Raw genomic sequence first — 72,089 nt, forward strand, 5'->3', positions numbered from 1 at the left:
ACTCTGTGGAATCCAGTTTCGGAGTCTGTCTGACGTCGCAGCACGTTGTACGTCGTCCTGCACATACAACGTGCTGCGACATCAGCTCAAGGAATATTTTTAGAGGAAGCGGATCTCGGCTGGCAGGGGTTGGGGTCCCCTGCCAGCAAAGGTAGGTGTTGGCAGCGGTAGGGGGGCCAGGGCGAAATCTGCGGGGGCCCAGGCCCCTGTGGCCCCACGCAGATACACCCCTGGTGTATTGGAAGGTTTTTTTGCCTATGATGAAGTCAGGATTATATTGATCCACTTCGCTCTTTACAACTGTCAAAGGTTAGAGCGACTTTGAGGCTTTTTCCTCCCTTTTCACATATGCACTTCTTTATGGGCTTATAACTTTCACCAGTATCTCTCCCACATCTTCCTCGGTGAATTCGAAAGCAAAGAATTCATTTAATCTCTCTGCTGTGGCTTTTGTCTTTCCTGAGAGCCCCTTTTACCCCTTGGTCATCTAGCGGTCCAACTGATTCTTTTGCCAGCTTCTTGCTTCTAATATACATAAAAAAGTTTTTACTATGTGTTTTTGCCTCCAATGTATGCAATCATTTTGTCAAAGTATCTTTGCCTTCCTTATCAACGCTTTGCATTTGACTTGCTACTCCTTATGCTGTTTCTAATTATTTTCAGTTGGATCCTTCTTCCATTTTCAGAAGGATTTTCTTTTAGTTCTAATAGCTTCCTTCACCTCACTTTTTAACCATACCGGCTGTCGTTTGGCCTTCCTTCCTCCTCTTTTATTACATGGAATATAACTGGCCTGGCCTTCCAGGACGGTATTTTTGAACAGCATCTATCCTGATATACATTTTTGACCTTTGCTGCTGCTCCTCTTTTTTTCCACCATTGTTCTCATTTTATCATAGTCTCCTTAAATGCTAATGTATTGGATTTCCTGTGTGTATTTACTCTGGAGCCGATATAAAATCTGATCATATTATGATTACTGTTGTCAAGTGGTCCCAGCACCATTACCTCCAGATCATGTGCTCCACTACGGACTAGGTCTAGAATTTTTCCTCCTTTTGTTGGCTCCTGTACCAGCTGCTCCATAAAGCAATCCTTGATTTCATCAAGGAATTTTACCTCCTTAGCATACCCTGAGGTTACAGTTACCCATCTGAACAAAAGGGCGGGTAAATCCTTCCACAGCAATCAAACAAGCACCAAACAGGGTGGAGGGATGTTCCAAAGAACGAACAGAATGCAAAGTTCTTCCAAAAGGTTTATTCTCCACAAAACATCACATGTATTGCCTGGAGCCAACACAGTCCGTCTCTTGGCTGTATGCCTTCTTCAGGGGTCACAGCTATATCATATATAATCATATGATTTTAAAATTGAAATTTATACAATATAAATTATACAAAAGATAATAAATAATAGTGCAAGCAAAGGTAATACTAAACACCATTTTCATAAAGACCATTACATATATCATTTTCTTTTTAGCATATTGTTTTGAATCAGTCCAGCTAACGAAAATACATTGTTTAAATTTGTTCATAATTTGGCATATAGAGCTTCATTTTCTTCATTTAAGACACAAATTATTTTCCCCCTTAGTTAATGGGTTTGATTCACACTTTCGCATAGCATCATACATACTTCACTAATACTTTCTCATGACTTTATATACTAATGATTTCTCATGACTTTATATATAAAGCTGTTTGAAGTCATGACACTTCTTTGTCTCGGACCATTAATATATCTTTTTAATTTAGGATTATGCCTATACATTTTGTTTTTGATGAGGTGCATCTCCAAGTAGCCATGATCACAAATTTTGAGGTATTCAACCATGTTCACTCTTTTCTATATCACATTTTTCTACATCTCTTAGAGCACTTTTCACTAGTAGTTTTCACCAGTAGTCTTCACTTAGCACTTCCTGCGCCATCCACATTTTTCTAAAAAATTAACATAGACTTGCTCCTTACTTGTCTTTATTTTTATTCTCTACATTTTTACTTTTATGTATTGTCACCATCCACTGTAGTTTAACTATTATTTCTTTATTTTAAAAATTTATATACCACCTTAAAACCTTTGTGTTATCATTTTTGTATTACCTTTGCTTGCATTATTTATTATTAATCTTTTGTATAATTTATATTGTACAATTTTAAGGGACCTGTTTACTAAGCAGTGTTATAGTCATGTTAACATTTTTAACGCGCGTTAACCATGTACGTGCCTACAATATCTCTATAGGCGCCCACATGGTTATCGTGTGCGCTAAGTGTAGGCACGCTAAAAATACTAACGCACCTTAGTAAACAGGGCCCTAAATTTGAAAATCATATATTTCTAGTATAGCTGTGACCACTGAAGAAAGTATACAGCCAAATCATGGACCGTGTTGGGTCCAGGGGCATAGCTACAGGGGGGGGGGCACTGGCGCCTGGGCCCCCACAAATTTCATCTGGGCCCCTGGTTTGGCTAGCAGACTTCTCCTGTGCATGCTGACGCTCCTTTACATGAAACTAAGTAGGAGCGTCAGCGTGCATAGGAGGAGCAAGAAGAAAGGACAGCGAACGCGGCTGCACCGGAGACCGGCGCTGAAGAAGGCTTCAGCTGCTGGGGGTTGGAGACCCCCACCATCAAAGGTATTTCTTTTTGTGGGGGAAATGGCAAGGAGATGAGGGGAAGCGGCAAGGAGGCGAGGCGAGGTGGTGGTGGGGAGGCGAGGTGGTGGGGGGCAAGGAGGTGAGGCAAGGCGTGTCGGTGGGGGGGGGCGGCACTCAAAATGTGCCCCTAACCTCGGGCTCTGGCCCCCTCCCACCGTGAGGTCTGGCTATGCCCCTGGAAGAACTCTGCATTCTGTTCGTTCTTTGGAACATCCCTCCACCCTGTTTGGTGCTTGATTGATTGATGTAGGATTTACCCACCCTTTTGTTCAGATTCGCAATTCCTGTGGGATCCATCATGCCCTTTCAACCCTGGGACGAGGTGCTCAGGTACCCTGAAAACCATCTTAATCAACTTTTACAAAATCAAACACCTATTATTAAGTTTAATTATTTATTTTCGAGCATTTGGTATACCGCTAAAAAGGCCTAACACGTGGAGAGGCATAATCGAACGTGAACGCCCATCTCCATGGGCGTCTATCTCCGAGACCGGGTATGTGAAGGGGCGGGACAGACCGTATTTTCGAAAGAAATGGACGTCCATCTTTTTTTTCGATAATGAGCACTGTGCAGTTTGCCGGGGGGGGGGGGGGGGTGGGGGGTGGATGCAGCAGGGCATTATGGCCTCTGTGCAGCTCTGGAGCGTACCAAGTCAGGATGTGGGGAGTCCAGGCAGGTGGCTGTGCTGACTCCAGTGTCTGAGGTTTCAGCGGGACTATCCTCAGGGGATCCCGTTTGGGCAGTTTATTTAGATTTTGCTCACACCTTTTTCAGTAGTTGCTCAAGGTGAGTTATATTCAGGTACTTTGGATATTTCTCTGTCCCAGGAGGGCTCACAATCTAAGTTTGTACCTGAGGCAATGGAGGATTAAGTGACTTGCCCATGATCCCAAGGAGCAGCAGTGGGATTTGAACCGGCCACCTCTGGATTGCAAGACCGGTGCTCTAACCACTCCTCCACTACTGTGTTTTCGGCGGGAACCGCCACCAGTTTGTCCCCAGCCTTGATCTCCTTCCGCACTTTGAGCCCTTTTCTGCCCCCGGGTCTCTGCCCTTCAGCCCGACACTGCCGGATGTTTCAGGGTTGATTTTTTTCCCCTGGAATTTGTTTTGGCCATGTACAAGGCCTTTTGTCTGAAACAGGCTTGGGCTGCTCCGCAGAAAGGAGCTGTGCTACAGGGGAGACTCTTCCCCCCCCCCTTCTAAATTCAGGCATAGGGAATAGGGGAAAAAGGAGGAACTCCTGGACTGTGCTCAGGGGTTGGAGGTTTTACCTGACTGGTCTGAGGAGGAGGACCTCAGGGACCAGAGCAGTTGGGAGGGAGCTGCCTCTGGGAGAAGATGCTTCAGTTGTCTGCATTTTCCATTGGGAGGAGCTGCAGGAACTGATTTCCCAGGTGTCTTTCGTGCTGCGGTTCGAGGAGTCTCCCCCGGAGGCTCCTTGGATGGTGGATCCCTTGAGGGGGTTTGCAGATCCTTCTGCTCTTTTCCCATGCACCAGGAGACATTTTGGGATGTCATCCAGGCTCAGTAGGTTTCTCCTAATGCCCCTTTTCATGTTCGCCTTTATCCCATTCCCGGAGCAGGATTGGGAGCCCTTGCATATCCCCACAATGGACACCATAGTCTCGGCAGTCACCAAGAAGAATACGGTGTCTGTGGATGGTGGCTCTGCCATTAGGGACCCCCAAAATCATCGACTGGAAGCGCTGCTTAAGCAGAGTTTCAGTATGGCTGCCTTGGCTATTCAGGCAGCTGTTTGTGGAGGTGTGGTAGCCCGGGTGTGTTTTCGTTGGGCAGAGCACATTTTGGACAATGTCGGATGATTAGTCCTTAGTGGATCAGAAGGCCACCAAATTGGAGATGGGCATCTCCTTCTTGTCGGATGTCTTGTTTGATCTGCTCGTCTATGGTGCGTGGTATAGCGGCCCAGCGGTCGTTGTGGCTCCGGGGCTGGTCGGCGGACACGGGTCCAAGTCTAAATTGAGCAAGTTTCCCTTGCAAGGCTCCCTATTGTTTGTCGAAGATCTGGATAAGTAGGCCAAAAGTCTAGGGGAGACTAAGGTTTCTCAGCTTCCGGAGGATAGGCCTTGTCTGGCGGTCAAAGGCATGTGCGGGAAATTTAGGTTTAGGGAGGTACATCACTATAGGTTGGGGAGAGGAGGTGGTCCTCAGTTTAGCTGTTTCTTTCAGAGTGCGCAGTCCTTTCGGGAGGGGGGGGGGGGTGTCGGGGACTCCGAACCTCCAGCAGCTGGTTTCGGCAGACTTGCACAATGAAAGTGTCGGGGTCCAGTCGTTGGTTCCCATAGGGGCAAGGCTGCAGGAATTTTATCAGGACTAGATCCGGATTACCTCGGATCTGTGGATGCTTGAGGTGGTTTGCAATGGCTATGTTCTGGGGTTCACCCGCCCCTTTCTGGACGCCTTCATGGTGTCTCCTTGCAGGGCCCATTGGAAGACAGAGGTGATTCTGCAGACCCTGCATCAGCTGGTGGCCTTAAAGGCGGTGATTACTGTCCCCAAGAGGGAACGGGGCACAGGTCATTGTTCGGTCTATTTTGTGGGGACCACCTCAAGCATCCACAGATCCGAGGTAATCCGGATCTAGTCTTGATAAAATTCCTGCAGCCTTGCCCCTATGGGAACCAACGACTGGACCCCGACACTTTCATTGTGCAAGTCTGCCGAAACCAGCTGCTGGAGGTTCGGAGTCCCCGACACCCCCCCCCCCTCCCGAAAGGACTGCGCACTCTGAAAGAAACAGCTAAACTGAGGACCACCTCCTCTCCCCAACCTATAGTGATGTACCTCCCTAAACCTAAATTTCCCGCACATGCCTTTGACCGCCAGACAAGGCCTATCCTCCGGAAGCTGAGAAACCTTAGTCTCCCCTAGACTTTTGGCCTACTTATCCAGATCTTCGACAAACAATAGGGAGCCTTGGAAGGGAAACTTGCTCAATTTAGACTTGGACCCGTGTCTGCCGACCAGCCCCGGAGCCACAACGACCGCTGGGCCGCTATACCACGCACCATAGACGAGCAGATCATACAAGACATCCGACAAGAAGGAGATGCCCATCTCCAATTTGGTGGCCTTCTGATCCACTAAGGACTAATCATCCGACATTGTCCAAAATGTGCTCTGCCCAACGAAAACACACCCGGGCTACCACACCTCCACAAACAGCTGCCTGAATAGCCAAGGCAGCCATACTGAAACTCTGCTTAAGCAGCGCTTCCAGTCGATGATTTTGGGGGTCCCTAACGGCAGAGCCACCATCCACAGACACCGTATTCTTCTTGGTGACTGCCGAGACTATGGTGTCCATTGTGGGAATATGCAAGGGCTCCCAATCCTGCTCCGGGAATGGGATAAAGGCGAACATGAAAAGGGGCATTAGGAGAAACCTACTGAGCCTGGATGACATCCCAAAATGTCTCCTGGTGCCTGGGAAAAGTGCAGAAGGATCTGCAAACCCCCTCAAGGGATCCACCATCCAAGGAGCCTCCGGGGGAGACTCCTCGAACCGCAGCACGAAAGACACCTGGGAAATCAGTTCCTGCAGCTCCTCCCAATGGAAAATGCAGACAACTGAAGCATCTTCTCCCAGAGGCAGCTCCCTCCCAACTGCTCTGGTCCCTGAGGTCCTCCTCCTCAGACCAGTCAGGTAAAACCTCCAACCCCTGAGCACAGTCCAGGAGTTCCTCCTTTTTCCCCTATTCCCTATGCCTGAATTTAGAAGGGGGGGGGGGGGAAGAGTCTCCCCTGTAGCACAGCTCCTTTCTGCGGAGCAGCCCAAGCCTGTTTCAGACAAAAGGCCTTGTACATGGCCAAAACAAATTCCAGGGGGAAAAAATCAACCCTGAAACATCCGGCAGTGTCGGGCTGAAGGGCAGAGACCCGGGGGCCTATGCTGGATCTCAAAAAGATGTAAATCACACTCTTCAGGTCCTTTCCTTTTGTATGGAAACCTTGCGCTTGGTCATTTTAGCGGTGCAGCCCAGGGAGTTCCTGTCGTCTTTAGATCTGATTGATGTGTAACTTCATATCACTATTCTCCTGGCTCATTAGCGTTTCCTTCACTTTGCCATTTCGTGGAGGCCTTATCAGTTTTGTGTGCTCCCCTTTGGTCTGGCAACAGCTTCCCATACCTTTTCCAAGGTGATGGTGATAGTGGCAGCTCTTCTGCACAAAGAGGGTATTTTGGTGCATCGAAGTCTTACCAGGAGAGTGTGTGAACTATGGCCTAGGTGGTGCACGTGCTCCAGTCCTTAGGTTGGGTAGTTGATCTGGACAAGATTCATCTTCAGTCGTCCCAGACCTTGGAGTATTTGGGAGTTTGTTTTGATACCAGTGCGGGCAGAGGTTTTCTCCCAGAGGCCAGGATTCACAAACTCCAGACTCAGTGCATGAGGGCCTAAGATTACTTGCAAGTGCTCAGTTTCATGGCAGCCTCACATGCGGCCCTTGCAGTGGGCACTTCTATCCTGCTGGTCTCCCCAGTCGCACTCCCTGGAGGATTGCCTCCCTCTGCGTGGCCTGGTGAGACGTAGTCTGCGTTGGTGGATGGTGTACAGTTATCTCAGGAGGCATGAGGCTGCATTTCCTACAGTGGACTGCGGTGACGGACGCCAGCCTATCTGGCTGGGGGGGGGGAGCGCATTGTTTGGGAAGAGTGGCTTAAAGGGAGTGGGCTCCTCTAGAGGCGAGTTTGTCGATAAATGTGTTGGAACTGAGAGCGATCCGGCTGGCCCTGCTAGCCTTTCAACCTCGTGGTCGGAGCAGTGGTTCATTGCTCAAGGGGAGTGGTCCCCTCTAGAGATGAGCTTGTTTATAAATGTGTTCGAACCGAGTGCAATCTGGCTGGCCCTCCTAGCCTTTCAACCTCTTGGATGTAGTGGCGGTGAAAGCCAGCGCCACGACAGTTGCCTACGTCAGTCATCAAGGAGGCACAAAGTGCTGGTCCGTGGTAGAGGAAGCGTCTCTTCTCGTGTGGGTGGAAGTTCATCTGGTAGGTCTTGCTTCAGTTCACGTCACCAGGGTGGACAAACGTGCAAGCTGACTTTCTCAGTTGACATCTCCTGAAACTGGGAAAATTGAAGCTCAGTCTTGAGGTCTTTTCTCAGATAGTAGACTCTTGGGGCCTCTTGGTCATGGACCTCATGGCGTCTGCCGTGAACTCTCAGGTTTCTCGCTGCTTCAGCTGGCGGAAGGATGGTCAGGTGGAGGAACTCAATGCTTTGGTACAGCCTTGGTCCAGTGTCAGCCTGCTTTGTGTTCCCCCATTGACCCTTGATAGGCTGAGTTCTGCTTCAAATTCAGCATAATGCCAGCCAGGTGGTTTTGGTGGCGACGGATTGGCCATGCAGGCCAAGGTACGGAGATCTCATTCGGCTTCTTGTGGCGGAGCTTTTTCGATTTCCACTGGTGATGGATCTTCTATCTCAGGATCCGGTGCTCATGTCAGATCCGGCTTGGTTCTCGCTTACAGCTTGGCTCTTGAGAGGGTGCGTTTGTTGTTAGCCTAGAATGGGTAGCAGAGCTGGTTGTTGGGAGGCGGGGCTAGTGCTGGGCAGACTTATACGGTCTGTGCCGGGGCTGGTGGTTGGGCGGCGGGGATAGTGCTGGGCAGACTTATACGGTCTGTGCCAGAGCCGGTGGTGGGAGGCAGGGATAGTGCTGGGCAGACTTATACGGTCTGTGCCAGAGCTGGTGGTGGGAGGCGGGACTGGTAGTTGGGAGGCGAGGATAGTGCTGGGCAGACTTATACGGTCTGTGCCGGGGCTGGTGGTTGGGCGGCGGGGATAGTGCTGGCAGACTTATACGGTCTGTGCCAGAGCCGGTGGTGGGAGGCAGGGATAGTGCTGGGCAGACTTATACGGTCTGTGCCAGAGCTGGTGGTGGGAGGCGGGACTGGTAGGTGGGAGGCGAGGATAGTGCTGGGCAGACTTATACAGTCTGTGCCAGAGCTGGTGGTGGGAGGCGGGACTGGTAGTTGGGAGGCGAGGATAGTGCTGGGCAGACTTATACAGTCTGTGCCGGGGCTGGTGGTTGGGCGGCGAGGATAGTGCTGGGCAGACTTATACGGTCTGTGCCAGAGCCGGTGGTGGGAGGCAGGGATAGTGCTGGGCAGACTTATACGGTCTGTGCCAGAGCTGGTGGTGGGAGGCGGGGTTGGTGGTTGGGAGGCAGGGATAGGGCTGGCCAGACTTATACGGTCTGTGCCCTGAAGAGGACAGTACAAATAAAAAAGTAGCACATATGAATTTATCTTCTGGGCAGACTGGATGGACCGTGCAGGTCTTTTTCTGCCGTCATCTACTATGTTACTATGTTACTATGTTACTATGTAATACGGTTTGTGCCGGGCAAATGCATCGGATTTGTGAGGATTTGAGCTGGGTGGTATCGTTTTTCAGCGATAATGGAAACCGAAGGCGCCCAGCTCAAAAACGAACACATCCAAGGCATTTGGTCGTGGGAGGGGCCAGGATTCGTATTGCACTGGTCCCCCTCACATGCCAGGACACCAACCGGGCACCTAGGGGGCACTTGTAACAATTAAAAAAAAAAGTAAAATACCTCCCAAGTCCATAGCTCCCTTCCCTTGGGTGCTAAGCCCCCAAAACCCACTGCCCACAACTCTACACCATTGCCATTGCACTTATGGCTGAAGGGGGGCGCCTAGATTTGGGTACAGTGGGTTTTGGGGGTGGTTTGGAGTACTCCCATTTACCAGCACAAGTGTAACAGGTAGGGGGGGATGGGCCTGGGTCCACCTGGCTGAAGTCCACTGCACCCACTAACAACTGCTCCAGGGACCTGCATACTGCTGTGATGGAGCTGGGTATGGCATCTGAGGCTGGCATACAGGCAGGAAAAAAGAGTTGTTAAAGTTGGTTTTTTTTGGTCGGACGGGGTTAGTGACCACTGGGGGAGTCAGGGGTGGTCATCCCCGATTCCCTCCTATGGTCATCTAGTCATTTAGGGCACTTTTTTGGAACTTGTTCATGAAAAAAAGGGTCCAAAAAAAGTGACCTAAATTCGCGCTAAAAACACCTTTCTTTTTTCCATTATTGGCCGAGGGCGCCCATCTTTCCTTGGCCGATAAACACGCCCCAGTCCCGCCTTCACCACGCCTCCGACACGCCCCCGTCAACTTTGCCCGTTTCCGCGACAGATTGCAGTTGAAGACGCCCAAAATCGGCTTTTGATTATACCGATTTGGGCGCCCACAGGAGAAAGACGCCCATCTCCCGATTTGGGTCGAAATATGGGCGTCTTTCTCTTTCGAAAATAAGCTGAATAGGCAACTAAGCAGTTTCCAATAACATGATAAAAGGGCAATCACTAAGTGGTTTACAATAAAATTATAATAAAAGCACAATCATTAAAACTAGTATGCAAGAACAAACATAAAAGTCATGCTAGATATTAAAAAAAACAAAAAACAAACGTTGCATGCATAACTGACCTTATTCTATAAATGGGGTGCCCAACTTGGCATGTTAAGAATAAAACTGACAAACTGACTTTCCAGCTTTATAGAATTAGGGGGTATGTGGAAAGGGGACACTACTTCAGAAAGAGGCCACACTCTTTTCCTAATAGGGCACTCATGCACCACAAGTTTGCATGTGTGCACTAGTTTGCACATGTGCAATAGCTTGCACATATGTGGTGATTCCACTCTTTATGAAATAGAAAATAGAAAAATAAACATAGAAAAATGTAGGCAGATGAAAACCATATAGTGCCATCCATTCCATCTACTCTCCCTATCACTCCCTTAGAGATCCTATGTACTTGTCCCAAGCTCTCTTGAATTCAGATACTATTTTTGTCTCCACCACTTCCACCGAAAGGCCGTCCACAAATTCACCACTCTTTCTGTTAAGAAGTATTTCCTCAGGTTACTTCCGAGTTTATCGCCTTTCACCTTCATCTTATGCCTCCTTGTTCCAGAGCTTTCTTTCAATTGAAAGAGACTCGCCTCCTGTGCATTTATGCTGCTTAGGTATTTAAATGTCTTTATCAAATCTCCCCTCTCCCGCCTTTCTTCCAAAGTACACATATTGAGATCTTTAAGACTGTCCCCGTATGCCTTATGATGAAGGCCACTCACCATTCTAGTAGCCGCCCTCTGGACTGACTCCATCCTGTTTATATCTTTTCGAAGGTGCGGTCTCCAGAATTGTACACAATATTCTAAATGAGGTCTCACCAGAGTCTTCTACAGGGGCATTATCACCTCCTTTTTCTTAAGGGCCATTCCCCTCTTCCATTAATTTACATACCACAGAAGTCAGACTTACTGGCCTGTAGTTCCCAACCTTTTCTTTAGTTCTGCTTTTGTGTAGAGGGACCACATCTGCTCTTCTCTAGTCCTCCAGGACACTCTCAATTCTAGTAGAAGCATCGATAAGGTCAGCCTCTAGAACTTCCCTCAACATGTAATTAAACTCTGGAATTCGTTGCCAGAGAATGTGGTAAAGACAGTTAGCTTAATAGGGTTTTTAAAAGTCTGGATGGCTTCCTAAAGGAAAAGTCCATAGACCTTTATTAAATTGACTTGAGGAAAATCCACTGCTTATTTCTGGGATAAGCAGCATAAAATATATTGAACTTTTATGGGATCTTGCCAGGTATTTGTGACCTGGATTGGCCACTGTTGGAAGCAGGATGCTGGCTTTATGGACCTTTGGACTGTCCTAGTGTGGCAATACTTATATACTTTGTCCACCTTTAGTTTAGCCAGCTCCTCATGAGCACACTCCTCTAAAAATCATTCAGTAAATAACATCCCCCCCCCCCCCCATTCCTATTTGTGATTGTCTTCTACGGTCCTGCTCCCAGCTCTTCAGCTAAGAACACAGATCAGAAATATTTGTTATTCCACCTTATCTTTATCAGCGTCTACATATTCCTCCCCTTTATCTTTGAGTCTTTTTTGCACTTCCTCCTATCACTAACATATCTAAGAATGTTTTAAGCCCCCCATTTTGCCATATTAGCTATTTTTTCTTCCATTTGCTCTTTGTTTTCCTGACTACCCTACCAGCTTCTCTTAGCTTTTCCAGATATTGTTGCCTATCTTCCTCTTTCTGCGATCTCTTGTAGTTTATAAAAACATAGTAACATAGTAGATGATGGCAGAAAAAGACCAGCAAGGTCCATCCAGTCTGCCCAACAAGATAAACTCATATGTGCTACTTTTTGTGTATACCCTACCTTGATTTGTACCTGTCTCTTCAGGGCACAGACCGTATAAGTCTACCCAGCACTATCCCCGCCTCCCAACCACCAGCCCCGGCTAACCTTTTTTTCCTTACCTTTTCAGCTACTACTTTTGAGAACCAAAGTGGCCTCCTTTCCCTCTTACTTTTATTTACTTTCCTTACAAACAGTGCACACTATTATCAGTGAACATGAAAAGATGAAATATGTTTATTTTCTGTTCCTTTATGTTTGGTCATGACACGCAAGGAAATGGAATATGTCATTGACATTTCCTATGTCATTGCAACTGACAGCTCATCTCTAATAGACACACACATATACTCACTTGCATATTATAGTCTGATGGGGGTAATTTTATAAAGGAGTTTTTCAGTATAAAAGCCTTTTTATGCCTGTAAAAGAGTTCTTATTAAATTACCCTAGAGCAGGGGTTCTCAACTCATTCCTCGGGACACATCCAGCCGGTCAGGCTTTCAGGATACCCAAAATGAATATTCATGAGACAAGTTTGCATATAATGGAGGCAATGAATGCAACTTTATCTCATGCATATTCATTGTGGATTTCTTGAAAACCAGAGTGGAGAACCCCTGCTCAAGGAAGACAAGAAGGTGCATAGAGGTCTATAAAATAATGAATGGAGTGGAACGGGTAAATGTGAAGCGTCTGTTTACGCTTTCCAAAAATGCTAGGACTAGGAGGCATGCGATGAAGTTACAAAGTAGTAAATTTAAAACGAATCGGAGAAAATCTTTCTTCACTCAATGTGTGATTAAACTCTGGAATTTGTTGCCGGAGAATGTGGTAAAGGCGGTTAGCTTAGCAGAGTTTTAAAAAGGTTTGGACGGCTTTCTAAAGGAAAAGTCCATAGACCATTATTAAATTGGACTTGGGAAAATCCACTATTTCTGGGATAAGCAGCATAAAATGTTTTGTACTTTTTTTGGGATCTTGCCAGGTATTTGTGACCTGGATTGGCCACTGTTGGAAACAGGATGCTGGGTTTAATGGACATTTGGTCTGTCCCAGTATGGCAATACTTATGTTTGTTTATATGACATGTTCAGAGCCAGGTTTTGAGTAGAGTGCAGGTGGAGTCTTGATTAACATGCGTATTTTACATGTAAATATTTACATATGCATCTGAATAGATATGTGTCCGAGGCTTCAGTCTAGGTGCAATCTCTGTTACTTTTACCGTAAAATACTCAGACAATACATGCATGCTCTCTCTCTCACTCACATACCCTCACTCTGCTCCAGGTACTGTGGAACCAAGCTGTTTTGCCTGCTTTGCATATTCAAACAGATGCTAATCGTGATTTATGAACTCCCACACTAATGTACCTCGAGGGGAGAAAAGTACTTTCAATTAATGAATGTAAACACCCTGTCTAGCTACACCATTAACTGTTATGATAAATTTACTAATTAAGAAATAGAAAGTTTATGTATACAGCTGATTTCAGGAGCTTGTTACTAAGTCTGCCCACACCTAGCATTCAAGCAGTTCCTCAAGAAATATTACAAAAAATAGTGAGAATCGGATTGGGCATTTTAGCTCTCAGACTGCTTTTCATGGTCATTGCAGTGTGGAATCAAAATGAGTGGCTGTCATTGTGTGTATGCCTGAAAGCCAAACGTATTAAGTGGTAGCACTTTTTACTTTTGGGAGCTTATATTCTGCATTTACATATTCAGTTCAAGGCAGATTACACTGGTCTACAAAAAAAAAAACTTTTTTTCTGTAACTAGAACAAAATATACATTTTCTGGAAGATAATTCTTCCCTGAATCCAGATCTCATTTCAGAATTTCTGTATCAGCCTCAGTTTTCATGTGATAATGGTTTTTGTAAATGCTTGTGTCGGCGTATGTAGCTATTATATGTATCTGGCAAAATGACACGCTTCTGCTACAAGAGTTCCAAAAAAAACTGTGTCAGTTCACAAAGAAATCAAAGATATAAGCAACATAAGCGTGAAACACCAGTAAAAGATCATTACAAAAGTCCATGTCACCTTCCTTGGAAAAATATTCAGAAAAAATAGCATGTCGGTCACGAAAACACTCATTTTCATATCGCAAGAAAGAAGATTCCATCCTTTTAATCTCGAACCTAAAAGCTCAGCCTATTGCTTCGGCAAATTTAAATCACGAACAAGATCGTTGAGATCCCGTTGTGTCAAAAAGTGGGGCACATTTGATTCACAGAGGTCCTGAAATGATGGGTCGGTATACATATCCCCTTCTCTGTCTTCTGCATGTTCGTCACTGTATTCATCTTCACTCACTATCAAATTCTCAGGAGGCACTGGTACTGGCAATTCTTCACTGTGACATACAGGTCTTATAGCAGATGGTAAGTTAGGATATTGCACAGTTTTCCTTGTTTTTGAGGTGATTCCTGCTATTTTGTCAGACAGAAATAACAGTCTGTTGTGTGATCCGTTGGTTTCCTCCAAATCATGGGAACAGCAAAGGGCATGCGATGTCTTCCTTTTAACCAGCCTGTCAGGAGTGTAACACACATCAAACAGCAAATGTGGGGAACCCATTTGCGGTCCTGTTCACCAACCTTACACCCGAAATATAGTTCGTAGCACTTTTTTACAAGAGGATTAAGTTTTCGTTTTTGCGATTTCAGAGTAAACTCTCCACAGATATAACAAAAAGAATTTGGGCTATTTGCACAGGTACGAGGCATTTCTTCTGAAATGACGCAAAACACAAACCTTCACAAACGTAGAACTACAAGTAGTCACTTCCAACAGCAATTGTTGACTGAACTCTCAATGCTGAGATACAGGTGGCAACTGATGCAACAGAACGTGTTTGAACATGTTCGAGCATGACTCATGGGCAATGTTGCCAAACCTCCCTTATTTCCTGGTGGTGGCTTTCTAAACTAAGGGTTTTGTATTGTAATTGCTAGAATATTTCAATTGTTGTTCCAACAATTACAACTGCTGAATTAAATTAATCCACAGCAGCAGGGCCGCCGAGAAACTTGGCCGGGCCCGGGACAAGGCCACCTCGCCCCCACCGCAGCCCCGCCCCCGAGGTCACCACTCCCCTCCCCCCTCCGAGGTCGCTGCTGCTGCTGCTGCTTCCCCGAGGGTGGGATACAGGGAGGGAAGGAGACCCGAAGGGAGGAGTTCCGCCTCACAGGGAGGTGAGAGGGAGAGTCGCACCGCGCAGTGATTTAAATACATGGGGCCGGCCCGGTGGCAGACGGTCAGAGGACGGGTGGGACTGGCACCGGGCCCCCCTTGAAGGCCCGGGCCCTGGGGATTTTGTCCCCCCGCCCCCCCCCTCTCTGCGGCCCTGCACAGCAGGGTACCAAAATGCAGCGTTTTCAAGGATTTTTATAAAAAGGGTAGTGTGTCACAAGAAAACTGAGCCCGATAGGCAAAAACTGATTTCATTTTCGAATTCAGCACCCATGACTTAGCTAAGAACACCATTCACATTCTTTGTAACAAAAATGCCATTTACCAGTGTTACAGTTTCAGGTATCTAGATTAAGTTTAGAGGTGTGGTAGCCGTGTTAGTCCACTCTTAAAGGTTATCAATAGAAATCAAACAAAATAAAACATGGAGAAGAAAATAAGATGATACCTTTTTTATTGGACATAACTTAATACATTTCTTGATTAGCTTTCGAAGGCTGCCCTTCTTCGTCAGATCGGAAATAAGCAAATGTGTTAGTTAATAGTATATATAAGTGAAGCATCAAAGCATTTCAATGACAGTCTAGCAAGGTGGGGATGGGTAGGAGGTATGCATGGGTACATCAAAGCATTTCATTTCATTCATAGTCTAACAGGATGGGTGTGGGTAGGTGAGAGGAGAGTGATAAACAGAGAAATACAACTTTATGGTTTATAATGGCCTAGAAAACCCAGATCCTTGTTAAGTCCTGTCTGTTGGGTGTCAAAATATTCAATCATTCTGACTTCAAAGGTCTTACGTTCCTGTATTGTTTTAAAGTTACCCTTCAAGATTCTTACTGTGAAATCACTGGTGCAGTGTCCTGGTCCCGTAAAGTGTTGGCCCACAGGGGAGGGCACCAGCTTTCTTCATGTTGTGTCTATGTAAATTGAATCTTGTCTTAAGCATCTGGCCTGTTTCTCCAATATAGCATCCTTCGTTACATTTTTTACACTGAATGATATATACCACATTGGAAGATGAGCATGTGAAAGATTTATGTTGAATGTTTTTCCTTTGTGAATGACTGTGGGGTCCTGTGAAATGTTTTGGCATAGCTTCCAGCTGGATATGTTACAGGGAAACGTGCCCTTTTCTTTTTCAGTCTGTGTTGGGAGTTTACTTCTGATTAGCTTGTGTTTTAAGTTGGGTGGCTGTTGGAAGGCCAGCACTGGTGGGGATGGGAATATCTCTTTCAGTAATTCACCCTCCTGGAGTAGAGGCTGTAGGTGTCTTATGATTTTCCTCTGTTTCTCCAGCTCTGGGTTGTATGTAACTACAAGGGGGATTCTGTCTGTGGCTTTCTTTTCTTTGTACTGTAGCAGATTTTCTCTGGGTGTTTTGAGGGAGGAGGCAATATTCCTGGAGATTATTTTGGGGTTGTAGCCTTTCTGTTCGAAGGATGTGGTCAGGATTTCAAGGTGTCTGTCTCTATCCCCTGGGTCAGAGCAGATACGGTGGTATCTGGTGGCTTGGCTGTAAATAATGGATCTTTTTGTATGTGAAGGATGGAAGCTGGAGTTGTGGAGGTAGCGGCATCTGTCTGTGGGCTTCTTGTATATAGATGTTTGTATACAGCCATCACTGATTGAGACCGTGGTGTCCAAAAAATTGACTTTTTCTGGGGAGTAGTCAATTTTGAATCTGATTGTATTAAAGGAATAGTAAAATTGTTTCAGAGTTTCTTCCCCCTCCGTCCAAATCATAAAAATGTCATTGATGTACCGGTAGTATTTTAGAGGTTTGGTCTGGTATGTATTAAGAAATGTCTCTTCCAGCTCAGCCATAAAAAGGTTGGCATATTGGGGTGCTGTCCTGGTGCCCATCGCAGTGCCCATTATTTGTAGATAGATATCATTGTTGAAGCGAAAGTAGTTGTGAGTTAAAATATACACTGTCAGCTAGCACATTTGCTTAGTTCCGATCTGAAGAAGAAGGGCAACCTTCGAAAGCTAATCAAGAAATGTATTAAGTTATGTCCAATAAAAAAGGTATCATCTTATTTTCTTTTCCATGTTTTATTTTGTTTGATTTCTATTGATAACCTTAAGAGTGGACTAACACGGCTACCACACTCCTCTACTCTCATATGAGGAAAGGCTAAAGAGGTTAGGGCTCTTCAGCTTAGAAAAGAGATGGCTGAGGGGGGATATGATTAAGGTCTACAATATCCTGAGTGGTGTTGAATGAGTAAAAGTGAATCAACTTTTTATTCTATTAAAAAGAACAAAAACTGGGGGACACTCAATGAAGTTACAAGGAAATACTTTTTTCACTAAGTGAATAGATAAGCTCTGGAACTTGTTGCCATAAGATGTGGTAACAAGCTGTTAGTGTATCTGGGCTTAAAAAAAAGTTTAGACAAGTTCCTGGAGGAAAAGTCCTTAGTCTGCTATTGAGACAGACATGGGGAAGCCACTGCTTGCCCTAGGATTGGTACTATTGATTTCTTCCAGGTACCTGTGACTTGGATTGGCCACCGTTGGAAACAGGATACTAGGCTAGATGGACCATTGGTCTGACCCAGTATGGCTATTCATATGTTTTTATGATCTAACTTAGAAAACACTTTCAGACCCCATGCATTCTGGATTTTGTTGGTGTGTCTGATGTTTTCAGCTCCTATTTACTGCATTTTGCAGAAGTCTCTGGCAGTTTCAGCTCCTTTTACTAAGGTGCAGAAAGCTGTTAACATGCAAATTAGCATGTGTTGACTGCTACCACACAAGTGTGCCAACTGTTAACGCAGAGTCATACTGATTAGATCATGCAAATTTAAATATTAATTGCATGTTGTTATAAGGGGTAGGATCTAGGTGGAGAATGGTAAAACACAAGCCAAGCGATTATACTCATCTGTAGTCTGGTACTGTAGAAGCCATTCTCTATATGCACTGTGACAGAAAAGCTGCTCCTTGTGATCTTGGGCAAGTCACTTAACCCTCCATTGCCTCAGGTACAAACTTAGATTGTGAGCCTTCCTGGGACAGAGAAATATCCAGAGTACCTGAATGTAATTCACCTTGAGCTACTACTGAAAAAGGTGTGTGCAAAATCTAAATAAATAAAATAAATAAGAGCAATAGAGAAATGTTAACTGGCCCTTTCAGATGCTCCAGGTGCAATAGGAATATGCCTCATCAGTCACTGTTTCCCCATTTCTCTGAACCTTGTAGGAACTTTGCCTACCCTTGGGGAGGGGAGGAAGGAATCACAGTCCCTGATCAGGCTGTCCCAAAAAGATGGGGTGGATCTTCAGGATTCACAGGGGAGGGAAGTCCCAGCCAGCTTCATTGGGAGCATAAGAACTATACGCTCCACCCCAGAGCTTCTGTCTGTTTCTGGCTTCTGCCTGGCTCTGATTTAGTAACCTGCATTAGGGCAGATGAGGTGTCAGAGGAGCTAGAGTTAACACACACTCATTTTTAGCGCCCGCTAAAAAGTGCGCCTACAGTGCAGCTTAGTAAACAGGGTCCTAAGTATTGATTTCTGAAGTTTTGAAATTAAGTACTGATTTTTTAAGATTGTGACTCTGAAGCACTCCACTGCTTTCATGTTGAGTTATTGAATAGTGAATATAGAGCACCTGCATAACATTTACAATGATGAACATATGAATATAAAATGTGTGATCTCCGAAAACTTGGTATATGATAGTCCATCATTAAATTCTTATATAGGCACATTTTAAGTGAGATATTTTTTTGAAGGCAGTTGTTATATAGGTGCTTATAAAGCTCATTTACGAAAGAGAAAAACGTCTAAAAAGTGGCATAAAGCAGCATTTGGACGTATTTTCAAAACCATATTTTTCAGACATTTTTCTTTGCTGTTCTACTTCAGTGCATCCAAATCTCAAGGGGGGCATGTTGGAGGCATGTTAAGGGTAGGATTTGGGCATTCCTAAGACTTGGACGTTTTTTAGCCATAATGGAACAAAACAAAACTGTCTAGGCCTAAAACTAAGACGTTTTGAGCTAGACCTGTTTTTAGAACAAATAACACACAAAAAGGTGCCCTAAATGACTAGATGACCACTAGAGGGAATCAGGGGTGACCCCTCAATATCCCCCCAGTGGTCACTGACCCCATCTCACCCCCAAAAAATGTGAATAAAAATATGACTTACCAGACTCTATGACAGCCTCAGATGTTAAAGTCAGGACTATTAGAGCAGCATGCAGGTCCCTGGAGTAGTCTAGTGCTCGGTGCAGCGTACTGTGGAGTGGGGGACTCTGGTCCCTATCTCCCTCTACCGGTCACACTTGTGGTGGAAACTGTGACCCCCCCATCACCCAAACCCTACTGTAACCATATATAGATGCCCCTTCACTCATAAGGGCTATTGTAATGGCGTATAATGGGAGGGTATTGGGTTTTGGAGGACTAAGGATACAAGATAAGGGAGCAACGGTGAGATTTGAACCTGGGAGCATTTCTATGAAATGCACAGAAGTGCCCTCTAGGTGGCCCATTGACCTCCTAGGATGTCTGGGGCACCAGTCTATTAAAAAGGCTGGCTCCTCCTACATTCCAATGGCATGAATCTCTACGATTTCCACTTATTTGTTGTTGTTTTTTTCAAAAATGAACCAAAAAACAAAACGTCCAACGCACAAAACCTTGTTCGAAACAGTATTTTTGAGAAAAGAGATAAGACGCTTTTCTTTTTCGAAAATGACCTTTGTTCCTATTTGGAGTTTGCACATTTTCTGCAAAGTGTCCAAAGTCAGACTTAGATGTCGTATTGAAAATGCCCCTCCACATGTCTTTGTAAAACAGACTCCTTGAGCCAGCCCCTGCTCTGTAGCAGGTGTAAATGTGTGTGTGTGCTTTATATGTTCATGTGCATATAGACCATCCCTCTGATATTCAAAAGCATTTAACTGGCCAGGATCGGCACCTAGCCAGTTAAATTCCCCATAACCAGTTATCCGGCGATATTCAGTGGGAAATAACCAGCTATTTCCCATTGAAAATCGCCGTTTAGTGGCTAGCAGGTTATATCGGCCAACATAACCGGCTATCCGCCAATTTTCAGCCCAACTTTATTGGCTATATTTAGCTGCGTGAATAAGTGGGATATTTTTGGCCGGTTTAAACATAACTGGCTGTCTCTTGACTTAGTCGGTTATATTCAAACCGGCCAAAACTTACCCGGATCTTCAGTGCCGGTCACCGGAAATGGTCCAGCATTGAATTTTCAGGTTTGGCGCTGGTCTGCCCATCTATGCCATCTACTCTCCCTATCACTTCCTTAGAGATTCTACATACTTGGCTCAAGCTGTCTTGAATTCAGACACTGTTTTAGTGTCCACTATTTCCAAATTCACCACCCTTTCCATGAAGGTTGACCTAAATTTCGCAGTTTGGGTGTCCCCGACCGTATTATCGAAATGAAAGATGGATGCCCATCTTGTTTCGATAATACGGATTTCCCCGCCCCTTCGCCAGGATGTCATACGAGGACATCCTCAGGAAAACTTGGGCGCCCCTTTCGATTATGCCCCTCCACGTTAACAGGGTACAACTTGTATCGGAATGACAGAGAGGATGAAATTGGAGGGGGGTTGACCTATATGTTAAAGATGGAATTGAGTCAAATAAACATTTTACATGAAACAGCATCATGGAGTCATTAGGGATAGAAATTCCATTTGTAAAGGGAAGGAGTATTCTTGTAGGGCTGTACTACTGTCCACTAGGACAGAACGAACAGATGGATGAAGAAATGTTTACAGAAATTAGGAAAGCTGTCAAATTGGGCAACAGTATAATAATGGGTGATTTCAAATACCCATTAGTAATTACTTCTACATTAATTTATTCTGTATCTGGAGGTACGTCTTGTATTATTCACTGAAAAATAGTAGAGAAAAAAGATCTCAGTGTGAATCAGAGACACCCCAATTTGAAAGATATACCTTCATTTGCAAAGAGGGCTCCTTTTAATCATTAGTCTAAAAAAACTCCACTTATACATGTATATAAAATACCTCTCCACGATACAGAAATGAGAAGAGACTTTCACTGATACATTTTAGTTATGCACTTATCTTGGATGCAGCTTTCAATAAATCTGCCAATCCTTCAATGAAATGTAATCAGAGTCCCGATAATTTCTCTAACTCCCAACAGGGGTTCCCTGTTTCACCATCGTTCGGGTGCTTCAGGGGAAAAAAACAATTTTAACGGGACACATCCAAGACAGCAAGATTTCAATTCACCACTGCACGTCTCTCCTGGCTTTTCACAAAATGGCGGCTGCTTCTTGAAAGACACTGAGAACTTTAAATCCTCATGTCATAGGATTATGTCAGAACGTCACATAAGATAGAAGTGCAAGGTTATAGGAACGCCTTCCATTCAATGGAGATATTTAATCCTTTACGAATTACTGTCTGTAAAACAAAAATCCATCTTTGCTCCCTCTGTTGAAGTAAACGTCTTATATCTCCTCTTCGCTCTGTAACCTTTAATTGCTCCAACACAGTACATCGTGCTTCTGAAAACCTGTGCTGTTTCTCCATAAAATGGGATACCAGAGGTTCATATGTCTTTTGAGAATGTATACAGTGCCTATGTTCTTTAAGGTGCGTCTTTAGAGCACGAATGTTTGACCAATGTAATACAAATTAATGTAGAAGTAATTACTATTGGGTGATATTAAGTTCTACAGATTCCCTATATATTGATTTCAATTACCCCAATATTGACTGGATAAATGTTACATCATGGATCGACAGGGAGAGAAAATTGCTAGATGTAATAAATGACTGCTTCTTGGAGCAGCTGGCCCACGAACCGATAAGATCTAGACCTTGGTGGCATGCAGGGCACAGTACGACAGGTAACAGTGTTTTTATAAAGGGTTCTAGTGGAGATCTGGGAAATTACAGGCTGGTAAGCCTGACGTCAGTGTTGGGTAAAATAGTGGAAACTATTATAAAGACTAAAATTACTGAACACCTAAATAAACATGGTTTAATGGGACAGGGTCAACATGGGTTCAGCCAATGGAAGTCTTGCCTCACCAATTTGCTTCATTTCTTTGAAGGTGTGAATAAACATGTGGATAAAGGTGAGCCAGTTGATGTGGAGGGGCATAATGGAACAGAAACGCCTATCTCCATGGGCGTTAATCTCCGAGAACGGGTCCGTGAAGGGGCGGACCAAACTGTATTTACGAAAAAAATAGACGCCCATGTTTTATTCGCCAATGTGTGAGCTGGGCGTTTTTGCTTTTCAGCGATAACGGAGAATGAAAGCGCCCAGCTCAAAAACGAATAACTCCAAGGCATTTGTTCGTGGGAGGGGCCAGGATTCGTAGTGCACTGGTCCCCCTCACATGCCAGGACACCAACCGGGCACCCTAGGGGGCACTTTTACAAAAACAAAAAAACAGGTAAAAGAGCTCCCAGGTGCATAGCACCCTTCCATTGTGTGTTGAGCCCCCCCAAATCCCCCTCAAAACCCACTGCCCACAAGTCTACACCATTACTATAGCCCTAAGGGGTGAAGGGGGGCACCTACATGTGGGTACAGTGGGTTTGGGGGGGTTGGACGACTAATAAGCATTAAGCAGCACAATTGTAACAGGTAGGGGGGATGGGCCTGGGTCCACCTGCCTGACGTCCACTGCACCCCCTAACAACTGCTCCAGGGACCTGCATACTGCTGCCTGGGAGGAGGGTATGACATTTGAGGGTGAAAATAAAAAGTTGTGAAACATCATTTTTTTGTGGTGGGAGGGGGTTAGTGACCACTGGGGGAGTCAGGGGAGGTCATCCCCAATTCCCTCTGGGGGTAATCTGGTCATTTAGGGCACTTTTTGGGGCCTTATTCGTGAAAAAACAGGGTCCAGGAAAAGTGCCCTAAATTCTAGCTACAAACGCATCCATTATCGGCGAAGGGCGCCCATCTCTGTTCGGGTGATAACCACGCCCCAGTTCCGCCTTCGACACGCCTTCGACACGCCCCCGTCCACTTTGTCCGCATCCGCGACGGAGTGCAGTTGAAAGCGACCCAAATTCGGCTTTTGATTATACCGCGTTATTCGTTTTTGTGAGATAAACGCCCATCTCCCGATTTAGGTCGGAACTTGGGCGTTTTTCTCGTTCGATTATAAGCTGGGTAGTGTATCAAGATTTTCAGAAAGCTTTTAATAAAGTTCCTCATGAGAGACTCCTGAGAAAATTAAAGATTCATGGGATAGGAGGCAATGTTTTGGTGTGAATTAAGAATTGATTATTGGACAGAAAACAGAGGGCAGGGTTAATAAATGGCCATTTCTCTCAGTGAAGGAGGGTGAATATTGGAGTGCCACAGGGATCAGTTCTGGGACCGGTGCTATTTAACATATTTATAAATGATCTGGAACGATGAATGAGGTGATTACATTTGCAGATGACACAAAACTATTTAAGGTTGTTAAAACAAATGCAGACTGTGCAAAATTGCAGGAAGATCTTAGGAAATTGTAAGACTAGGCATCCAAATGGCAGGTGAAATTTAACGTAGACAAATGCAAAGTGATGCATATTGGAAAGAATAATCTGAATCATAGTTACCTGATGCTAGGGTCCATCTTTGGGGGTCTGCACCCAAGAAAAAGATCTAGGTGTCATAGATTATACACTGAAATCTTCTTCCCAGTGTGGGGTGGTGGTCAAAAAAGCAAACAGGATGCTAGGAATTATTAGGAAAGGGATTGTAAATAAGACCATAAATACTACAATGCCTCTGTATCACTCCACAGTACGACTGCACCCTGAGTATAGCATTCAGTTCTGGTCATCGTATCTCAAAAAAGATATAGCGGAACTAGAAAAGCTTCAAAAAAGAGCAACCAAAATGATAAAGGGGATGGAACTCCTCGCATATGAGGAAAGGCTAAAGAGGGTGGGGCTCTTCAGTTTGGAAAAAAAAAGATAGATGAGAGGTGATATGATTGAGGTCTGCAAAATCCTGAGTGGTGTAGAACAAATAGAAGTGAATCAATTTTTTACTTGTTTCAAAAGTACAAAGACTAGGAAACACTTTAAAAACAAATTGGAGGAAATATTTTTTCACTCAACGAATAGTTAAGCTGTGGAACTCTTTGCTGGAGGATGTAGTAACAGCAGTTAGTATATCTGGGTTTAAAAAAAAAGTTTTGGACAAGTTCCTGGAGGAAAGGTTCTTCTGTTATTATGTTACATGATTCTTCTATTCCACAATTACCATTGATAGTTCTATGCAGATCACATGGTAAGCCAACAGGACCAATTCTCCCGGACTTAACAATAATATTTAATCATAATTAGGGTTATAAATATTTTTTATTTTATTTTTGTTATATTTGTACCCCGCGCTTTCCCACTCATGGCAGGCTCAATGCGGCTTACATATTGTATACAGGTACTTATTTGTACCTGGGGCAATGGAGGGTTAAGTGACTTGCCCAGAGTCACAAGGAGCTGCCTGTGCCTGAAGTAGGAATCGAACTCAGTTCCTCAGTTCCCCAGGACCAAAGTCCACCACCCTAACCACTAGTCTTGCAAAATATTAGGTAGTTTGGTATACTATTGAGGCAGACATGGGGAAGCTACTGTTTGCCTTGGAATTGGTAGCATGGGTTTCTGCCAGGTACTTGTGACCTGGCTTGGCCTCTGATGGAAACAGGATACTGGGCTAGATAGACCATTGGCCTGACCCAGTATGGCTGTTGTTATATTGTTATATTCCAGCTCTATCACATACTAGACTTCACACTACATGTCATTCTGCCTTCTTTTCATTGAGCTCATCTTTATGGAATTCATTACCTTTTCCTCTCCGCACTGAACAAGCCTACTATTGTTTAAAAATTTTCCTGAAGACCTACCTACCTATTCTCTGAAACCTTTGCATAGACCCCTACGTTTTGGCAGTCTGGTTATTTCTGTGTTCTTTGCTTACCTCTCTACTCTATTTTGTTTCCTCTTTTCTTACTAGTTGGAGTTCTTTTTGTTTTGTTTATTTGTTTGTTTGTTTGTTTTATTGATTTAATTTGTAAACCATCTGATTTTATGAAGGACAAAATAAAACATGGAAAAGAAAATAAGATGATACCTTTTTTATTGGACATAACTTAATACATTTCTTGATTAGCTTTCGAAGGTTGCCCTTCTTCCTCAGATCGGAAATAAGCAAATGTGTTAGCAGATAGTATATATGAAAGAAACATCAAAGCATTACTTTGATTGTCTGACAGAGTGGGAGGGTGGGGGTATGCATGGGGACATCAAAGCATTTCATTGATATTCTAACAGAATGGGTGTTGGTATTTATTTTTATTTATTTATTGCATTTGTATCCCACATTTTCCCACCTTTTTGCGGGCTCAGTGTGGCTTACAATACATTATGAATAATGAGAATACAATTTGTTACAATTCAGGTTATGGATTACATAGTGAGGAGATTAAAACGAGACAAAATCAAAATCTCTAAACGAGACTAAATCAAAATCGAGAGGAATGAATCAGTTGAGCAGAACATAGGGACATTGGAAGGAGATAGCGGGAAATTTGGGGCGTTATGTGCGGCATATGGTATACATTTTCCTGTGAGTAGAGGTATGAGTGTGGTGAGATTAAGGGGTTGAGGGTTTATAAGTGGATGTATTGATGTGTTGCTGGACAGTGGGTGTGCGCTTTGTGTTTTAGTTCTTTCCGTAGATTTTTTCAAAAAGATGTGTCTTCAATGATTTGCGGAAGTTGGTTTGTTCGTAGATCGTTTTCAGGTTCCGCAGGAGTTCGTTCCATAACTGCGTGCACATGTAAGAAAAGGTTGATGCGTGCAGCGTCTTGTATTTCAGGCCCTTGCAATTAGGGAAGTGGAGGTTGAGGAAAGTTCGGGATGATCTATTAGCGTTTCTGGGTGGTAAGTCGATTAGTTCAGACATGTAGGCTGGGGCTTCGCCGTGGATGATTTTGTGGACTAATGTGCATACTTTGAAAGTAATGCGTTCCTTGAGTGGAAGCCAGTACAGCTTCTTTCGTAAGGGTTTTGCACTTTCATACTTTGGTATTCCGAAGATAAGTAGGTGAGAGGAGGGTAATAAACAGAGAAATACAGCTTTATGTTTTATAATGAGTTAGAAAACCCAGATCCTTATTAAGTCCTGTTTGTTGGGTGTCAAAATATTCAATCATTCTTATTTCAAAGGTCTTACGTTCCTGTATGTCTCTGTTTATTTCTCTGTTTATTACCCTCCTCTCACCTACCAACACCCATTCTGTTAGAATATCAATGAAATGCTTTGATGTCCCCATGCATACCCCCACCCTCCCACTCTGTCAGACAGTCAAAGTAATGCTTTGATGTTTCTCTCATATATACTATCTGCTACCTCATTTGCTTATTTCCGATCTGAGGAAGAAGGGCAACCTTCGAAAGCTAATCAAGAAATGTATTAAGTTATGTCCAATAAAATAGGTATCATCTTATTTTCTTTTTCATGTTTTATTTTGTTTGATTTCTATTGATAACCTTTAAGAGTGGACTAACACGGCTACCACACTTCTCTACTTAAATGGACACTAAACTAAACTACTTCAGTACAAAAATATTTGACACTCAAAAAATCACAAAGATTTCTCAGAAATTCAATTTAAAGACAAATCGCTGTACAATTCTTTTGAGATGTGGCTTCATGGATAAAACATTATCTAGGGTTACCCCTAAATACTCCTCTCAAATTTGTAATGTCAGTTCCATCAAAGGAAAAAGAACTGGGAAACTCCATGGCACAGGTATCTAATAAAAAAGTATTTGTGTTTTTGACATGTTTAAGCAAAGTTTATTTGCTGCCAAGCATGATTTTACTGTAGTTAAGCAAAGACTCAAGAAGGCAAAAGTATATGCAATCTTCTCTTTGGCAGAAAAATAGAATTTAATATCGTTGGCATGTAAACGGTAATGGACACCCTTATATGCATCCTGGGGCTTAATTAGGGTTGAGCACAGCAGGATTGTGATATGCATGCAATATTTTATAAAAGGTGAATGGGAGGAATATATAGAAGCTGGTAAAGATAAGGTGGAATTGCTTAACAAATACTTCTCCGATGACAAGCAGGCATAATATTCTCACATATGGTGACGTGATCCAAGGAGCCCTGTGGACACTGCCAAGTGCACTGTCACTTTAAATTTTTGAGTCAGTACTCCCCACTGTGCATGCATGGCAGTGGCATTCCTAGGGGGGCTGACACCCGGGGCGGATCGCCAATGCGCCCCGCACCCCGGGTGCAGCGCGACCCCCCCCCCCAGCGCAAGGACACCCCCGGCAAAGGAACCCCCCCGGGTGCACGCCGCTGGGGGGGGGGGTGCCGCGCGCCTGTCCGCTTTGTTCGTTTCCATGCTCCCTCTGCCCCAGAAGTAACCTGTTCCGGGGCAGAGGGAGCACAGAACAAACGTAGCGGACAGGCGCGCGGCACCCGGGGCGGACCGCACCCACCGCCCCCCCCCCCCAGGAATGCCACTGATGCATGGGAGCCTTTCTGCCTGACACATGAGAGCGGGATCAGCAGTCTTTCGTTTTCTGTGAAGCAGAGCGGTTGTGGTTTTGATTTCTCTTCAGTGCAAAATCCTTTGCCTTTTTTGTGCTTTCCATTTTTCATTATTATATTGTCTTTGTATATTATATTTTTCTGTCATAATTGTTCAATCATTTTGCATTTTTTTTAATTTTTGGGCTCGAGGAGCCTCTGAGCCCTTTTTCCTACCTGGTAACCATCAACCTTTTTCAGGTTTGGAATCACTGAAACTCTCCAGGCCATAGAGCCTTTTGACCTTACATCGGTTGTTTTTTCCACCCATGTCATCGAGGGTGCCGAGTTGCTTTAAGAAGCGTACTTGATGCAATAAGACTATTTCAAACAAAGATTCCCTTAACTGGTGTGTTCAGTGCCTAGATCCAGACCATTGAGACATTCACTGTAACCTCTGCTAGCGTATGCAGGTGAAGCCCACAGACTCCAGTGTTTAAAGATTTTTGGTTCTGCATCATCATCTGCATCCACATCAAGCATGGCAGGAAACTCAGTACTCGATGCAGAACCTGCATCAGCATCGACATTGGGTGCACCCATGCAACATTGAGAGGGTGCTACATCGGACTTGATGCTGCAATCATGTCAGGACACTATGTCCTCATCATCAGTGCTGCATGCATTGAGGGACCTGCAACACAAAAAGCCTAAGAAGCATCGCCACTGATCTCCCCCCAGGCACTCGGCCTGAGACCATAGGAGCCAACTTTTCAAAATTATTGAGGGTGCTAAGCCCAATGAAAATAACCCCTCCCTGGCCACATACAAGGAATTTTCTCAATATTAGGGGTGCTCAAGCACCCACAGAGTCGGCTCCAATGCCTGAGACAAGTCTCGATGCATGGGAAATGTCCATGCCGCAGTGACCGCTCTCCTTCTCATATTTCATTGAGAGCCTTTGAGGTCTTATAGATCTCCTATGCCTGCACAGGCTCTCTCTCAGGCTGCATCCACACTGGCTTCTCAGTTGGTACCAACTCCTACCCTTCATGAGAAAATCCATGCTATGCTCAAAGAGAAGCTTTCAGGGCTACTGCAATTGCAGTATCTACAGGCATACAGGGTGCTTGCATCTGCCTCAGCCCAGCCCATCGATACATTGGAGAGACAGTCACGTGAGAGGTCCAGCACACCAGCTCAACGTCAACTGTTGGGGGCAGCCCGTACCCAAACGATGCATGTGTTGTCATCGGCAGAGGAGCTTTCACAAACTTCAGAAGTATGTATGCCTCAATGCAACTCAATGCAAAGCCAAAGTTCTGAATGACACTTTGAAGAGTCAGACTCACATTTATAATGGGAAACAGATCAGAACCCACAGGACCTCTTAGATGAGGAGTTCTATGGCATTACGTCAGATCCTTCTCCGCCACCTCAGAGGCGTAAGTCTCCCCCAGAAAGCATATATTTTCCTGGCTTCGTCCTTGAGATGGCTCAAGCTATACTCTTTAAACTTTTAGCTGCTTCGTGGTGGCTTCTACATAGACCTGTAGCAACTCATTTAATACTTCTACATTCTTGGTGACTGTTCTCCAGAACTCAGGGACACTCTAGCCCTCCTTCTCAGTACTGGTCAGGCCACTCTCTATCTATTGAGGCCCTTCTGATATAGGTTGCCCACTTGCCACACTTTTGGTTCGCCACTGAACCACTTCTGAAACTGCTTGGAGTAGCACCCTCCTGGCATCTATTCTTCATTCCCAGGGCACTTTGCGTATGTGCCTCCTCGAGCTCTAAACTGGCCTTCTGTAAGGCATCTGCCATGCCCTTCGTAACTCCTTATTCCTCCTCCAGTTGTCTCTTTAAATCTTCCATTTGGAGAGACATCTGCCTGGTGTGAGTCAGGATATGAGCCCTCTGTATCGGCTGCTTTTCGTTTGACCTCCTCCTGATGACTCTCAGTTGGTTCTCCAGCTGAACCCTTGTCCGAGTAGTTTTCTTGAGCTGAGAAGCCATATACTCCAACTCCTTCAAGGTCTCCCGCCTGAAGACTTTCATCTGCATCAGCTGGGTTTGTCTCTAGGCCAGCTGACCTTGCAGTGGAGGAGTGGCCTAATGGTTAGTGCAGTGGAGTTTGATCCTGGGGAACTGGGTTCAATTCCCACTGCTGCCTAACGGTTGGCAGTGGGTTAAGATCCTGAGGAGCCAGGTTCAATTCCCTCTGCAGCTCCGTGTGAAACCTGGGCAAGTCACCTAGCCCTCCATTGCCCCAGGTACAATATACTTAGATTGTGAACCCATCAGGGACAGTGCAAGTACCTGTATAGTATATGTAAACAGCCTCAATTTGTGCCTCAATAGAGGTGGCATATCAAATTGATAGAAACTAAACTAGAAACTAAACTTGCACTCTTGGTGATCCTGCAAATGGACACAATCCATGTACATCTCTTGCTTTTCTGTCAGCTGCCTGGTCAAAAACCCATCCATGTCTATCAGCCTTGTATTCTCTAGCTGGGCTGCTCTCTTTCACTTACAGGCCCCCTTCTCCTGGAGGCTCAACTCTTGCACTTTACTCTGGAGCATAGTATTCAGGTCCTCCAGATCCTGTGTCTTTGCATTCAGCTTTTCACAATTTTCTAAGACTTCTGTTAGCTGCCAGCTCTTGCTGCAGCTGCCCTACTTCTGCTTTAACCTGCTAGACCTCAGTCCGGACTGTCAACAGGCGAACTTGGTCCTTCAACTCTTGGTCTTCTTGTTGCTGCTGTATCAGCTCCTTCCAGTAGCTTAACTTTCTTTGCTAGCTCCTGTCAACCCTTTCATCATTTCTTTGGAATGGTCAGCAGGGCTCCTCTCCTACTGTCCTTGTAGTTCCTGCAACCTGCAGGTTATTTCTTCCTTTTCTTTTGCCCAACTGGCTTTCTCCTCTGCCAGCATGTGGTACTCCACTTCAAGCTGGGCTTCCTTGCAACATAGCTCTTCCACCTGTAGTTCCAGCAGCCTTCACCGCTTATGAGACTGGCTAACTTCAACCAAGGCATTCTCCCGTTGCTCCTCTGCACCTTCTCCACTTCAGCAAGCAGACCCTCTGCCTTCTTCTGCAGTGTATCTCAGTAGAGAACTTCATACAGGTTACCTGCCCTTGCAGCTGGGTAACCTCATCTGTCTTCTGCTCCAGACAGCTCCTCAACTCTGTGACCTCTGGTACAGTTTACAGACAGGTTCTATGACCACTCTCTCTCCTTCTCCAGCTGCTACTCTCTGTAGCTTAAGGAGACTTCCAAGGCTTGGAAATCCTCCAGCCTTGCTTGCACTGCAGTGGACTTCACAAATTGCTCCCTGGTGCATAGCTCCATTACCTTGGGTGCTGAGCCCCCCAAAACCCACTACCCACAACTGTACACCACTACCATAGCCCTAAGGGGTGAAGGGGGCACCTACATGTGGGTACAGTGGCTTTCTGGTGGGTTTTGAAGCTCACATTTACCACCACAAGTGTAACAGGTAGGGGGGATGGGCCTGGGTCCGCCTGCCTGAAGTGCACTGCACCCACTAAAACTGCTCCAAGGACCTGCACACTGCTGTGATGGAGCTGGGTATGACATTTGAGGCTGGCATAGAGGCTGCTAAAAATATTTTAAAAGGTTTTTTTAGGGTGGGATGGGGGTTGGTGACCAGTGGGGGAGTAAGGGGAGGTCATCCCCTCCGGTGGTCATCTGGTCAGTTCAGGCACCTTTTTGAGGCTTGGTTGTAAAAAAAAATGAACCAAGTAAAGTCGCCCAAGTGCTCGTCAGGGATGCCCTTTTTTCCATTATCAGTTGAGGGTGCCCATGTGTAAGGCACTCCCCAGTCCCGCCTTCACTATGCTTCCGACACGCCCCCATGAACTTTGGTCATCCCCACGACAGAAAGCAGTTGAGGATGCCCAAAATCAGCTTTCCATTATGCCAATTTGGGCAACCCTTGGAGAAGGACGCCCATCTCCCAAAAGATGGGTGCCCTTCTCTTTTGAAAATAAGCCTGATAGTGTACCATTGATTGTCCTCTTTTCAACAAGTCTCTGAGATACCTATTATATCAACCTCATCATTTAATGCTATACAGTCTAACTCTCCTATCTTATTTTTTAGGCTTCTAGCCTTATATAGAGGCACTTCGAATTGTGTTTTTTCCTTGCATCTACAAGCTGCTTAGAAGTTGACAGGGATAATGTGCATCATTTACCCTACTCTCTTCTGCTCTTACACCTGGCTTTCAGCATTGTTGAAACCTCTCTACTGGGATTCCCTGAATGTCCTGTTTCAATAGTATTCTTCAAGGATACTTCATACAGAACCATGCTCTCTTGTGCAACTGTCGGCTATCCCCCCATTCTAGTTTAAAAGTTGCTTATCTCCTTTTCAAAAGTTCCATCCTGGTTAAGGTGGAGCCCATCCTTTCGGAACAGTTGCCCCCTTTTCCAGAATGTTGCCTAGTTCCTAACAAATCTAAATCCCTCATCCTTGCATTATTATCTCAACCATTATCTACATGCCTAATGATTGAATCACCAACTACATCAGCTGTCCTAAACCCTTCCCTCCTGGGCAGAAGTTCTTGGAGACATATCCCTTGGTGGGCAGGTCCTGGGTACAGGAGTACTTCCTACTTCACTATGGTAATGCTCTCCTTTTAGGAGACCTCACTCCTCCAAGGCAGCACAGTGACTGCCAGACTGTAGCAGACTGGAAGGTACGGACCTATAAGAGATTAATAAAGATGAAAGTTAGGCAGGGGTACCTGAGAAGAGGACTTTGTGGGTTAACATCAAGATCTTATACCGGATACAGAAGGTGACTGGGGGCCAGTGATGACGTCTAAGTAGAAGAATGATTTGATCAAATCGTTGGCCATAGGAAAGTATGAGTATAGCGGTATTTTGAACATTGCAGCTTCTAGATAAGAGTGGATGGAAGTAGTCGAGTTTTGTAATTACTAAAGCATGAAAAAGAATAGCATAGGTGTCATCATCTAAGAAAGGGTGAAGACAGCAGATAAAATGCAAAGAACAAAAACAAAAAGATACAACAGAGGAGATCTGAACAGAGAAAGATAATTGGGAGTTGATAATGATCTCTAAGTATTTCAGAGAGTCCAACAATTTTATAGGGGAACCGGAGATTAAGGGACTGAGTGAAGAAGTGACTGTGGATCTGGTTAATCAAAGTGCCAAAGCTTTTGAAAGACTGAGTACTAATCAGTTGGAAGAGATTCAGTGATCCACAGAATCTAGGCACCCTGAAGAGCAGAAAGATTTGGTGCGGCAGGGTTATAAGTAGAAACCAGACGAATGTCATCCACATAGATAGATATAAAAGGTAAAACCCAAATTTGGGATCAGAAGAGCCAGAGTGGGATAAGATGAAGAGAAGGGGGAGGGAAGGGAAAGACTAGAACCCTGGGGAACACCACAGTGAAGAGCATGAGATGAAGAATTACCTTGAGAGGTCTAAACTACAACACTATGGTCAGAAATAAGTGATGTAAAACATGAGAAAACAGTGATCAAAGGTGGCAGTTAAGTCTAGAGAGACCAAGAGAACGTGTAACCACTTATTAAAGGCTAAGTGAATATCATTTAAGAGAGAGTTGAGAATAGTTTCTGTGGAATGACCGTGTCGGAAGCCTGATTGTCTAGGGTGCAGAAAAAGGGAGGCCTTTAAATTTCCTTTGTTTGATTACTGTAAATATTTGTTAATATGGTTGTCTATATGTTCAATTAGCCCAGAATACCACAGCCAGATTGATTCCAGGAGTGTCTTATTGGAAACATATTATTCCAATTTTAATGCAATTACACTGGCTTCCAATATTGTGGAGGATACATTTTATAATTGTTCTATTATGTTTTAAAGGCATTACCCCCTAGATTCTATATACATGTCAGGGGTGACATGATACAGATGTTCAAATATTTGAAAGGTATTAATCCACAAACAAACCTTTTCCGGAGATGGGAAGGCAGTAGAACTAGAAGACATGAATTGAGGTTGAAGGTGGGCAAACTCAGGAGTAATGTCAGGAAGTATTTTTTCATGGAAAGAGAGGTGGATACATGGAATGTCCTCCCGCAGGAGGTGGTGGAGATGAAAACAGTAATGGAATTCAAACATGCATGGTATAAACACAAAGGAATCCTGTTTAGAAGGAATGGATCCACGGAATCTTAGTGAAGATTGGGTGGCAACACTAGTAATTGGGAAGCAAAACCAGTGCTGGGCAGACTTCTATGGATATGGATGGGCTGGAGTGTAAATTTTAAGGGGCTTTGATGTTAGCTTCAGAACTTTTAGTACAAGAACAGTGCTGGGCAGACTTCTACGGTCTGTGCCCTGAGAATGGCAAGGACAAATCAAACTCGGGTATACATATAAAGTATCACATACCATATAAACGAGTTTATCTTGTTGGGCAGACTGGATGGATCCTACAGGGCTTTATCCGCTGTCATTTACTAAGTTACTATACAGCCCCCAAATTTGGGTGCACTTCCAAGATGCACACACATCTTAATGACTAATGAGCTGTTAACTATCAATAATTGGATGCCACAAACAATTACTTAAGTTAATTGGCACTAGTTAGGATTTGTGCACACATCTGGCTGGGCACTATTCTATAATGCTGGGTGTCTAAGTCCCATAGCGCAGAACCCAAAAGGAGGTGTAGCCATGAGAGGGGCATGTGTGTTCCAAAAAGTTGCGTGCAATGTTATAAAATAAGGAGTCTCCACACCCAAACTGGGCGCTAGGATTTACACCAGGTTTCAGCAGGTGTAAGTCTGGGGCCCAGATTTGGATGTGGGAATCAGTACTAAGCACTACTTTGCGCTGATCTTTTCCGGCACCCATGTTTGAACACCATTTCTAGAACTATATGATGTGTTTCCATTGTGTCGTACTGCCACCCTGAAAATCTATAGACCAACCTGAAACTTAAGATCCATGGATAAATGTCATCTTGATGTGCCCTGTATTAAGCAGGTCAGATTGGAGAAATATAGCGATGCCATTTTTACGATAATTAGCCCAAAATTATGGAATACCATGCCATTGAATTTAAGACAGAACCAATCAATTATCACTTTTAGAAAACAATTGAAAGTGTTTCCTTTTCAGCAGGCTTTTGTCTAGGTTTACGGTTTATTCAGATTTGTTCAATCTCCTTTTTTACAAAGTAATTCAAGGCAATGTACAGTACAATCGAATCACAGAAAAGAACTCCATTAAATCATAGGAAAGCAAACCATTCATACAAGAAACCAATCATATGTCTTGATGAAGTGAAAGCTGTGAGTCAGACCATAATGTTATTATATTTATGATGTTTAAATAATGATTTTATTGTGTGTTGATTTATTTTATTTTATATTATGTCCTTGAATTATTGTGTATGTTGGTAGTAAGCCGCCTAGAGTCATAGATGGTGTGAGACAGAAGATTTTTTAAATAAATAAGTAAAAGTAGTGGCGTGAATATGTTATGAGATAGATGTATGCAAACTTTGCTCGTGCATATTCATTATAGATATCCTTAAAACCTGACAGTGTGTGCTCCGAGGACTGAGTTAAGAATCCCTGTTCTAGGGGCTAAGGTGAGAAGGAGAAACCACAGGTGTTGCCAGTCTGGTCCACAGCTGTCCCCTGGGGCTCATAGAAGTAAAAAGAGGCTGGTTCCCACATGAGTGTGAGAAGAATAAGGGGTTGCCAGAATGCCTTAAAAAAGAAAGAGAGATAGATCAACAGGGAGTTCCGGTCCTGTACTCAGAAGAGAATGTTAAAAACTGAAGCTGCTGCTAGCCCACAGTCCTGTTGGGAAAAGTTTGGAACCTGGAGAGTGCTTGATCCCAAAATGTAAAAGACGGGTAGCACTGGAGGACAATGAGCCATGAAATATGGACAGTGGAGGGAGGTACAGTTGGAGCATAGAGCAACAGAGATATAAGACAAGACTAAGAGACAGAGAGAGGAGTAAAACCCAGGGTTAAGACTGAATCCTAAAGACTGATTATTATAAGAAAGATTAAATAAAAAGGACTGCAACTGCTAACCATTCTGATACAGAGAGAAGGCACTTAGAGCACAAGCCAGGGTACAATACTCGGTCAGCAGAGAAGGAACGAAGGACATGCCTGAGAACCTAGATGAGAGCACATCTCAGAGCAAACCAAGAATTGTTAATGCTTTGAGCATCTTTGATGTTGTTTGTAACCACTTTATTTTTATGGACTTGTTTGTCTCATTGTTTTCTTCTTCTTGCTATCATATATATTTTGGAACCTGGGAAGTGTTGAATGAATTGGAGTTTTTAATACATACTCTGTGGCAATTTCCTTTTCCTTTTTCTCAAATTGCCATTCAGTGCGGCTGGAGCCTTTGTACAATGTGAACCCTTAACATTCAGAGGACCCTTTGACTAACCTGCAAGTTGGGAGAAGGATTTTGAGGAGTTTGGTGTGTTTTAGCCACAGACACTATTGAAATTGATTGTGTATCCGCCTCTAAGGTCACCCTCAGCCACACTTATGAAACCCTTTTCCATATGTAAAAAAAGACATTACATACAGAAAAACTGCCCCTGTACGTCTGTCTCAATTTGCTGTACCACGGCAGCTCCCTCCTTTCCCAGAGCTCAGCCTTCCTGATAAACATTTTCTTTCTCTTTTTTGCAAACTCATTTCACCCACAACGAAGATTTTTTGTGTGTGAATAATTGATAAGAAAACATTGAATTAGAAAGCAGACTTATTTGATGCTCCTCACCCGCCCCTGCACATTTGAACTTTAATAATTCAAAAGTGCATCTGGGCCTAGAACTTAATAGAATCATGTGTCACTCCACAGAATATAAACCCAGATAAGCAAAAAATAAAATTCTGTTTGGAGTATTAAAAGTAACAAAGTGAAAAATATATTAACAGAAATCAATTTAAACTGAAGTGAAAGAAGTTTCCTTTTTCATAAGATTATTGTCTTTTGGGTACATTAAATCATCTCATACCAAAGCAAATATCTTCTTAAGTATGAGGGCAAATTTTACTAACACAGAAAAAGACCCACCGGTGAATCCAGTTTGCCCAGTGGAGATTCTTTCATATAGGGTAGATAAAAATGCACCTCTCTATCCCAACAACAAACTTCTCCTGGAAAGTTTATTCAGGATTCAATCCCATGATCCAGTATATCAGGTATGGGAGACTTACAGATAAGCCAGAGAGTCCACTTGACTGTAGCCCAAGTTCAAGAAATGTGAGCTGTAGTGGTGGAAAGAAATACCTGCCCCCTGGAACCTATTGTACCACCAAGATGTGTGTATAATAGGGTTGGGCTGTCATTTGCACGTAAAGCCCCCAACCTAGTACCAAGGATGCATGCTAAGATTTTAATGTCTACGTTTAGTAAGGAAATGGGCCAGTAGCAGTCACACTTACTCTTTGGTTTCCCAGGCTTTGTTATTAAGGAAATCAACGCTATATTTGAGTGTGCCAGAAAACTCCCACCCTCAATGCTCTCCATGAAATAAGAATGCCATGGGCCAATCAATTGCGGGGCCAACAATTTGCTAAACTCTGCTGAAAAGCCATCTGGCCCAGGGGCTGAATGGCTTTGGCCTGTAGGGCAGCCTGTAAACTGGCTTGATGTTCAGGGGATAAACATGGTAATCTGGGATCTACATGTAATCCCCCAATTGAGGATCATCAGGCTCCTCAGGAGCAGTGCAAATGCTTAAAAATAGTGATAGAAAAACTGTACTATATCTTTTGACCGTGTATACACTTTGTCCGATGAATCCTGCAGGGAAGGTATATAACGGGATTCATAATGCTGCTTTACAAGTTGTGCTAATAACCTCCTATTCCCAAACTTTAAAAAGGAAAATTTACATAGTAACATAATAAATGACGGCAGATAAAGACCTGTATGGTCCATCCAGTCTGGGAATGGTTTGGTTCTGGAGCCGTTGTCTATTTTCGTAGATTTTTTTTCTCAGGCCGTATATACCGCTTATACCTTCATACATCAAGGACTCTACACATATGATTAACCTGTTACAAGAGTTTGATGGTGATCTTGACAATACCCTTATGGTAACGTTGGACATTGATTTGCTGTACACTAACATCTCGCAATATGAGGCACTTCAGAACATTGAAGAAACTCTTAAAGAAAGAACCACTCATAGACACATTCCAAATAGATTTATTCTCACAGTTGCAAGTATGGCACTCACCAATAACTATTTCTGCTTTCAGGATAATTTTTTTCAACAGATTAAGGCACAGCCATGGGTTCATCCATGGCTCCTGACATTGCCAATTTATATGTCGCAAACTTTGAGAAAATATTTTTAGAGGACCATCCGTACAGACAGCAGGTTGTCTTTTACAAGAGATACATTGGCAACATTTTTATGATTTGGAGAGGAGACACAACATCACTTGATTCGTTCTACAACTGGCTAAACACAAGAGATGAAAATCTTCATTTTAAGATACAACATCATGAGACAGAGATCAGTATCTTGGATGTGCAGACTCAAAAGGACACATACCGCTTTATAACAACCTTATATAGAAAACCTACAGATCGGAATGCATTTTTTCACTATATGAGTTGTCATCATCACAAACTCGAGAAGAATCTGCCCCTGTGTCAATTCTTACAATTGAAAAGGATTTGCATGAATATTGAAGAATTCAATTTTCAGTCAGACATAATGGCTCGCAGGTTTCAAAACAGAGGATATCCGAAGGAACACATAGAAGACAGATATGATAGAGCAGTTACAGAAGATAGAGATCAACTACTATCTTCAAGACCTGACAGACCCGCACCTGACATTGTCTGTACACTTATGTTCTCTCACCTGGCAAGACACGTACAAAACTCCATCAGGAGACACTGGCACATTTTGGAAAAACATGTTTGTTTCACAAACGCTTAGTTGTAGCCTATTCCTGGGCTAAGAACCTTAAAGAGATCCTGGTGCTGTCCTCTCTGCCACAAATTCAAGATGATGATTCTGATGATACTCCACTTGGACACAGAAAGTGTGGAAAATGTAGCGTGTGTGAACATGCTTCAGAAATTACTTGTTTCACAAACCCCAGCACTGGAGGTAGATATAATTTGAGACAGCGTTCCAGCAACTCTTACAACGTTGTCTACATCATTATCCTCTTGCTCATGTTGGTAAAACCAAAAGACCAATAAAAACACGTATCACTGAACATCGTAGTTGCCTTAGAAGAAATGTGGAATCTACACCTTTAGTCATGCATTGGAAAACAGCAGGACACTCCATTCAAGACTTGAAATTCTTTGTCTTTAAGGTTTTAAAAAACAATTGGCGTAGGAAGACGACTGATAATATGTTATTGCAAGAGGAACAAAGATTAATCTTTCAGCTACAGACTTTAATACCACAAGGTCTGAATGTAGACATTGATTATAGTCCTTTCTTGTGACTTCCATCCATAGCCGCCGAGGGGGGGGGGGGCAGGGGGACAAAATTCCCCGGGCCTCCAAGGGGAGCCCGGCGCCGCAATCCCACCCGCCCTCCATCGTCGACCGTCTGCCACCAGGCCGGGTCCCCTGCATTGAAATCACAGCACCTTTCACCTCCGTGTGAAAGCGCTGCAGGCTGCAGGGCAGCAGATTGCCTCCCTTCGGGCCTCCTTCCCTCCCTGTGTCCCGCCCTCGTCTGACGTAACGTCCGCGAGGGGGGGGGTGGAGGAGGGAAGCGGTGGCGGAGCCCCGGGGGCGGCCTTGCCCCAGGCCGGCCCAGTCTCTCGGCAGCCCTGCTTCCATCATGTAGAGAACAAACAAGTATACCCTTGGCGCGAGTTTCAGCTATTTAAATAACAGACAGTTGAATTCATATCCCTTCTTTTTAATTCTTCTTTTAGACTGCTGCTGCAGGCTTTGGAAATATCACTCTCGAGTTATTTGGTCAGTAACCAAGTCGTTTTTGATATTGGTGCCTCATTTTCATGGTCATCGGTACACTTTACATCCATACGTATTTTTTCTTTTAGACACTGTATAATTTTACTTTGTTTCCTCGGTGGCGCGCTTTTTTAACGTTGTATAAACTGCATCTGGATAAAACTATTATAAAGCAGATCATATTCATTCAGTGTGTTTATTATATGTTGACTGTGGCTGTTTGCACTTCTTCACGTATTTTTATTGTGTTTTTGAAATCTTAACCACAAGCCTTTAAATTACGTGCCACAAAGTTTCTTACTGGCAAATAGAGACACTTATTTGCATAACGTGCTTAGATGGTCAAGTTTCCAGACAGACAATGCAAAGCTGTGCTATATCGGTAAGGTTCTAGACAGACAATGCAAAACTGTGTTTTACACAATGAGGGGCATAATTGAACGGGGCGCCCAAGTTTTCCTGAGGACGTCCTCGTAGGACGTCACGGCGAAGGGGTGGGGAAACCCGTATTAACGAAACAAGATGGGCGTCCATCTTTCATTTTGATAATACAGTCGGGGACGCCCAAATCTCAACATTTAGGTTGACTTTAGAGATGGTCATCCTTAGAGATGGTCGTTCCCGGTTTTCGGCCATAATGGAAACCGAGGACGCCCATCTCAGAAACGACCAAATCCAAGCCCTTTGGTCGTGGGAGGAGCCAGCATTTGTAGTGCACTGGTCCCCCTCACATGCCAGGACACCAACCGGGCACCCTAGGGGGCACTGCAGTGGACTTCACAAATTGCTCCCAGGTGCATAGCTCTCTTACCTTGGGTGCTGAGCCCCCCCCCCCCAAAAAAAACCCCCCAAAACCTACTACCCACAACTGTACAACACTACCATAGCACTAAGGAGGGAAGGGGGGAACCTACATGTGGGTACAGTGGGTTTCTGGTGGGTTTGAAGGGCTCACATTTACCACCACAAGTGTAACAGGTAGGGGGGATGGGCCTGAGTCCACCTGCCTGAAGTACACTGCACCCACTAAAACTGCTCCAGGGACCTGCATACTGCTGTCAGGGAGCTGGGTATGACATTTGAGGCTGGCATAGAGGCTGGAAAAAACATTTTTAAAGTTTTTTTAGGGTGGGAGGGGGTTAGTGATCACTTGGAGAGTAAGGGGAGGTCATCCCCGATTCCCTCTAGTGGTCATCTGGTCAGTTCGGGCACCTTTTTGAGGCTTGGTCGTAAAAAAAATGGACCAAGTAAAGTCACCCAAGTGCTCGTCAGGGACGCCCTTCTTTTTTCCATTATCGGCCGAGGATGCCCATGTGTTAAGCACGCCCCAGTCCCGCCTTCGCTATGCTTCCGACATGCCCCCGAGATCTTTGATTGTCCCCGCGACAGAAAGCAGTTGAGGATGCCCAAAATCAGCTTTCAATTATGCCGATTTGGGCAACCCTGGGAGAAGGACGCCCATCTCCCGATTTGTGTCAAAAGATGGGCGCTCTTCTCTTTCGAAAATAAGCCTGAATGTGTTTTAGTTGACCACTGTTTATTCATATTTACATTTACAGATCTTCCTTGCAATACGGAGCGGGTTGCTGGGTTGCAGCACCTTTGTGTTTGTTTTTAGTCCGTTTAGATTTCAGCCCAGATCTGTAATCTTTTAATTTTGATAATTGTATTCCTAGTAGGACTTTTTTGGCTCAACCATATATGCGTTTTTATTTTCTCTTTTCTTTTTGATATCAGTATTTAATATTTATATTTTTATCACAAGTTTTGAGACTTTCCATCTCATTTGAATAATATAATACTCTGTACATATGGTTCATTTTGTGTAATTCTTAAGGCACGACATTTTCACCCTCTTCCCTAGATTTTTATACTGCCCATAACTCTTTTTATAGGATTGTGACATACAATAACATAACCATACAAGAAAATTTGTTCTTCTTTTTAAACCTTTGGAACATCACAAGGTCAGTAGTCTAGATCACACACATACATATTTTTATATATGATTTTAAATGACTGAGATGTATTTTTAAATGTAATTTGTATTTTTTTAATGTTCTAGATGGTTTACTTGACATGTTACAATATTTATACATGTCGTGCCTTAAGAATTACACTGGAGGGTAGCCAATGTTACTCCGATTTTTAAGAAGGGTTCCAGAGGAGATCCGGGAAATTATAGACCGGTGAGTCTGACGTCGGTGCCGGGCAAGATGGTGGAGGCTATTATTAAGAATAAAATTGCAGAGCATATACAAAAACATGGACTGATGAGACAAAGTCAGCATGGATTTAGTGAAGGGAAGTCTTGCCTCACCAATCTAATGCATTTTTTTGAGGGGGTAAGCAAACATGTGGACAATGGGGAGCCGGTTGATATTGTATATCTGGATTTTCAGAAGGCGTTTGACAAAGTGCCGCACGAAAGACTCCTGAAGAAATTGCAGAGTCATGGAATCGGAGGTAGGGTATTATTATGGATTAAGAACTGGTTGAAAGATAGGAAGCAGAGAGTAGGATTGCGTGGCCAGTATTCTCAGTGGAGGAGGGTAGTTAGTGGGGTCCCGCAGGGGTCTGTGCTGGGTCCGTTGCTTTTTAATGTATTTATAAATGACCTAGAGATGGGAATAACTAGTGAGGTAATTAAATTCGCCGATGACACAAAATTATTCAGGGTCGTCAAGTCGCAGGAGGAATGTGAACAATTACAGGAGGACCTTGCGAGACTGGGAGAATGGGCGTGCAAGTGGCAGATGAAGTTCAATGTTGACAAGTGCAAAGTGATGCATGTGGGTAAGAGGAACCCGAATTATAGCTACGTCTTGCAAGGTTCCGCGTTAGGAGTTACGGATCAAGAAAGGGATCTGGGTGTCGTCGTCGATGATACGCTGAAACCTTCTGCTCAGTGTGCTGCTGCGGCTAGGAAAGCGAATAGAATGTTGGGTGTTATTAGGAAGGGTATGGAGTCCAGGTGTGCGGATGTTATAATGCCGTTGTATCGCTCCATGGTGCGACCGCACCTGGAGTATTGTGTTCAGTACTGGTCTCCGTATCTCAAAAAAGATATAGTAGAATTGGAAAAGGTACAGCGAAGGGCGACGAAAATGATAGTGGGGATGGGACGACTTTCCTATGAAGAGAGGCTGAGAAGGCTAGGGCTTTTCAGCTTGGAGAAGAGACGGCTGAGGGGAGATATGATAGAAGTGTATAAAATAATGAGTGGAATGGATCGGGTGGATGTGAAGCGACTGTTCACGCTATCCAAAAATACTAGGACTAGAGGGCATGAGTTGAAGCTACAGTGTGGTAATTTAAAACGAATCGGAGAAAATTTTTCTTCACCCAACGTGTAATTAGACTCTGGAATTCGTTGCCGGAGAACGTGGTACGGGCGGTTAGCGTGACGGAGTTTAAAAAGGGGTTAGATAGATTCCTAAAGGACAAGTCCATAGACCGCTATTAAATGGACTTGGAAAAATTCCGCATTTTTAGGTATAACTTGTCTGGAATGTTTTTACGTTTGGGGAGCGTGCCAGGTGCCCTTGACCTGGATTGGCCACTGTCGGTGACAGGATGCTGGGCTAGATGGACCTTTGGTCTTTCCCAGTATGGCACTACTTATGTACTTATGTACTTATGTTTTTAAATGCATTATTTAATTTTAATTTTTATGCATACTTTTAATTTAAATGTTGTCTTTGTTATATGCTTATGGTTGTTTATCATCCTGACTTTCATATGATTTGTAAACGATTTTTGTATGTTTTTTTATACTCCTGAAGCAGATGCAAAGGCGCCGAAACACAGCTGCTATGTCGAGTCACTTGATGCTTTCTAATAAAGACTTTATAGTGTTACACATCTCCCTTGGTTATTGAAAGGGCCAGATCATCCTACTCCTTTTTTTTGCTGCCATCCAGTCTGCCCAACAAGATAAACTCATTTTACATGGTATGTGATACTTTATATGTATGCCAACCCATCCATATTTATTCAGTCACGATCAGGGCATGGCATAGACCATAGAAGTCTGTCCAGCACCAATTTTGCTTCCCAATTACCGGCGCCACCTAATCTCTGCTAAGATTACGTGGATCCATTCCTTCTAAACAGGATTCCTTTGTGTTTATCCCACACATGGTTGAATTCCATTACCGGTTTCATCTTCACCACCTCCCCGTGGGAGGGTATTCCACATATCCGCCTTCCCATCTCCGGAAAAGGTTCATTTGCAGATTAATGCCTTTCAAATATTTGAACATCTGTATCGTCACCCCTGTTTCTCCTTTCCTGCAAGGTATACATGTTCAGGTCAGCAAGTCTCTCCTCGTACGGTTTGCAATGTAAATCCCATACCATTTTGTTTTTACAATTTATATTTTTTATTTTACATTTACATATTAACATAAATGTTTCAGCAATATCTCACTTAACATTATCCAAAAATCTTCCCAAAGAAAATATATTCTTCAACTTTGTTCACACAATTGGATCCAAGAACCAGGAAATAAAAAACATTCAGTGAAAAATAATCATCAATAGAGCAGTAAACAGCTTAACACACGCAACCGATATACAGCAAATCAATTATTGGGTGCGACTGGGGTATCCCTAACACCTTCTTTAGAATTTACAATTTCTATCAGTTTCTTGGGGTCAAAGAAAACATAATTTATTGAATTCAAAGTCACTAAACATCTGCAAGGGAATTTCAAAACAAATGAACCACCTAAATTAAGAACTTTCGAGGACTGTGTGGGCCCTCTTCACCATAGTTAATCTGTTCTCTAAATGTAAAATCCCCTGCACTATACGTTTGTTATGTGCAGCTACATAGGCGATTATCTCACCTCAAACAACAGATTTGGCTGCAGCCCACTAAAGTTGGGGATTATCAATTATGTTCTGTATTAGATGTTTTATATGCCTTCCATTTCTCTACTAGATAAGTCTGGAAGGACAAATCCTTATAAAGATATGAGGGAAATCTCCACATTCTTAAGGCGGACCAAACAACCCCCATTTCTAACTGAACATGAACATAGGAGTAATCCGACATCTCCTGGGGACCCAGCTTTGCCTGTCATACAAAGTGAAAAAATGAACTTGACACTAATATATAATCTATTCCAGACCAAGTGCCATGGGCACGCGACAAATGTGTGTAATCTCTTTCTCCCAGGTGTCAACCAAATCCAATGCACTGCAAAATACTGAACGCTCCCCTCCGGTTAGTGGTCTCTTCTGGGGCAGTATGTCCATAAAACAGTCTAAAGTGTAATCCAAAACTCTATTTAAATCACCTGCTACCGATAAGGGATGTCCCAGGGCTTTGCCCCCTACTTGTGCCAGATCTATGAAAAACAAATGACGATACACATTCGGAGCATATACCCTCAGCAAGAAAAAGGTAGTATCATGATAAGTTATTTGTAAGAGTATATATCTTCCAGAATCATCCTTAGAAATCTCTTTAACTGCAGAAGGCATGTTTTTTAAAATCAAAGCCACCACACCACCCTTTTATTAGAAGCAGAGGAATAATCTCCCCGACCCATGATCGCTTCATTTTAAGATGCTCTGGCTCTGACAGTTTAGTTTCTTCTAGGCACACTATGTCCGCATGGTGATGTTGCAATAAAGTCAAAATCTTAGATCTTTTAACCAGGGATGTTAATCCAGACACATTACAAGAAAGTATGTTTACATTTCCAGCAGTCATTACATCTGAGTCATACCATCATATCACAAGCAATCCACCCTTTCTCTGCACAACTGAGTGTCCCAGCTACCACCCAGGCAAAGGTAAGTTCGTCCTCATAAGAGCTAAGAAACCAGCTGGCCTTTCTAAGTAGACCCAAGTTCCATCGAGAAATATGTATAGTAATAATTCTCATAATTACTCTTGTACTCATGAAAATCTGGAGCAGTACCCACACTCCACCAGCGTCCCACCCTTCCCCCCTCCTTATCCTGCACCCTCACACAAACAAATCTGAACATCCTCCACCCAATCTGGGACTGTCCACCAGTCAAGCTATTGATGCTCCCCTGTGCCCCAGGTGCAAATAGTACTCCCCGGTAACTCAAACTGAGCCAATGAAACAAACTTCACCCTTACAACTTCTCATGCACAAGCAAATTACAGTGTACCCCAAGGAAAAACATACACCACAGTTGTATTTAGGGATTAGAAATTTCAGCTTGTACCACAGCTTTCACAAAGTCCTGAGCAGTTGTAATTAAATCTAGCACAGTCCAGCGACCATCTGCAAACGCTTTCAAAGTGGCAGGATATAGAAATAGAAATCAGATTTGTTTCTCTGCTAACTGGGAGCAAAGTGGATAAAAATGCTTCCGCTTCTCAGTTAAATCAGCTGAGTAGTCCTGAAAAATCTTGACGAGGTTGTCTTCATATTTTAGTGAGTCTCTCATTTCTATATTGTGTCAGTATTTCCACTTTATGACCGTAATTCAACAACTTGGCACTGACCCAGGCGATGTGTGCATTCTAACTTTACATTGGGAACTCCAGGGCCAACCACTCTTCCAATACTAATGAAAGCCGAGCATCAGGAACAGCATCATATGCCCAGAAACTGCAAATTACTTCTCCTTGAATGATTTTCCTGCAACTTGTCAGCATGCTGTTTCAACTGCACCTTTAGCGTCTCCATTTCTGTGGTCTCCTCTTGGGCAGTATCTTCCAGGGCGGGAACCTGTGACGAGTCCTGTTGTACGCTTTTGTGTTTCTGTCAGCAATTTTTCTGTTTCCAATTTAACTTGATAAAGTCTCGAATGTTGGTCCCAATGTGCCTGTTACCTCTCTAGTTATGTCAGCCAGCGCATCCTCTGCTATCTCTGACACTGCTATGCCTCCGCTGACACGCACATACTCCCCCCCCCCCCCCAGGAACCTGCATACTGCTGCGACGAACCTGAGTATGACATTTCAGGCTGACAAAAAGAGTTTTTAAAGTTGTTTTTTTCAGGGTGGAAGGGGGTTAGTGAACACTGGGGGAGTCGGGGGAGGTCATCACCGATTCCCTCCGGTGGTCATCTGGTCAGTTTGGGCATCTTTTTGAGGCTTGGTCGTAAGAAAAAAATGGACCAAGTAAAGTTGCCCAAGTACTCCTCAGGGACGCCCTTCTTTTTTCCATTATCGCTCAAGGACGCCCATCTGTTAGGCATGCCCCAGTCCCGCCTTCGCTACGCCTCCGACACACCCCTGGGAACTTTGGTCGTCCCCGTGACGGGAAGCAGTTGGGGATACCCAAAATCGGCTTTCGATTATGCCGATTTGGGCGACCCTGAGAGAAGGATGCCCATCTCCCGATTTGTGTCGAAAGGTGGGCGCCCTTCTCTTTCGAAAATAAGCCTGATAACATAACATTTTTATGTTTCTATGTTGACTTGCCATTCCTTATGGCCAGGTTTATATGGCCAGCTTTCTCTTATCCGGTTATGTGCAATATTCAGCACTTAACTGCCTCAGCGAAACTGGATAAAGATAGGACTGTATATGGTCCAATTTGTCCAGTTAACTGAGGCGGTTAAGTGCTGAATATTGACACTTAACTACATAAGTGTCAACTTGCTCCGTAGCAACAAAAGGAGGAAGGCTACTGTGGCTCTAACTCAGATAATCCAACAACAACAAGAGTCCAGTATAAATGTTGATTATCTGATTAAGCTTTTAACTTGCTCCATGGACCACCCACAAAATAGCCAGTTTTCAGTTTAGTGGTTAGTGTTGGACTAACCGGTTAAGTACTGCTGAATATCAGCAGATAGCTCTGCACACATGATTAAACCTGCCAAGAGCCTCTTTTGCCCTGTTAAATTGCTTTAAATAGCGACCTCAATGTCTATAGACATATATGATAGCAGTAGGGCTTTGTCTATTTGTCTGTGCACCCCACTCTGCTAATGCATTGATATTTCCACATTTGAGCACGGCTGCCATTATGTGCAGACTTTCTTTTACCAGCAAATAAGTTCTCCCCCAGATCATCCTCTGCAGAGAAAAAGAGAGCTGAAGCTGAGTTCTGCAGATGGAGAGAATGCTGAGGTTGCAATGGCTGGAGAGGAAAGGACAGCATGCTGGAGACAGACTGGGAAGGTGAAGGAAACATGCTGTGCTCAGGTTGGAGATATGCAGAAATCTCTCATTTGCCATGGAGAAGCTGGTATGTTTCATTTTTTTCTCCACCAGGAATCCCAGTCCTGTTTTTTTAATAAATATTCTGACTCTATCAGGGTCACTGAGGTAGTTAAAAACTATCTTGCACTGCAGTAGGATTAGCTGAATATAAAAGCTACACTGGTTAAAACCCCCAGGATTAAATGCTTTTCAGTTTATTTATGCACATCACACTGCAGACTGACAAGAGCTAAGTGAAAGAGAGAAGACAGAGAGCTTAAGAAGCAATGAAAAAAAATAGTCTTGTAAAATCATAAGACCATAACCAAAAAAGCTTACAGTATGAGAGAAGATAATGAGGAGAGATGGAAGGATCATAAAGCAGAAGGCAGCAAAGAGTATAATACATGTGTGTGTGAGGTAGAGCGGGGTATCTACTTATTTATTTAACAGCATTTATATTACACTCATTAAGAGGCTTACAGATTACTATCCTGCTTATAATCGAACGAGAAAAACGCCCAAGTTCCGACCTAAATCGGGAGATGGACGTTTATCTCACAAAACCGAATAAAGCGGTATAATCGAAAGCCGATTTTTGGACGTTTTCAACTGCACTCCGTCGTGGATGCGGACAAAGTTGATGGGGGCGTGTCAGAGGTGTGGCGAAGGCGGAACTGGGGCGTGGTTATCTGCCGAACAAAGATGGGCGCATTTCACTGATAATGGGAAAAAAGTATGCGTTTTTAGCTAGAATTTAGGACACTTTTCCTGGACCCTGTTTTTTCACGAATAAGGCCCCAAAAAGTGCCCTAAATGACCAGATGACCACTGGAGGGAATCGGGGATGACCTCCCCTGACTCCCCCAGTGGTCACTAACCCCCTCCCACCACAAAAAAATGATGTTTCACAACTTTTTATTTTCACCCTCAAATGTCATACCCAGCTCCCTGGCAGCAGTATGCAGGTCACTGGAGGAGTTGTTAGGGGGTGCAGTGGACTTCAGGCAGGTGGACCCAGGCCCATCCCCCCTACCTGTTACAATTGTGCTGCTTAATGCTTATTAGTCGTCCAACCCCCCCAAACCCACTGTACCCACATGTAGGTGCCCCCCTTCACCCCTTAGGGCTATAGTAATGGTGTAGACTTGTGGGCAGTGGGTTTTGAGGGGGATTTGGGGGGCTCAACACACAAGGGAAGGGTGCTATGCACCTGGGAGCTCTTTTACCTGTTTTGTTGGTTTTGTAAAAGTGCCCCCTAGGGTGCCCGGTTGATGTCCTGGCATGTGAGGGGGACCAGTACACTATGAATCCTGGCCCCTCCCACGAATAAATGTCTTGGATTTATTCGTTTTTGAGCTGGGCGCTTTCATTTTCCATTATCGCTGAAAAACAAAAACGCCCAGCTCACACATTGTTGAATAAAACATGGGCGTCTATTTTTTTCGAAAATATGGTTCGGTCCGCCCCTTCACGGACCCGTTCTCGGAGATAAACGCCCATGGAGATAGGCGTTTTCATTCAATTATGCCCCTCCATGTAACTTTGTAAGTCTAAATACTTTGAAAATGAGCGCCTACATGATCTAAGCTGCCACAAATCCTTCTAGATCTGCCTCTGACATCTTTTCTTGCTCCTTCATGATTTAATGGTCCCATGAATTCCCTTGCAGGCTTTCTACTTCTGATGTACCTGAAAAAGTTGTTACTGTGAGTTTTGGCCTCTGTGGCAAGTTTCTCTTCAAATTCTCTATTAGCCTTCTTTATCAGTGCTTTGCATCTGATTTGCCAGTGCTTATGTTTCTTCTTATCTTCTTCATTTGAGTCCTTTTACCATTCTTTGAAGGACATTCTTTTTGCTGTAATAGCCTCTTTCACTTTATCTTTTAACTGTGCTGGCTGTTGTTTTTTCTTCTTTCCTCCTTTGTAGATATATGGAATTCATTTGATCTGGTCTTCCAAAACAACACCCATGCCTGATTTAGTGTCCTAACCTTTGCTATGGTTTTGCCTTATCTTGTTACCCACTTTGAACTGTGAGGTATTAGCGGGATATAAACTTATATGGTATGGTATGGTAGAGGTACTGGGAGACAAAGAGGACTAGGAAGGGGGTTAGGGGAGACAATGCTGCTCTGAAATGCTGGAAGAGGCAGAAAGGAACTGTAAAGGGAAGAGAGGTTGGGTCAGGGGACAGGGACTGATAGTGGACCTGTGAGAGAGAAGTAGATACAGGCTGTGAGGGTGAAAGGAATTCAGTGAGAGCATGGTCAGGGTGGGAGAAGGTTGCAGCCAGAAGAAGACATGATCTAGGAGGAGAGAACATAAGAACGTAAGTGTTGCCATAATGGGATAGACCAAAGGTCCATCAGGCCCAATATCCTGTTTCCAACAATGGCCAATCAAGGTCACAAATACCTGGCAAGATCCCAAAGGAGTAAAACAGATTTTATGCTGTTTATGTACTATTTATTTATTTACAGTGCCATTCACACACTAATCAAATACAGGCCCTTTTCCTAATGTCTGGTGAGAACTCCTGAAACTTGCATCTTCTCAAATATTCACTGAAAGCAATTTCTTACATTTTTCAGACAAAAATGTTAACCCTAAGGTTTCCAGATGCACACCTATGGGAGACTGGCCATCGTTGTAACTAAGTTCAGACTACAGAGTTGCTTGGTAGATCAAAAATATAATTGATGGACACACGTAATAGCTGTGACTAAAAGAAAGCCACACACAGACAGGGTTCCATTGGGATTTCAATGCCAAGAGGTTATTATGCTTAATGATATTCACAGAAATTACACAACAAAGAAAAATTTATGTACTGATTAACTGAGAAAGTGAGACCTAGCCTTGTTTGAGTCAAGTATACACTATAATAGATGCATTGCTGTATTTTGAGGTACCCTCAAGATCGTGTAAATTGATCACTTGGACATGATTGCATTTTGCCATCACTCAGTTGTGCCCCTCACCCTTGTAACTTGGCTCTCTCCCATTTTGCTCTATCTCCCACTCGAGTTCCATTAACATTTTTCTAAGTTTTTTTCAATCTGCTTGCCTATCCATTTTTTTTGCAACTGACTCTTTCCTTTCAGCACTAGTTCTTACAGAGTTTGGTGTCATCCGCGAAGAGACAAACCTTACCAGACAGCCCTTCTGCAGTGTCACTCACAAAGATGTTAAAGAGAGCCAGCCCGAAGTCAGACTCCTGCAGTACACCACTGATAACATCCCCTTCCTCAGAACAAGCTCCATTTACCACTACCCTCTGTCTCCTTCCATTTGACCAATTTTTAACCCAGTCAGTCACGTGGAGGGGCATAATTGAATGGGAACACCCATCTCCATGGGCGTCTATGTCCGAAAACGGGTATGTGAAGAGGTGGGACAGACCATATTATCGAAAAAGATGGGCGTCCATCTTTCGTTTCGAAAATACGGTTTGGACGGACCAAATGCCATAGATTTGGTCCCTTCTGAGATGGGCATTTTTTTTAAAGCAATAATGGAAACTAAAAACGCCCAGCTCAGAAACGTCCCAATCCAAGCCATTTGGTCGTGGGAGGGACAAATGTACAACACTACCATAGCTCTTAGGGGTGAAGGGGGCAACTACATGTGGGTACAGTGGGTTTTAGAGGCCTCCCATTTACCACCACAAGTGTTACGGGTGGGGGGGGGGGGGTGGGCCTAGGTCTGCCTGCCTGAAGTGCACTGCAGTACCCACTAATAGTGCTCCAGGGACAGGACTTGTTGCTGGTGTATAACCTTGGCACAGCAGTTCACACCTGAAGACTAATCTCGCTGAAAACGTCCTTTATTTGAATAAGCACCTTTACTCACAGTTAAATGCAGATCAGAGGTTGTGCCCCACTGGCAATGAGTCTCGCTGGTACTGAGATTAGCAGTAGGTCTGAGCTGGCAGAATGGTGTACAATGCCCTCTTTCAGCAACATTCAAGGTAATAACTAACGTTCTCTAACGTGGGTAACACATGAAAGGGATCTAAAAGTGTCTTACACAAATGGCCACTACCTCATGGACTACCGGAAACACAACAGGGCACACTCTGACCCAGTAAGCAGAGGGAAAAGCACCATGGGAGTAGAGCCTACCAACTACCAACATCGTGAGCATTTAACACAAGCTAGTGGAATCACGGAGCCCAATACCCTACACCCACCACGATGCATTGGTGATGTGACTCTGCAGTGCCCTTAACAGAAAAGGTGTCACATTCACCCAAGTCCCACATCAGAACCAGGGAAAGCCTGTCAGAGGATAGAACACATTCTGCTGTCATGGAGGTGGGTACGGCATTTGAGGCTGGCATACAGGCTGGCAAAAAACGTTTGTAAAGTTGGTTTTGTTTTGGTGGGAAGGGGTTAGTGACCACTGGGGGAGTCAGGGGAGGTCATCCCCAATTCCCTCCGGTGGTCATCTGGTCAGTTGGGGCACTTTTTTGGCACTTGGACCGGAAAAAAAGGGTCCAAATAAAGCGGACCAAATTCTCATCAAAAACGCCCTTCTTGTTTCGATTATCAGCTAAAGACGCCCATCTCTCCTCAGCCAATAACCACGCCCCAGTCCCGCCTTCACCACACCTCCGACACGCCCCCATGATCTTTGTTCGTCTCCGTGACGGACTGCAGTTGAGGACGCCAAAAATCGGGTTTCGATTATACCGATTTGGGCGCCCACGGGAAATGGATGCCCATCTCCCGATTTGGGTCGAAATATGGGCGTCTTTCTCTTTCGAAAATAAGCTGGTAAGTCCCATACCAAGGTCACTCAGTTTATTTGTCCATTGCCTGTGCAGAACTGTGTCAAAGGTTTTGCTAAAATCCAAGTACACTACATGTAGCACGCCTCTCAAGTCCAACTGTTTGGTCACCCAGTCAAAGAAATCAATGAGATTTGTCATCCACGACCTGCCTCTAGTGAAGCCATCCTGCCTCAGGTCCTGCAATCCATTCGATTCGAGAAACCTCACAACCCTCTGGTTTAGAAGCGTTTCCATAAGTTTGCTCACCACTGAGGTCAGAATGACAGGTCTATGATTTCCAACCTCCTCCTTCCGCTCTTGTGCAGAGGGATCACATCTGCCCTTCTCCAGTCCTCCGGACTACTCCAGACTCTAAGGGAGCATTGAAGATGTCAAGACAGTGGAACCGCCAAAGCCTCTCCAAGTTCCTTGAGCACCCTTGGATATATTCCATCAGGCCCCATCGCTTTGTCTACGTCAATTTTAGCTAGTTCCTCATGAACACAGTGTCACCTGCTCTGTGAACTTCCTACAGTTTGTTCAATTAATTTTTTTTATTTGTAGTCATGTATGTAGCCGAGACCTAAACTGTATTTAGCCCACAGAATACAAAGTGAACATAAGAAAACATCATCCTTAAAAAGTTGTTACCGGATGTAAGGCAAGTTTTGATTTCTGTAAAGAGAATCAATATAGTTTACATAAATTCAAGGAACAAACACTAATAAATATAAATAAGTTATTTATTAAAGTACAATTGATGATTATATTACACTAAGAATTTTATAGAACTAGTTAAAAACAGTTGAAACCATAACTATGATAAATATAATATATACTATTTTTCCCCACAGGGTGATTTACAAAAGGTTCATCTATTTAAGGTGTTTCATACCAACATTAGAGGAAATTAGCATATTTATTCCACAGAAGCATGGTGAAGAGTTTGCTATGTTTGGAATTCATAATGGTGCATTCAGATTATCTCTCTGACTTCATGTGCACCTTTCTTTAAACTAATCACCTTACTTTCTAACTCCTCTTACTCTCTTACCTATCTATATGTTCCATCTTTGCTTATGCCTTTTACTGTCAATTAAAATGTTCTATTATGTATTGTGTTGACATTGTAAGTAGTGTAATATGCCATACTTTTTTATTGTTATTTGAATATTTTTACTGCTGTAATTGTCTATTGTTCATGTTTGATTTATTCTTATTGTACACCACCTTGAGTGAATTCCTTCAAAAAGGCGGTAAATAAGTCCTAATAAATAATACATAAATAAATAAATAAAATCTCTCCTGGATCCAGGTCTACATTCTAAAATATTTCTCTCTCTCATAGAAATCAATAGGATTACTAAAGCTACAAGTAAGTATTGCACATAAACTGTTAGTAAATCTTGCATAAATATTCCTATTAAAATGTTACTTACTAATTCCAATTTTCTTTTGTTCTACAGAAATTATTTTCAAGGTAAGTATTAAATAGTAACATACAGAAACATAATCGAACGGGGGGCGCCCATCTCCGGGGATGGCACCGGGAAGGGGCGGAGCCAACCGTATTATCAAACAAGAGGGGCGGCCATCTTTTGTTTTGATAATACGGTCGTGGCCGGCCAAATCTCAACGTTTAGGTCAACCTTAGAGATGGTCGACCTAAATGTTGAGATCGCCGGACTTAGAGATGGCCGGCCGCGGTTTTCGCCGATAATGGAAACCGAGGCTGGCCATCTCAAAACCGGCCAAATCCAAGCCATTTGGTCGTGGGAGGAGCCAGCATTTGTAGTGCACTGGTCCCCCTCACATGCCAGGACACCAGCCGGGCACCCTAGGGGGCACTGCAGTGGACTTCATTAATTGCTCCCAGGTACATAGCTCCCTTCCCTTGGGTGCTGAGCCCCCCAAATTCCCCCTAAAACCCACTCCCCACAAAGGTACACCACTACCATAGTGGTGGGTGAAAGGGGGCACCTACATGTGGGTACAGTGGGTTTTGGAGGGCTCACATTTACCACCACAAGTGTAACAGGTAGGGGGGATGGGCCTGGGTCCGCCTACCTGAAGTGCACTGCACCCACTAAAACTGCTCCAGGGACCTGCATACTGCTGTCATGGAGCTGGGTATGACATTTCAGGCTGGCATAGAGGCTGGCAAAAAAATGTTTTTAATTTTTTTTTAGGGAGGGAGGGAGGGGGTTGGTGACCACTGGGGGAGTACAGGGAGGTGATCCCCAATTCCCTCCGTTGGTCATCTAGTCAGTTTGGACACCTTTTTGAGGCTTGGTCCTGAAAAGAAATGGACCAAGTAAAGTCGGCCAAATGTTCGTCAGGGCCGCCCTTCTTTTTTCCATTATCGGCCGAGGATGGCCATGTGTTAACCACGCCCCTGTCTCGCCTTTGCTACGCTTTTGACATACCCCCTTAAACTTTCGCCGCTCCTGCGACGGACTGCAGTTGAGGGCAGCCAAAATTGGCTTTTGATTATGCCAATTTGACTGCACCTGAGAGAAGGGCACCCATCTCCCGATTTGTGTTGGAAGATGGGCGCCCTTCTCTTTCTAAAATGAGCAGCATAGTAACATAGTAGATGACAGCAGAGAAAGACCCGCAAGGTCCATCCAGTCTGCCCAACAAGATAAACTCATATGTGCTACTTTATGTGTATACCTGACCTAATCAGTGGGACTGCTGGCTTCTGCAATATGGAAAATGCTTATATCATTTTCTCCTTTTTCCATTTGAATGTGCAGAAATACTAAGGTGGACTTATGGTTGACTAGCTTTCAAAAGGTGACAAGACACACACTTCATGAAGTCACTTTCATACTGTTTCGATTCTATTGCGCTCAGAGCCAGCAAGCTTGTTCCGTGGGCTCATCGGCTCTGAGCATTTGGTGCTAGCAAATGATGGAGCTAATGGTCTCTAGTGCCAGCATTTGCTTCTGAGCATCGGGGTCCAAGTTAGCCCAGTTAGCCAGTTCGTCAATATGTAATGTCTTATTAGCATTAGGCTGCACTAGAGGTCTTTGGCTCAGAGGCCCAAAATTGACCCACAAGTCATTATAATAATGTCCTATTCAACTTAAAAATGTTTTGCCAGGGTTTAAGGATCACCCCCCCTCACAGACTTCTCTCCCAGATTACAAAAGGGAAAGAGAAACTTGCACTGTTTCTGCCTGTGCTGTACCTGTGTTATAGTGGGACGGTGTGTGAAACTCTGCTTGCCTTGTATCTGTTTGCTAATAGGAATGTATGGGGGCACCCTTTTTTTTTTTTCTAAAGATCACATCTCAAACTGCACCAATTAATTTATAGTCTATGGGCCTGTGCTCAATTTTTTATTTGTTTATTGATAAGGTCTGTCCATCACACCTGGAGATAAGAATGCTGCTGTAGATCCTGCAGCCTTATCTTAACTTGGTTTTGACAGAGCCGTTCTCTGATATAATATAGGGAACAGCAGTGACTCTGGATTATGAGTGACATTTTCTGGAGGCAGGAAACTGTGCTGTTTTGATTTTAGACAACTCAACTCCTTTCCCCTTAACTTGTGATTTGACTCTCCTGGGATTAAGGGGAACTCTCCAGCTTCCTAGTGCAGAACCACCTCTCAGGTCAGTGGCATCCTCTGTGCTCATGTAGGGCAGACTTTCCAGGGAAAAAAAGAGATTTCAAGTATTTTATTTATTTATTTAGATTTTCCTCACACCTTTTTCAGCAGTAGCTCAAGGTGAATTACATTCAGGCACCCTGGATATTTCTGTATCCCAGGAGGACTCACAATCTAAGTTTGTACCTGAGGCAATGGAGGGTTAAGTGACTTGCCCAAGATCACAAGGAGCAGCAGTGGGATTTTAACCGGCCACCTCTGGATTGCAAGACCAGTGCTCTAACCACTAGGCCATTCCTCCACTCCTGTGTTTAGGGCACTTTATGGCTTGGCTCTGCCATGCCTATTTTGTATACTGTGTCCTAAAGCAGGTTCTAACTGGGTTGGATGGATGGAGCACTTCCATACTAAGATTTCACACTCTGTCTCCCATCATATTATTAAAACAAAACCTTTCTGTAATAATGTTCTTTTCTTCAGCTGGTCTATGTGCCAAACCACTCTCTCATCCAGCACTCATAAGTAGATCATCACGTGTGATTTCCCATCATACACAGCATTCCTTCTTAAACTCATCTGACCTTCATCAAGAAGTCGTCATGCATGGACTTTTCCCTTACTTCACTGCCTCTCTTCTCAACGTTTCTACAACCTCAGCTGAAAGGCCAGAAACTTGGAAGGTTTATTTCTGTTCTTGTATCTAGAGGGTTAATCACATTTCCAGCTCTGTCACAGATTTATAGGTTAGGTGAATTAAAATCACTGAATGGGATGAAAACTTTGAATTGGATTTCTGTGCTCAACCAAACTAAACTAAACTGAAATATCCTGGATTATAGCCAAACTCTGCAGCCTGAATTAGATCGAGATCTCGGGCCATCAGCTGCTATAAAGTCCAAGCAAAAAGGGAGAAATTCCAGCAAGGAATTGGAGCTCTGGATGTAGCCATGATCCATGTGATAGAATCTATGTCTCATTGGCAGTGGGGAAAATCTCTTACTGCCTGTTCCAGGACTGCCTAGACATAGGCACCACTTGCACATTTAAAGGTGCCATCAAATTGACAGGCACCTATTTGTGCTAGACACTATTCTATACGGTAGATCCAAAGTGCATTAACGCCTAACTGCAAGGGGGACATATACATGGGTGGAGCGTGAGTGGGCCATGAGCAAGTCTCCCAGTTACTTGTGTAGTTTATAATATCTATAAACTATGTGTGTCACTTGATGCACCTAGTTGCACCAACTTATGATTGCTAATATGATGTTATAAGCGGGTATGTCAGTGCTGACCTTATTCTAGTATTCTATAATGGAATCTTGGTGCAAAGATGCTGTTATAGAATTGGCACTAAGAGCATGGCATTGGTGAACCTAGACTTACGTGCTCTGTAGAAGCACTGGGTTTGGTATTGCATATTGCCTGCCTTATTCCAGCTCCTTTCAAACTCACTGACTGTGGTGTATCTCACTACCTGCCCAACCAATTTTAGATTACGAGTAAGGATGTGATAAGAGCTAGAGTTTTATCGGGGATGTCCCTTCCAGTGGTAGAAGTTCAAATGAAGAGTACCTAAGTCCCAGAACAGGGGAGGATCCACCTGAAAAGGAACAGTAGGCCCCCCACCTTTCCTGCTTCTCACCCCCCCCCCCCCCCCCCCCGGCATCACAGTGCCGCTTGGGATAAATTTATGCCAATGGTTCCTTGAAGTCTACAAAAGGTTGATGCATAGCGGGCCCCAGAATCCCCCAGGACACACATGGTTATAGCAAGATGAATAATGTGAAAAAAAATCTAAAGGATTTTGACTCATCTCTGTCAAACTGCATTTCCTCTAATTTTCCTCTTTTGTAGACGTATCCCAGCATTGTCAATGGTTTAAGAAAATGCAGTTGATTTTTTTCTGTTTAAATTGTGAAGGTATTGGAGTTTCAGTGTTTGATCAGATAAATCTTAAATCTTATTGGGGGGGGGGGGGCTGTTTAAGATGGTTGTAAGCCAAAACCAACGTCTTAAAAGTTCAGCTGCATAAAAGGTGTTACATGACAGCATTTTCACTAAAGAGAAATTAATAAATATTAGCCACCTGAAGCTGGATTGCCAAAGCACTGCAATGCAGTAATAATCCAACACAGCATTTTATTTACAGTAGACCTCTGTTCTCAATTATGGGCCCTGATTTCAAACTATGTACCTTTCAGGAAGACTTTCCTTTACTTGCCACAGCACACATCACAGTGTTTACTAAAGCACATACAATCAAAAAGGATGCATAAACTCTTATCTTCGATCCAGTTATCTGACCAGTCCAGCACAACCACAAATCCCTTAAACATCTATCGCTCTGCCCTGAAGCATTGCATTTTGGTGCAGCTGCCACATGGCCCATGTTCCCAGTTGTGAAAGAAAAAAAAAACACACACATACAAAGACAAGTTTCATGCAAGTTGTGTTCTTCATTTTCTAATCTTTCTTACATTTAAAGTTCTCTTGGACGCAGACATTGCAATAAGCAGCTTACCAGTCTTCAGAAAGGGCCGCCCTGTGAATAAAACTGTCCTCATCCATGCTAGCTCCAGCCTCCTCAATGAACCCACTGAAGATTCTTTCCTCACTAGATTCAGTGGCTTGCTATTGAGGATTGAGGAAGAGGAGGCAGGCTGGGTCTTTGAGGTGGGGAAACGAGGTCTCTCGGCTGTCCTTCCTGCAGTTGCTGAGCGCCGCCAACAAAGGAGAGGCAGTCCAAGCCTGGAGCGACTCAAGTCCTTTCTTTCAATTGCTGAGCCGCCCTACTGTGTCTCCTACTCCTGCGCCAATGGGAATTGGGAATAAAACAGAGGAAGACTCAAGAGAGGCCAATAAGGGGTTCTCGCTTAGTGGTGATGTCATGTGTGGTGGGCGTGCCCGCACGCTGTAGTACACTGCAGCCTGGGAGAAGGCAGAACAAGCAGGCGACTAGTAGCAACAACTCAAAAACAAGCAGAATAGACGGTAAAAATGTAGGCGGCCGTTTTACTGCGGGTGCAGGCGTTATTACTGCTCCTAAGGGGTGGGGAAATAAGTTCTTTGCACCCGCGTTAAAACTTTGACATTTTCTGCTGTTCCCGCGGTTTACCACATTTACCGCTCCCATGTCATTATCTAGTTTGGAACTATGAAAAATGGCAGAATTTATTGACATCTGTAAACGCACACAGGAAGCAGCTTTACAAAGGGCTCCAAAAGTAAGGTGTTAATTCTACAACATCATGTGAATACAAGCATAAGTTGGCACTGCAAACATGTGAATAGCAGGCATAAATGTGCTCGACTAAATACAGAATACTGCAAGTTGTATGCTAAAGCGCTTTAAGTAAAGTGCGTAAGTATGGAACCCTCCCATGCCCCACCCACACCACTGAGTGTGCAGTTCACACTTATATGCGTAACTGTAACATTTACATGGTTAAGTGTTAGTATTCTATAATTTACATGCACAATTGGTGCCTAACTTACATAAGAACATAAGAATAGCCATATTGGGTCAAATCTATGGTCCATCTAGCCTAGTATCATGTTTCCAACAGTGGCCAATCCAAGTCACAAGTACCTGGCACTCCATGGTCGCCGTATCTCAAAAACGATATAGCAGAATTAGAAAAGGTTCAAAGCAGAGTGACCAAATGATAAAGGGGATGGAACACGTCCCATATGAGGAAAGGCTAAAGAGGTTAGGGCTCTTCAGCTTGGAAAAGAGATGACAGAGGGGAGATATGATTGAGGTCTACAAAATCCTGAGTGGTGTAGAACGAGTAGAAGCGAATCGATATTTTACTCTTTCAAAAAGTATAAAGACTAGGAGACATGGAAATACTTTTCAAACAAATAGGAGGAAATATTTTTCCACTCTACAAATAGTTAAGCTCTAGCACTCGTTGCCAGAGAATGTTAACAGTGGTTAGCATATCTGGGTTTAAAAAAGGTTTGGACAAGTTCCTGGAGGAAAAGTCCATAGTCTGTTATTGAGACAGACATGGAGAAGACACTGCTTGCTCTGGGACTGTTGCTATTATTTGGGTTTCTGCCAGGTATTTGTGACCTGGATTGGCCACTGTTGGAAACAGGATACTGGGCTAGATGGACCATTGGTCTGACCCAGTATGGCTACTCTTATGTTCTTATGTATACACTAAAAATATACACCCTAGAAGAAAGAACTGACAGAGGAAAATCTTATAGACATATTAACATGTGCAGCCCTCTCCAAAACAGATGTTTGCAATAGGGGAATCAAGTTTCCTTGTTAATGAGAAGACTTGATTGGTTGAAGCTTACAGATACATTAGGCCAAAACATCAGAATGAATTTAATTAAGAAAACATCTCCCCTGCTGTTTTAATTTTCTGCAGAGCTCAGAGTCAGCCTTTGTGGTCACGGCATCACATGGCATAATTAAGACTTCTGCAAATCAGTGGCACTGCTGGGCTTGCCATATTGAAAATGATTACATCAGTTTCTCCTTTTTCCATCTGAATGTGCAGAAATACAACTCAGCAAAAATAAAATAAGGTGGACTAGCAGTATTTCTTAACTAGCTTTCAAGAGATGACAGGCACACACTTCATGCTGTTTCGATGTGATAAAGGGATTCTTCTGAGTGCTAGTCAAGAAATGTATGATGTTCAGTAATAATGTATCATCTTATTATTTTCTGGTGACCTGTTATATCCACTTGTTTCTTATTCTACAAGGCCAGCAGCTGATTGGCATGGGGTGGAAAGTGGAGAAACAAATCTACATGGACACCAGGAAAAGAAACACAGAGGATCCCCTCTTTGTAAATATGTGAAATTAAAACTGGAAGAGCATGTGGAGTCATTGGTATATCAACAGAAAGGAACACAGGATAGACTGGATGGGATTTACCATCCTAATGTGTAACATCGGATCAATATTCAAATGTTGCACTCTGCATTCTTTTCAAAACATCATTTGTAGTGTTTAACTATGTTACATATATTCTTTGAATAGTGGTGAATATATATAACCCACAACTTAGTGAATTTCTGTAAATTATTGAAAACTTATTTATTTAAGAACGCTTACAATAATAATTCATCCTAAATGCCAATTAACAGTTGTACCTATGCAAATGAATTCATTAAGCCTTAATTGCTTTTTGCTAAATTATTTTGATTTGTAGTTTTAATATTCCTAATTGTTCAAGTTAATCTTTCACGAACGAAGTTAACCTAATACCTTTCAATTCTTATTATAAGACAAACTTTCCTTCCTGTAACCAAATTCACTCTGTATCCTCTACCTTAACTATGTATTTCTTTTCTCCGGAACTGGTATTCACCATTTACGGATCTATGTAAGCCACATTGAGCCTGCAAATAGGTGGGAAAATGTGGGATACAAATGTTAAAAAAACAAATATATATATGGAGAACCTCCACCACCACCACTGCCACAGTGAAGAGCAGTGATATCACCAACTGTTGTAGAGGCACTATTTGGAAGAGTTTATCTATTGGTACAGAATAAGAATGTCTTTAAGAACTGGAAACCTGGAGTTTCAGGCTGTAATGAAGTGGTCTCTCTTACTGAAATGTTCTCACACACAAATGCATTTCACTATTTCCTTGTGTGTTGTTGGGCAGACTGGATGGACCGTGCAGGTCTTTTTCTGCCGTCATCTACTATGTTACTATGTTACTATTTCCTTCAATTCTTCAGTGGCTTTCCTCTAGAATCAACAACATTTTGCATTTGGGTTCATTGCCAGATGATATGGGACAAATTATTCTTACTCCAATACCTAAAGGTTCAGGCCTGCATTACTTTCTAGTTATCGCCCGGTGACAAGCATACCTCTTTTTACAAAATTAATTGAATCATATGTGCGTTAACTTTTCTTTGATTATTTAGATAGATTTTCATGCTTACACAATTCCCAGTTTGGTTTTAGATCAGCTTATAGCACAGAAACTTTGTTAACCTGTGCTTACGTCATTTGTCAAGGAATCACTGGGTGCTGGTAGACAGACTATTCTGCTTCGGTTCGATGTATCAGTGGCAGTTCATGCTGTTGATCATATGCTTCTTGTAGAAAGGCTGAGTGAAATAGCAACTTCAGGTTGTATATTTAAATGGTTTTGAGAGATTTTAGTTAATCGGATCTACTGTGCGCATCAAAATAAAGTGCTTTCTCAGTTTTGGTTACCAGGATGTGTGGTTCCCCAGGGCTCACCACTCTCTCCAATGCTCTTTAATCTTTTTATGGCCTCATTAAGTACGATTAAGCTGTGTATTGGTGAACTGTGACGATATAATGTTACTTCTACTTGTTCTATCTAATACTTTGGAAGTATCTAACTCAGTCTCATTTGGGATAAATAGAATTCAGGAGTGGCATTTGTTAATAAGTTAAAACTAAATTCAAATAAAACAAAGATTCTCTGGTTCACAAATCCAGATATTACTATCCCCTTCTCTATAGCTTTGTCTTCTAAGACATTCCTACTACTACTACTACTACTTAGCATTTCTATAGCGCTACAAGGCATACGCAGCGCTGCACAAACATAGAAGAAAGACAGTCCCTGCTCAAAGAGCTTACAATCTAATAGACAAAAAATAAATAAAGTAAGCAAATCAAATCAATTAATGTGAACGGGAAGAGAGGAGGGTAGGTGGAGGCGAGTGGTTACCAGCTGAATCTGAATCTAGAGTGCTGGGTGTTATCCTTGACTCTTCCTTAACACATGGTCCCCACATCAAGCTATGGCGGAAAACAATGTTTAGGTTAAAACAACTGCGACTAATAAGATCTTTTTTTTCAAGCAAGATGCATTTGGGCTTTTGTCCAGCTGATGATAGTCCCACACCTGGACTATTGCAATGTCCTTTATTTGGGCTTATCTTCTAAACATTTAAAAAAGCTACAGCTCATACAAAATTCCGCAGCTAGATTAATTTTCAGACTTAATAGGTTCTCTGGAGTTTCTGACTATATAAATTACATTGGTTTCCGGTAAAGCAAATTTCTCAATTTGAACTTCCCCAGCTGTAAAGGACTAAAATACAAGCTCATGCATGCCACTACCTTCTCCTAAATGAGCACAAAGATATGGAATGCTCTACCCACAGACCTGAAATCAATTGTCGAAACAAATAACTTTCGCAAATCTCTGAAGACATACTTCTTCAACAAGGCCTACAATGAGAGCCAACAGCTTCACTAATTCACTTTCCCAACCCAACCAGTTAGGAAAATCCACTTCTACTATCACCCGCCTAATCACTTCCTCTTTCTTCCCTACTTAATCTCTACACACTACTAACTGTATCTGATATTCTGTAATGACAATGTCATAACAAAACTATGTAAGCCACATTGAGCCTGCAAATAGGTGGGATAATGTGGGATACAAATGCAATAAATAATAATAAATGACCACATATTATTTAAAGCAGCTTGCTTATTTCAAATCATCTATGCGAGCGATTAATTCTTTGTCCTCCCATTTTTAAACAAATGCAGTTTTTAAGAACAGTTAAGACTATATTCTCAGATATCATTCTCCCATTATGGAACGCTTTTCCCCTTCAGATCAGAACCGAATTAAAATTATTTGAGGTTTCAAAAAAAATTAGACATACTTTTTTGATTGGTCATTATAGTCATCGTTCTGCTGACATTGTGAGTATTTCATTTTATACGTTATATTTTTTTATTATTGTACTTCTCAACTGAATTGCATTTTACACATGTTTCTTTAAACAGTTTCGAACCCTTCTTACGGAAATCATGGTTAAGTATCACATTGACATGAAGTGGTCTGGTTAGGTAGCTGTATGAACCCTGGCGAAAACTATGGAGTTGATATTCAAAGTGATCTAAACAGCCATTTAAATCACTATTTAAATTGCTTGTCTGAGGCTAAGAGCAGATATTCAGTGACACTTAACCGGTTAGCGCCTCTGAATATCTGCAGTTAGCACCTAAGCTGAAACTGGCTAATTTGTGGGTGGTTGGGAGCAGGGGCGTAGTTAGGTGGGGCCATGGGGGCATGGGCCCCCACAGATTTAGCCCGGGCTTCAACAGATTTAGCCCTGGCCTCCTCTACTTCTGACTCCCCCACCACTTTCGACCCCCTCCCCTGCCACCGTCAGGGACCTTTGCTTAGTCTTCTTCAGCGCTGGTCTCTGGTGCATTCGCTGATCTGTGCTGTGAGTCCTGACTGACGTCCTGCAGCACAAATCAGCGAATGCGCTGGAGACCAGCACTGAAGAAGACTAAGGCTGGGGGGGTTGGGGACCCCCACCAGCAAAGGTACATGGCGGCAGCAGTGGGGGAGGGTTGGCGGTGGCGGGGGTTGAAAGTAGCAGGGGAGGGTCGTCGGCGAGGGGGGGGGGGTCCAAAAGTGGCGGGGGAGAGGAGGCGGGGGGGGGGTGAGGGTCGGGCTAAAATGTGCCCTCCACCTTGGGCTCTGGACCCCCCTCCCGCTGAGGTCTGGCTATGCCCCTGGTCCAGAGGCGGAGTTGGGCTTTATGTGGTTAAGTGCAGATAGTCAGCCCTTGACCACATAAAAAGCAGTCCTATCTTTAAGCAGTTAAGTGTACTTAACCGCATAAGTGATAACTGGTCACATATGCCCGGATATTCAGTGCCAGTGCCTGGACATAGCCTGGCATTGAATATCTGGGGATAATGCTGGCAGCAGCCAATAAAAACTGACTGCCACCAACTGAATATTTGACCCAGAATTTCTTGCAGACTGGGACTCCTATGAACAGACCAGGACAAATAATATTCAAGGATTCTCTTGCATAACAGGGCAGCATTTCGGATTAAACCTGGGTACAGCCTTTGAGTAATTAGTGCATCCAGCAAAACGTATTGCCACTGGTAATTTGTACTAGAGTTGTTTCACGTACTGGAAAAGATCAGTGCTCACAAGGGTCCATCTGTAGTCCTTAACTGGCATTTTTAAAAAGTGCTATACAGGTTTCATTAAATATCAGCTGAGTAGAGGAGAAACTCTGGATAGTTGCAGCAACTCGTTTCTGGTTTTCCCAAGTTTGCTCTTTTTATTTAGAGTGCACAAATTTATTTAATGAGAGAATGCCTCTAAAAAGCTTTTGTTTTATTGTTATATATCTTCCTTTGTTTCTTTTCCTTCTGTTTAGAGGACAGCAGAAGTACATTAGTTTTGCTGCCAGATTGATATTCCAGATGAAATAGTGATATTTCATCTGGAATATCAATCTGGCAGCAATGGGACAGAAACAGAATCACAGAATGAAGGCAGATTAGGATCGTAAAGTCCAGCCAGTCTCTACCCACTTTCACAGCTGGTGCAGTGCTGAAAAGCCTGAGCTACAGCCAATGTTTATTGTTTTGGGTGAGCCTGGATGCTAGGGATACCCCACTTGTGAGAATAATGCAGCCTGCTTGTCCTCGGAGAAAGCGAAGATACTTACCTGTAGCAGGTATTCTCCAAGAACAGGAGGCTGATTATTCTCACAATCCCACCCACCTCCCCTTGGAGTTGTTATTTGTTTAAGCTTTTAGACTTAACTGAGGTATGCGCATGCGCGGTGCGCACTGCACGCACACGCCAGAAGGCTCTAGCAAAGTTTTTTGGTTTTGCTATGGCAAAATGCCTGTTCCCAGGCCGACATGGACGTCGACCCACGTGTGAGAATAATCAGCCTGCTGTCCTCGGAGAATACCTGCTACAGGCAAGTATCTTCGCTTCTCCCGCTGAATATCCTAGTTATCGACTAGCTGCTAAACAGCTATATCACATGACATAGCTGGTTAGGCGTAGATATACAGCGCCTAACCGGCTATGTTGAGCGGTCAAAATAAGCTGCTAAAAAATTAACCGGTTAGCGCTGAATATCAGCATAGCCGATTAATTTTTAACCATCAAAATAAACCCAGATATTCAATGGCGGTTGCCGGATACAGGTTATCGGTGGCAGCAGACAGCAAATGCACTGCCCGCTGGCGGCTGAATATCGAACCCTTTATGACTACTCTGCTTTGCTTTGTGTTTAAAGTCTCAGAATTCTCAATATGTCACTTCAGTTTATACCACAGAAAAAAACAGTTTCTCAAAGTTTTCGTCACTAAGAGAGCACCATCGTGGCACTAAAATTTGTCCTGAGCAATTAAAAACTGTTCTACTGCTGCACTGCTGGGAAGTGCAGCATTTAACTTAATAAAAGCTTTTGACATTTCAGGTAATGCTCAACCTCTTCCTTTAGAAACATAGAAACATGACGACAGATAAAGGCCATATGACCCACCCAGTCTGCCCATCCTCTGTAACCCCTAATTCTTCCTGTTCCTAAGTGATCCTACATGCTTATCCCATGCCTCTTTAAATTCTGGAACAGTCCTCAACTCCACCACCTCCACCGGGAGGCCATTCCACGCCTCCACCACCCTTTCTGTGAAATAATACTTCCTTAGGTTACTCCTAAGCCTATTCCCTCTTAACTTTGTCATATGCCCCCCTCATTCTAGAGCTCTCCTTCATTTGAAAAAGGCTCTCTTCCTGTACATAAATGCCCTTGAGATATTTAAACGTTTCTATCATGTCTCTTCTCTCCCTCCTCTCTTCCAGCGTATACATGTTGAGGTTCATAAGCCTGTCCCTATAATTTTTGCATTCAAGACCACTTACTAATTTCGTAGCCGCCCTCTGGACCGACTCCCATCCTGTTTATATCTTTCCGTAGGTGCGGTCTCCAGAACTGCAAGCAGTACTCCAGTAGATTTGGCTACCTGAAGGTTGTACTTTGCAGTGGACAGAAAATCAAAGAAGTCTTCACCTCCAGTAGCAGTCTTTTCCTTGGAGGCTGACTGTAACGCCTATGCAAATGAAAGTGGAACTATGCCACTAGCTTCTGACTTCAGTCTCTGTTGCACGAATGAGCAGCTGTGTCTTCTCATACCGTTTTTGTTCTGGTAGGTATCTCAATCAGAACAAGCATTGTTGCAATATGGTAGTCATCATCTTCAAATACTGGACCAAACCTTGAAGCAATTCCTTTTGTTAGAGATGTGATGATTGGCTGCATTGTCTTATCCAAGTTGACATCATCAGCCGGTCCCTGAAATTTTGACTGAGTTCCCATTATAGTAGGGATTATATGTCCAATATAGCAGTCATTTTCAGCTTGCAGAGTATCAGTTGTCTCTGACAATGGCTTCATGACACCGACGTAGTTCCTCAGGAACACCATCTCAGTATCACTCAGTTCTTGCCCTATTTTTTATTGACATTCTCCTGTCTTCTCCACTCCAATTGTATCCAGTCAACTGATGACTAATCTGAAAACCACCTTGTGCAGGTTGGATTGAGGAATGTAAGACCAGTCACCTCTTCAACAACATCTACATAAGAACATCTCTGCCAAAGGATGTGGTAACGGCAGTCAGCATATCTAGGTTTAAAAAAGGTTTGGACAAGTTCCTGGAGGAAAAGTCCATAGTCTGTTATTGAGATGGACATGGGGGAAGCCATTATTTGCTCCAGGCATGATAGCATGGAATGTTGCTACGAATTGGGTTTCTGCCAGATACATTGTTGGAAGAAGGATACTGGGCAAGATGGACCATTGGTCTGATCTATTATGGCTATTCTTAAGTTCTTAAAAGAAATTCTAGCCTGCACCGGCAACCAGTTATCAGTAATGGGGTCACATGATGTACTCTTAATTTACAAAATATCAACCTTACCTGGCTGCAGAATTTTGAATTAACCGAATCTTAGAAATTAGCTTTGAAGCCATGCCTAAATACAGAGAATTTCCATAGTCCAACAAAGGTAAAACTGATAGTTGCACAATAACTTTAAAATGATCCTGCAAAAAATATGAGCATAACAACAAAAGTTGTTTTACCTTAAAATAAGCCTTCCGAACCAAGTTATTGACCTGGGGTTCCATTGTCAAGATTCTAGGAGCATTCCCAGAACTCTAGACACTCTCTCAACAATTAGTTTGATCCCTTCATCATTCAGAATAAACTGGTGAATATTAGATAGATTTAAACCAAACCATGGCCCTGTCAAATATTCATTTGTAGTGCAAATCTTTTTGTCTTTCATGACTGTCAACAGCTGTTGATTGAATGTGTAATTGGCATATCTCTTGTACTTGTGAAACCAGTTGGAGTCAATGACATCAGAACATGATTCATCTTTGACTACGTCAAACAGAGAGATCCAACATCAGCAGCTTCAACCACCTCTGACTCAGAAAGTGACTGACTGACTGACTCTGTTGAGCGTGAACTGCCGCTCTCTTCATTGCCCTCATCGCAAATGGTATTCAGAAGCCGCAAAGCTTTTGTAATATTTGCTGCGTTGGCAATAACGCAGCAGATGATCTTAGTTGTTATGTGGAATTCCTTGAACAGTTCAGCCATCATTTTAGCAATCTTCTCCCCAGTGTGGAAATGTTTAAACCTTAGAACAGTGTTTCCCAAGTCCGGTCTTGGAGTACCCCTTGCTAGTCAGGTTTTCAGGATATCCACAATGAATATGCATGAAAGAGATTTGCATATAATGGAGGCAGTGTATACAAATCAAGTTCATGCATATTCATTGTGGATATCCTGAAAACATGACTGGCAAGAATACTTCAGGTCAGTGGCGTTCCTAGGGGGGCTGACACCCGGGGTGGATCGCCGATGCGCCCAGCCCCCCAGAAACAGCGCGACGCCCCCCCACCTGCGAAAGAACACCCCCTCCGGGTGCACGCCGCTGGAGGGGGGGGGTGCCGCGCGCCTGCCGGCTCTTCGTTTTCATGCTCCCTCTGCCCTGGAACAGGAAGTAACCTGTTCCAGGGCAAAGGGAGCATGAAAACGAAGATCCGACAGGCGCACGGCACCCCCCAGCGGTGTGCACCCGGGGCGGCCCGCCCCCCACCGCCCCCCCTTGGTACGCCACTGCTTCACGTCTGGACTTGGGAAGCATTGCCTTAGAACTGCTAAAACATGGGAATGGCACAAAAGTGTCTCCTTGTTTATGTAATGAACAGTCATTCCAAGAAAACTGAGCTTGCGGCTGCTCCAAAGATCTGCTGTTCTAGAAACATATTCCACCTGTTGTAATTCTGTAATATTCAAGTGCTTGTGAATGTCATACAGTTTGTTTAAGCTTCGTGTTAATTGTGTCTACTTGGAAGTTGAACAGCAGGCATGCATCACAGGCAAAACTTTCTGAAGCCATTTCGTTTAACCTTTGCAAGTAGCATCGTATCTTCTGCAATCAGCAAGACTTCATGATCAAACTGCTTCTGTGAAATAGTTCCTTGTCTGGGTAGAAAGCTGTTGAGTGGAACTTGGATACATTTTTTTGCTGGGGGCTCTGGTTGTTTAAATTGTCACCTTCTCCTTCAGCACTCCACTTCTTGCTGTTCTTTGTTGTTGTTAACGGCATTGTCTTGAGCCTTGCATGATGACTAGGATGTTTTCCTGTTTTAATGCAATGTTTTGCACATTAGTTAATTTATGAAAGTTGGTCTCACTAAAAAGATTGTAATGCATAATGAAGGAACGCAATTAAGGGAAAGATGAAGTGATTTTAAATGTCATTGTTACTTACATTTTTACGTAACAACTGAATTGAAACAGGATTAGAATTAGATTTGCAAATCATTTGTCAGAGAGTTATAAATCACAACCACAATTTAACAAATTGCAGCAGTTGGTGAAATACGTGCTCTCACCACATTTTAACCTGCCAAAACCAGTGCCATATAAATGAAAATTATATGAAAAAGACTAACAATTGGACAATCAGTTCATCAGTAGCCTACAAATCTCATCTTGATGAAGTTGGTGTTGAAAGTGATATTACCACTGATCTCAGGTCATACACAGAATTTACATTTTGCTACTAACTTTTTCTCATCCGATTTTTCACTTTTCAATCTCAGTTTCTCATAAAAGTCCCTCAATACTAAACTATTAACTCTGGCTTATTTAAACAGTAACTGATTCCTAAATCAACAACGAACACTAGCTGTGCCATAACACAAAAGAAATGTCCCCAATGCAGTTTCTCCTTTTATCCACTCACAATGCTTTCTACATATCCATCCAGTCCCCGTGCTGTTTCTCATTTTATCCAATCACAGTACTTCCTTCCTATCCATCCAAAGTACAGTTTCTCATGTTATCTAATGACAATGCTTCCTTCCTATCCATATTTAACTACATCTGTATTGTCTTACCAGACTTGTTGAGAAGTCCTTGTTAAAATGTCAACCTGTGCTTTCAGTTCCTGGGACTGGGGGGGTATTAATGTCCTGCTGCCAGCTGCAATCTCTGAGAATCTCCAGTAGGCCTCATTGGCAGTGGCGTAGCCAAGGGTGGGCCCAGGTGGGCCCAGGCCCACCCACTTTGAGCTCAGGCCCACTCAGTAGCAGCACACCTATGATGTGAGTGACAGAGATCCCAAGCCCCAGCAGCCAAAAACTCTCAACAACAGCATACCTTGTAAATAGCAGATATTCACCTGCAGCGATGAGCAACTGATTGATACATGCTGTGGGGCCAACATGAGCAGTGTATACTAGTTGCTGCTCACTGCCAATGAAAATCTACTATTTAAAAGGTATGCAGGGAGGGGATGTTTGAGAGACCATATGGCATGCAGACGAGAGAGGACGAGACCATATCACTTGTGGGACAAGGCGGAGTTCTGCCCACCCATCTTTGGCCCAGGCCCACCCAAAATTGGGTGTCTGGCTACGCCCCTGCTCATTGGTTCACATTCGCACAACCAAACTTTAGTTTTCAGTTTCGGTTTTGGCCAAAACCAGGCAATAAGTTTTGGCCAAAAGTGTTTACACAGTTTCGGTAGCAGTTTTGGGTTTTGCAAAAACTGGGGGGGAAAGCAGTTTTGGTTGGCCTGTAGTGCTGACCCCACTCTGGAACACCCCCAAAAGAGACGGTTTTGGTTTAAGTGCTAACCAGTCATTTTTGGTGGCACTAACCAGTTATGTGCTGCTGCCAGCCAGGAGTCTGGGCCCCCTTAGATTTGGCCCTGGACCCCCCTGCCGATGGTCCTCTCAACCCCCCCTCCCACCGCCAACCTGCCGTCAATCCGCCATCATGCAGGACGTCAGACTCAGAAACAGAACAAAGGAAGAAAAGGACCTCAGCTGCAGGGTTGAGGTCCCCCGCCAGCAAAGGTAGGCAACGGCAGAGGAGGGTTGGCGGCAGGAGGGGGGGGTCGAGAGGGTCGTTGGCAGGGGGGGGTCAAAGTTGATGGTGGTGGTGGTGCGGCGGGGGGGGGGGGGTCGGCAATGGCAGGGGGGTGTCGGCGGCACCGGGGGGGGGGGGGTAAAATGTGCCCCCTCACCTTGGGCTCTGGACCCCCCTCCCGCCGAAGTCTGGCTACGCCCTGGTTCCTGGCCAGTTAAATTGCTTTGAATATTGACCCCATTGACTTACATTTGTCTAAAATCTGTCACAAAGTTCAATATCCCTTGCCATTTTTCTTTCAAGGGTGATACTAACCAATGGGGGATGAAGGAGACAACTTTATCCATCAATCCAATGGACTGCTGCTCAGTAGGAGCATTTTGCTGATGCCTGAAACACCATTACAAGGTAGAATGCTTTATTTCATCTGGATTTAGTGAAGAAATTATATGCTATCTGCACTTTTGAGAATGTAAGTGATGCAATGATGGTTTCTCTACTCAGCCAGTCACTATATTTATGACTGACGTGTGAACTGAACACTTCTCAACACTATATCATATTTATTCACATTACTGTATATTTTGAGTTTACCACCATACACTTTATAGTATTTATTTTTATTCAGTGTTTAAAATACCTAATTATAAATTATTTATAAAAGAGGTATTGTTGATTTATTCTTTTCCTCTTTGAG

The sequence above is a fragment of the Microcaecilia unicolor genome, chromosome 12, assembly GCF_901765095.1.
Source record: "Microcaecilia unicolor chromosome 12, aMicUni1.1, whole genome shotgun sequence".
Classification (NCBI taxonomy): domain Eukaryota; kingdom Metazoa; phylum Chordata; class Amphibia; order Gymnophiona; family Siphonopidae; genus Microcaecilia; species Microcaecilia unicolor.